Genomic DNA, 71802 nt, shown 5'->3' with positions numbered 1-71802 from the left:
TTTTTCACCACTTTTCAGCACAAATCCCAGCTTTTTCAGCTGTTTTCAGCAAAAACCTCTTTTCAGCAGAATTCTGCTGATTGAACTCTTCTCAGCAGAAATTCTGCTGATTGAACTCTTTTCAGCAGAATTTTAAATTTTTTCACTACTTTTCAGCACAAATCCCAGCTTTTTCAGCTGTTTTCAGCAAAAACGTCTTGTCAGCAGAATTCTGCTCATTCACCTCTTTTCAGTAGAAATTCTAATCATTCAGCTTTTTTCAGCAGAAATTCTGCTCATTGAACTCTTTTCAGCAAAATTTTCAGCCTTTTCACCTCTTATCAGCACAAATCTTTGCCGCTTCTGCTCATTTCAGCAAAATTGTCAGTGTCTCCACCTCTTCTTTGTGAGAATGACTTTGGCTCAGTGAGATGTGCAGCCGCCTTGAGACCAAGAGGGCCAGGTTCGAATCCTGCTCAGGGCAGTTTTTTTTTTCCCATCACTTTTCAGCAAACATTTCTCCGTCTTTACCCCTTTCAGTAGAATTTTTCTCTTTTCACCACTTTTCAAGAAAATTTTCTGCTTCTTCACCTTTTTTCAGCAGAATTTTACGTTTCTTCACCACCATACAACTTTTTGCAACTTTTCAACTTTTTCAGCTTTTTTCAGCAGACATCTTCGGCGTTAAGGCATCCAACACAGCATTTTCGCAGGAAATGAAAATTTTTCTAGTTGTGTGGATGCCCTCAAAGAGCATCCACACTATTGAGTTCCTGTTTCTCTTTATTGTGTGGATGCCTGAAAGGGCATCCACACTATTGAGTTCCTGTTTCTCTTTATTCTTTATCCTTTATTATTCTGGTTGCTTCCGTACACTTTTTGGCGCTTAACTACTCCCTCAGTTTTTGTGCTATTTGCACCGTTCAAATCTTAAAAAATTCTGCTCTTTCTGCTAATGCCGGCTATGACTTTTGGTGCTCATAACTTCTATACTTTTTGAGATATTGAATTTTTTTTGCAATATTTTTTGCCCTTTTCTGCCACATTATCAGTGGCCTCACTGATTTTCCTTGCCGGGTTGACCTGTGTTTTAGCTCAGTGAGATGAGCATCCGTTCTCAGACTGGGAGGCCCGGGTTCAAATCCCGCTTATGGCAACATTTCTTTCAGTTAACAGTTAAACTTTTTAAACTCTTTTCAGTAGAAATACTGCTCATTGAACTCTTTTCAGCAGAAATTATGCTGATTGAACTCTTTTCAGCAGAATTTTAATTTTTTTCACCACTTTTCAGCACAAATCCCAGCTTTTTCAGCTGTTTTCAGCAAAAACCTCTTTTCAGCAGAATTCTGCTGATTGAACTCTTTTTAGCAGAAATTCTGCTGATTGAACTCTTTTCAGCAGAATTTTAAATTTTTTCACCACTTTTCAGCACAAATCCCAGCTTTTTCAGCTGTTTTCAGCAAAAACCACTTTTCAGCAGAATTCTGCTGATTGAACTCTTTTCAGCAGAAATTCTGCTGATTGAACTCTTTTCAGCAGAATTTTAAATTTTTTCACCACTTTTCAGCACAAATCCCAGCTTTTTCAGCTGTTTTCAGCAAAAACCTCTTTTCAGCAGAATTCTGCTCATTCACCTCTTTTCAGCAGAAATTCTGCTGATTGAACTCTTTTCAGCAGAATTTTCACCTCTTTTCAGCCCAAATTCTGCTGATTCATCTCTTTTCTGAAAAATTTTCAGCCTTTTCACCACTTTTCAACAAAATTTTCTTCTTCTTCACCTGGATTCAGCAGAATTTTAAGTGTCTTCACCACCATACAACTCTTTGCAACTTTTTCAGCTTTTTTCAGCAGACATCTTCAACGTTAAGGCATCCACACAGCATTTTCGCAGGAAATGCAAATTGTGTGGATGCTTTAAGGCATCCACACTATTGTTTTCCTGTTTCTCTTTATTGTGTGGATGCCTGAAAGGGCATCCACACCATTGAGTTCCTGTTTCTCTTTATTCTTTATCCTTTATTATTCTGGTTGCTTCCGTACACTTTTTGGCGCTTAACTACTCCCTCAGTTTTTGTGCTATTTGCACCGTTCAAATCTTCAAAAATTCTGCTCTTTCTGCTAATGCCGGCTATGACTTTTGGTGCTCATAACTTCTATACTTTTTGAGATATTGAATTTTTTTTGCAATATTTTTTGCCCTTTTCTGCCACATTATCAGTGGCCTCACTGATTTTCCTTGCCGGGTTGACCTGTGTTTTAGCTCAGTGAGATGAGCATCCGTTCTCAGACTGGGAGGCCGGGGTTCAAATCCCGCTTATGGCAAAATTTCTTTCAGTTAACAGTTAAACGTTTTTAACTCTTTTCAGCAGAAATTGTGCTGATTGAACTCTTTTCAGCAGAAATTCTGCTCATTGAACTCTTTTCAGCAGAATTTTGAATTTTTTCACCACTTTTCAGCACAAATCCCATTTTTTTGAGCTGTTTTCAGCAAAAACCTCTTTTCAGCATAATTCTGCTGATTGAACTCTTTTCAGCAGAAATTCTGCTCATTGAACTCTTTTCAGCAGAAATTCTGCTCACTGAACTCTTTTCAGCAGAATTTTGAATTTTTTCACCACTTTTCAGCACAAATCCCAGCCTTTTAAGCTGTTTTCAGCAAAAAACCCTTTTCAGTAGAAATTCTGCTGATTCATCTCTTTTCAGAAGAATTTTAAATTTTTTCACAACTTTTCAGCACAAATCAAAGCTTTTTCAGCTGTTTTCAGCAGAATTCTGCTGATTGAACTCTTTTCAGCAGAAATTCTGCTGATTGAACTCTTTTCAGCAGAATTTTAAATTTTTTCACGACTTTTCAGCACAAATCCCAACTTTTTCAGTTGTTTTCAGCAAAAACCTCTTTTCGGCAGAATTCTACTGTTTGAACTCTTTTCAGCAGAAATTCTGCTGATTGAACTCTTTTCAGCAGAATTTTAAATTTTTTCACCACTTTTCAGCACAAATCCCAGCCTTTTAAGCTGTTTTCAGCAAAAAACCCTTTTCAGTAGAAATTCTGCTGATTCATCTCTTTTCAGAAGAATTTTAAATTTTTTCACAACTTTTCAGCACAAATCCCAGCTTTTTAAGCTGTTTTCAGCAGAAATTATGCTCATCCACCTCTTTTCAGCGCAATTTTCTACTTCTTTCTATCTTTTCTGCAGAAATTCTGCTCATTCAACTCTTTTCAGCAAAATTTTCAGCCTTTTCACCTCTTATCAGCACAAATCTCAGCTGTTTTCAGAAAAAACTCTTTTGAGCAGGAATTCTGCTGATTCATCTCTTTTCAGCGCAACTTTCTGCTTCTTTATCTCTTTTCAGCAGAAATTCTTCTGATTCACCTCTTTTCTGCAAAGTTTTCAGCCTTTTCACCTCTTATCAGCACATTTCTCAGCAGCTTCTTCTCATTTCATCAGAATTGTCACTCTCTCCACCTCGTCTTTGTGAGAATGAGTTTGGCTCAGTGAGATGAGTAGTCGCCTTGACACCAGAAGGGCCAGGTTCTAATCCTCCTCAGGGCGATCTTTTTTTTTTTTCAACTTTTTCACCTTTTTTCAGCAGACATCTTCAGCGTTAAGGCATCCACACAGCATTTTCGCAGGAAATGCAAATTTTTCTAGTTCTAGTTGCTTCCGTACGTTTTTTGGCCCTTAACTACTCCCTCAGTTTTCAGCCGATTTTCTCCGTTCAAACTCTAAACTGTTCTGCTCTTTCTGCTCTTTCCGGCTATGACTTTTGCTGTTTATTACTATTATACTTTTTAAAATATTACACTTTTTTCCTTTAATTTGTCCCATTGAAATGAATGGGAAACTTCCACAATTCTTCTAAAACTTGCTTGTTTTTGAAACTTAACTACATGCTCATACTTTCACGTAGAAACTCCATTCAAACTTTAAAACGTTCTCAAATGATTGGGCTATTCCTGTGTGATTCAGCTTTTTCATATCTGTTACCGTTTTCATTTAATGCCTCTTTAAGTTTTCAGTTGCAGATTTTTGATTTTTCAGAAAATACATGCGTTGCTATGGTTGCTATGCAATTAACTCAGAGTGAGCACTGGTGCGTTCTGAATTTTCTCTTCATGTCTGAACAACTTCTTGCTACTCACTCAATTTCCACTCATCCCCCACAAATTATACATCAAAACGTAGGTATTTTTGCTGGCTTTAAGACAGTGTCACTATAATTATCGTGCGAGTTACAGTTTTTTCACAATTTGCCTCGAAGTGACACGAAGTCTAAAAACTCCCCATTCAAAGTCTATGGGGAGGTTGTGAAACTCAGAGCTGAAATACTGAAACTGAAGGCATTTTCAAATCGTCATATCTCCTTAACGAAGCAAAGTTAAGACATGAGGCTTGTGCCAATTCATCTTCAGACACTGCTGACACTCACAGTCGAAGCAGTTTTTACAGTCATCTTACCGTTGAGCCATAAATTACGTTTGTTTGAGGGGTGGAAGTCTGTCCTCCTCTCAGTTTTCAAACTCCGAAAATGAAGCCGTTTCTTCTCTCGTCATATCTCCGCGACGGAAGTACAAAGAGCTATGTAAATCGCAGTCAAAGTTCACCAAAGTCCGCTGATTGTCCCAGTGTAAGGATTATGTTTCTAGTCCACCTAGTTTTTGAGTTACAGGACGTTTTGTAACTCCAAAAGACTGCGTTTTTCGCCTCTTACCGCGATCTAATTCTGACTGCTCATCAGCCTGTTTTCCATGCGCTCGCTCTCTTTGCCAGTGGCGCAGTTGGTAATGACACGGGTTTGAAGCCCAAAGGTCGTGTGTTCAATTCCACCTTATCCACATGTTTTTTTCACTACAAATTAATACACTATCACAGACCAGTAATTCATATTGATAATTTATTACAATTCTGCAAAGTTTTATGATTTTGGCAGCTTTCCTAATATGGACCTCAGATTCTTGTTAACGCTCCATGGCAGAAATACATACAAGTACACAGCCTGATAAAGCAGACAGAAGAAGTACCTCTGATTGGTTCAGCATTTTCACCTCCTATCAGCACAAATCTCAGCTGTTTTCAGAAAAAACTCTTTTGAGCAGAAATTCTGCTGATTGAACTCTTTTGAGCAGAAATTCTGCTGATTGAACTCTTTTCAGCAGAATTTTAAATTTTTTCACCACTTTTCAGCACAAATTCCACCTTTTTCCGCTGTTTTCAGCAAAAAACTTTTTTCAGCAGAATTCTGCTCATTCACCTCTTTTCAGCAGAAATTCTGCTCATTCACCTCTTTTCAGCAGAATTTTAAATTTTTTCACCACTTTTGAGCACAAATCCCAGCTTTTTTTAGCTGTTTTCAGCAAAAACCTCTTTTCAGCAGAAATTCTGCTGATTGAACTGTTTTCAGTAGAAATTCTGTTGATTGAACTCTTTTCAGTAGAAATTCTGCTGATTGAACTCTTTTCAGTAGAAATTCTGCTGATTGAACTCTTTTCAGCAGAATTTTACATTTTTTCACCACTTTTCAGCACAAATCCCAGCTTTTTCAGCTTTTTTCAGCAAAAACCTGTTTTCAGCAGAATTCTGCTCATTCACCTTTTTTCAGCAGAAATTCTGCTGATTGAACTCTTTTCAGCAGAAATTCATCTGATTCACCTCTTTTCAGCAAAATTTTCAGCCTTTTCACCTCTTATCAGCACAAATCTCAGCTGTTTTCAGAAAAAACTCTTTTCAGAAGAAATTCTGCTCGTTCACCTCTTTTAAGTGCAATGTTCTGCTTCTTTCCATCTTTTCAGCCCAAATTCTGCTTATTCACTTCTTCTGCAAATTTTTCAGCCTTTTCAGATCTTATCAGCACAAATCTCAGCTGTTTTAAGAAAAAACTCTTTTGAGCAGAAATTCTTCTGATTCACCTCTTTTCAGCAAAATTTTAAGCCTTTTCACCTCTTATCAGCACAAATCTCAGCTGTTTTCAGAAAAAACTCTTTTCAGCCCAAATTCTACTCATTCAACTCTTTTCAGCAAAATTTTCAGCCTTTTCACCTCTTATCAGCACAAATCTCAGCTGTTTTCAGAAAAAACTCTTTTGAGCACAAATTCTGCTGATTCATCTCTTTTCAGCAAAATTTTACATTTTTTCACCACTTTTCAGCACAAATCCCAGCTTTTTCAGCTGTTTTCAGCAAAAACCTCTTGTCAGCAGAATTCTACTCATTCACCTCTTTTCAGCAGAAATTCTGCTCATTCACCTCTTTTCAGCGCAATTTTCTGCTTCTTTCCATCTTTTCTGCAGAAATTCTGCTCATTCAACTCTTTTCAGCAAAATTTTCAGCCTTTTCACCTCTTATCAGCACAAATCTCAGCTGTTTTCAGAAAAAACTCTTTTGAGCACAAATTCTGCTGATTCATCTCTTTTGAGCAGAAATTCTTCTGATTCACCGCTTTTCAGCGCAACAATCTGCTTCTTTACCTCTTTTCAGCAGAAATTCTTCTGATTCACCTCTTTTCTGTAAAGTTTTCAGACTTTTCACCCCTTATCAGCACAAATCCCAGCTTTTTCAGCTGTTTTCAGCAAAAACCTCTTTTTAGCAGAAATTCTGCTCATTCAACTCTTTTCAACAAAATTTTCAGCCTTTTCACCTCTTATCGGCACAAATCTCAGCTGTTTTTCTGCTGATTGAACTCTTTTCAGCAGAATTTTCACCTCTTTTCAGCACAAATCTCAGCTGTTTTCAGAAAAAACTCTTTTGAGCAGAAATTCTGCTCATTCAACTCTTTTCAACAAAATTTTCAGCCTTTTCACCTCTTATCGGCACAAATCTCAGCTGTTTTCAGAAAAAACTCTTTTGAGCAGAAATTCTTTTGATTCATCTCTTTTAGCAGAAATTCTGCTGATTCATCTCTTTTCAGTGCAACTTTCTGCTTCTTTCCATCTTTTCTGCAGAAATTCTGCTCATTCACCTCTTTTCAGCGCAACTTTCTGCTTCTTTACCTCTTTTCAGCAGAAATTCTGCTCATTCACCTCTTTTCTGCAAGGTTTTCAGCCTTTTCACCTCTTCTCAGCACAATTCTCAGCAGCTTCTGCTCATTTCAACAGAATTGTCAGTCTCACCACCTCTTCTTTCTGAGAATAAGTTTGGCTCAGTGAGATGACTAGCTGCCTTGAAACCGAAAGGGCCAGGTTCGAATCCTACTCAGTGCAACACTTTTTTTCCGCTTTTTTCTGCAGACATCTTCAGCGTTAAGGCATCCACACAGCATTTTCGCAGGAAATGCAAATTTTTCTAGTTGTGTGGATGCCCTCATAGGGCATCCACACTATTGAGTTCCTGTTTCTCTTTATACTTTATTATTATTCTTCTAGTTGCTTCCGTACACTTTTTGGACCTTAACTACTCCCTCAGTTTTTGTGCTATTTGCACCGTTCAAATCTTAAAAAATTCTGCTCTTTCTGCTAATGCCGGCTATGACTTTTGGTGCTCATAACTTCTATACTTTTTGAGATATTGAATTTTTTTTGCAATATTTTTTGCCCTTTTCTGCCACATTATCAGTGGCCTCACTGATTTTCCTTGCCGGGTTGACCTGTGTTTTAGCTCAGTGAGATGAGCATCCGTTCTCAGACTGGGAGGCCCGGGTTCAAATCCCGCTTATGGCAAAATTTCTTTCAGTTAACAATTAAACGTCTTTAACTCTTTTCAGCAGAAATTCTGCTGATTGAACTCTTTTCAGCAGAATTTTAAATTTTTTCACTACTTTTCAGCACAAATCCCAGCTTTTTCAACTGTTTTCAGCAAAAAACTCTTTTCAGCAGAATTCTGCTCATTCACCTCTTTTCAGCAGAAATTCTGCTCATTGAACTCTTTTCAGCAGAAATTCTGCTCACTGAACTCTTTTCAGCAGAATTTTGAATTTTTTCACCACTTTTCAGCACAAATCCCAGCTTTTTCAGCTGTTTTCAGCAAAAAACTCTTTCCAGCAGAATTCTGCTGATTGAACTCTTTTCAGCAGAAATTCTGCTGATTGAACTCTTTTCAGCAGAATTTTAAATTTTTTCACCACTTTTCAGCACAAATCCCAGCTTTTTCAGCTGTTTTCAGCAAAAACCTCTTTTCAGCAGAATTTTGCTGATTGAACTCTTTTCAGCAGAAATTCTGCTCATTGAACTCTTTTCAGCAGAATTTTAAATTTTTTCACTACTTTTCAGCACAAATCCCAGCTTTTTCAGCTGTTTTCAGCAAAAACCTCTTTTCAGCAGAATTCTGCTGATTGAACTCTTTTCAGCAAAAATTCTGCTGATTGAACTCTTTTCAGCAGAATTTTAAATTTTTTCACTACTTTTCAGCACTAATCCCAGCTTTTTCAGCTGTTTTCAGCAAAAACCTCTTTTCAGCAGAAATTCTGCTGATTCACCTCTTTTCATCAGAATTTTAAATTTTTTCACCACATTTCAGCACAAATCCCAGCTTTTTCAGCTTTTTTCAGCAAAAACCTCTTTTCAGCAGAATTCTGCTCATTCACCTCTTTTCAGCAGAAATTCTGCTGATTGAACTCTTTTCAGCAGAATTTTCACCTCTTTTCAGCCCAAATTCTGCTGATTCATCTCTTTTCTGAAAAATTTTCAGCCTTTTCACCACTTTTCAACAAAATTTTCTGCTTCTTCACCTGTATTCAGCAGAATTTTAAGTGTCTTCACCACCATACAACTCTTTGCAACTTTTTCAACTTTTTTCAGCAGACATCTTCAACGTTAAGGCATCCACACAGCATTTTCGCAGGAAATGCAAATTTTTCTAGTTATTCTTCTAGTTGCTTCCGTACACTTTTTGGACCTTAACTACTCCTTCAGTTTTTGTGCTATTTGCACCGTTCAAATCTCAAAAAATTCTGCTCTTTCTGCTAATGCCGGCTATGACTTTTGGTGCTCATAACTTCTATACTTTTTGAGATATTGAATTTTTTTTGCAATATTTTTTGCCCTTTTCTGCCACATTATCAGTGGCCTCACTGATTTTCCTTGCCGGGTTGACCTGTGTTTTAGCTCAGTGAGATGAGCATCCGTTCTCAGACTGGGAGGCCCGGGTTCAAATCCCGCTTATGGCAAAATTTCTTTCAGTTAACAATTAAACGTTTTTAACTCTTTTCAGCAGAAATTCTTCTGATTGAACTCTTTTCAGCAGAATTTTAAATTTTTTCACCACTTTTCAGCACAAATCCCAGCTTTTTCAGCTGTTTTCAGCAAAAACATCTTTTCAGCAGAATTCTGCTGATTGAACTCTTTTCAGCAGAATTCTAAACTTTTTCACTACTTTTCAGCACAAATCCCAGCTTTTTCAGCTGTTTTCAGCAAAAACCTCTTTTCATTAGAATTTTAAATTTTTTCACCACTTTTCAGCACAAATCCCAGCTTTTTCAGCTGTTTTCAGCAAAAACCTCTTTTCAGCAGAATTCTGCTGATTGAACTCTTTTCAGCAGAATTCTGCTGATTGAACTCTTTTCAGCAGAGTTCTGCTGATTGAATTCTTTTCAGCAGAAATTCTGCTGATTGAACTCTTTTGAGCAGAAATTCTGCTGATTGAACTCTTTTCAGCAGAATTTTAAATTTTTTTTACCAATTTTCAGCACAAATTCCAGCTTTTTCCACTGTTTTCAGCAAAAACCTTTTTTCAGCAGAATTCTGCTCATTCACCTCTTTTCAGCAGAATTCTGCTGTTTGAACTCTTTTCAGCAGAAATTCTGCTGATTGAACTCTTTTCAGCAGAACTTTGAATTTTTTCACCACTTTGCATCACAAATCCCAGCTTTTTCAGCTGTTTTCAGCAAAAACCTCTTTTCAGCAGAATTCTGCTGATTGAACTCTTTTCAGCAGAATTCTGCTGATTGAACTCTTTTCAGCAGAGTTCTGCTGATTGAATTCTTTTCAGCAGAAATTCTGCTGATTGAACTCTTTTCAGCAGAATTCTGCTGATTGAACTCTTTTCAGCAGAAATTCTGCTCATTGAATTCTTTTCAGCAGAATTTTAAACTTTTTCACCACTTTTCAGCACAAATCCCAGCTTTTTCAGCTGTTTTCAGCAAAAACCTCTTTTCAGCAGAATTCTGCTGATTGAACTCTTTTCAGCAGAATTTTAAACTTTTTCACCACTTTTCAGCACAAATCCCAGCTTTTTCAGCTGTTTTCAGCAAAAACCTATTTTCAGCAGAATTCTGCTGATTGAATTCTTTTCAGCAGAATTTTAAATTTTTTCACCACTTTTCAGCACAAATCCAAGCTTTTTCAGCTGTTTTCAGCAAAAACCTCTTTTCAGCAGAATTCTGCTGATTGAACTCTTTTCAGCAAAATTTTCAGCCTTTTCACCTCTTATCAGCACAAATCCCAGCTGTTTTCAGAAAAAACTCTTTTGAGCACAAATTCTGCTGATTCATCTCTTTTCAGCAGAAATTCTTCTGATTCACCTCTTTTCTGCAAAGTTTTCAGACTTTTCACCTCTTTTCAGCAGAAATTCTGCTGATTGAACTCTTTTCAGCAGAAATTCTGCTGATTGAAGTCTTTTTAGCAAAATTTTCAGCCTTTTCACCTCTTATCAGCACAAATCCCAGCTGTTTTCAGAAAAAACTCTTTTGAGCACAAATTCTGCTGATTCATCTCTTTTCAGCAGAAATTCTTCTGATTCACCTCTTTTCTGCAAAGTTTTCAGCCTTTTCAACACTTTTCAACAAAATTTTCTGCTTCTTCACCTGTATTCAGCAGAATTTTATGTGTCTTCACCACCATACTACTCTTTGCAACTTTTTCAGCTTTTTTCAGCAGACATCTTCAACGTTAAGGCATCCACACAGCATTTTCGCAGGAAATGCAAATTTTTCTAGTTGTGTGGATGCCCTCAAAGGCATCCACACTATTGAGTTCCTGTTTCTCTTTAAACTTTATTCTTTTTCAAGTTGCTCGCGTTTTTCGGCACTTAACTACTCCTTCAGTTTTCAGCCGATTTTCTCCGTTCAAACTCTAAACTGTTCTGCTATTTCTGCTAATTCCAGCTATATCTTTTTGTGTTTATTACTATTATACTTTTTAAAATATTACACTTTTTTCCTTTAATTTGTCCCATTGAAATGAATGGGAAACTTCCACAATTCTGCTAAAACTTGCTTGTTTTTGAAACTTAACTACATGCTCATACTTTCACGTAGAAACTCCATTCAAACTTTAAAACGTTCTCAAGTGATTGGGCTATTCCTGTGTGATTCAGCTTTTTCATATCTGTTACCGTTTTCATTTAATGCCTCTTTAAGTTTTCAGTTGCAGATTTGTGATTTTTCAGAAAATACATGCGTTGCTATGGTTGCTATGCAATTAACTCAGAGTGAGCACTGGTGCGTTCTGAATTTTCTCTTCATGTCTGAACAACTTCTTGCTACTCACTCAATTTCCACTCATCCCCCACAAATTATACATCAAAACGTAGGTATTTTTGCTGGCTTTAAGACAGTGTCACTATAATTATCGTGCGAGTTACAGTTTTTTCACAATTTGCCTCGAAGTGATACGAAGTCTAAAAACTCCCCATTCAAAGTCTATGGGGAGGTTGTGAAACTCAGAGCTGAAATACTGAAACTGAAGGCATTTTCAAATCGTCATATCTCCTTAACGAAGCAAAGTTAAGACATGAGGCTTGTGCCAATTCATCTTCAGACACTGCTGACACTCACAGTCGAAGCAGTTTTTACAGTCATCTTACCGTTGAGCCATAAATTACGTTTGTTTGAGGGGTGGAAATCTGTCCTCCTCTCAGTTTTCAAACTCCGAAAATGAAGCCGTTTCTTCTCTCGTCATATCTCCGCGACGGAAGTACAAAGAGCTATGTAAATCGCAGTCAAAGTTCACCAAAGTCCGCTGATTGACCCAGTGTAAGGATTATGTTTCTAGTCCACCTAGTTTTTGAGTTACACGACGTTTTGTAACTCCAAAAAACGGCGTTTTTCGCCTCTTACCGCGATCTAATTCTGACTGCTCATCAGCCTGTTTTCCATGCGTCCGCTCTCTTTGCCAGTGGCGCAGTTGGTAATGACACGGGTTTGAAGCCCAAAGGTCGTGTGTTCAATTCCACCTTATCCACATGTTTTTTTCACTACAAATTAATACACTATCACAGACCAGTAATTCATATTGATCATTTATTACAATTCTGCAAAGTTTTATGATTTTGGCAGCTTTCCTAATATGGACCTCAGATTCTTGTTAACGCTCCATGGCAGAAATACATACAAGTACACAGCCTGATAAAGCAGACAGAAGAAGTACCTCTGATTGGTTCAGCATTTTCACCTCCTATCAGCACAAATCTCAGCTGTTTTCAGAAAAAACTCTTTTGAGCAGAAATTCTGCTCATTCAACTCTTTTGAGCTGAAATTCTGCTGATTGAACTCTTTTCAGCAGAATTTTAAATTTTTTCACCACTTTTCAGCACAAATTCCACCTTTTTCCACTGTTTTCAGCAAAAAACTTTTTTCAGCAGAATTCTGCTCATTCACCTCTTTTCAGCAGAAATTCTGCTCATTCACCTCTTTTCAGCAGAATTTTAAATTTTTTCACCACTTTTGAGCACAAATCCCAGCTTTTTTTAGCTGTTTTCAGCAAAAACCTCTTTTCAGCAGAAATTCTGCTGATTGAACTCTTTTCAGTAGAAATTCTGCTGATTGAACTCTTTTCAGTAGAAATTCTGCTGATTGAACTCATTTCAGCAGAATTTTACATTTTTTCACCACTTTTCAGCACAAATCCCAGCTTTTTCAGCTTTTTTCAGCAAAAACCTCTTTTCAGCAGAATTCTGCTCATTCACCTTTTTTCAGCAGAAATTCTGCTGATTGAACTCTTTTCAGCAGAATTCACCTCTTTTCAGCAGAAATTCTTCTGACTCACCTCTTTTCAGCAAACTTTTCAGCCTTTTCACCTCTTATCAGCACAAATCTCAGCTGTTTTCAGAAAAAACTCTTTTCAGAAGAAATTCTGCTCATTCACCTCTTTTAAGCGCAATGTTCTGCTTCTTTCCATCTTTTCAGCCCAAATTCTGCTTATTCACCTCTTCTGCAAAATTTTCAGCCTTTTCAGATCTTTTCAGCACAAATCTCAGCTGTTTTCAGAAAAAACTCTTTTGAGCAGAAATTCTTCTGATTCACCTCTTTTCAGCAAAATTTTCAGCCTTTTCACCTCTTATCAGCACAAATCTCAGCTGTTTTCAGAAAAAACTCTTTTCAGAAGAAATTCTGCTCATTCACCTCTTTTAAGCGCAATGTTCTGCTTCTCTCCATCTTTTGAGCCCAAATTCTGCTTATTCACCTCTTCTGCAAAATTTTCAGCCTTTTCACCTCTTATCAGCACAAATCTCCGCTGTTTTCAGAAAAAACTCTTTTCAGAAGAAATTCTGCTCATTCACCTCTTTTAAGTGCAATGTTCTGCTTCTTTCCATCTTTTCAGCCCAAATTCTGCTTATTCACTTCTTCTGCAAATTTTTCAGCCTTTTCAGATCTTATCAGCACAAATCTCAGCTGTTTTCAGAAAAAACTCTTTTGAGCAGAAATTCTTCTGATTCACCTCTTTTCAGCAAAATTTTAAGCCTTTTCACCTCTTATCAGCACAAATCTCAGCTGTTTTCAGAAAAAACTCTTTTCAGAAGAAATTCTGCTCATTCACCTCTTTTAAGCGCAATGTTCTGCTTCTCTCCATCTTTTCAGCCCAAATTCTACTCATTCAACTCTTTTCAGCAAAATTTTCAGCCTTTTCACCTCTTATCAGCACAAATCTCAGCTGTTTTCAGAAAAAACTCTTTTGAGCACAAATTCTGCTGATTCATCTCTTTTGAGCAGAAATTCTTCTGATTCACCGCTTTTCAGCGCAACAATCTGCTTCTTTACCTCTTTTCAGCAGAAATTCTTCTGATTCACCTCTTTTCTGTAAAGTTTTCAGACTTTTCACCCCTTATCAGCACAAATCCCAGCTTTTTCAGCTGTTTTCAGCAAAAACCTCTTTTTAGCAGAATTCTGCTCATTCAGCTTTTTTCAGCAGAAATTCTGCTGATTGAACTCTTTTCAGCAGAATTTTCACCTCTTTTCAGCACAAATCTCAGCTGTTTTCAGAAAAAACTCTTTTGAGCAGAAATTCTGCTCATTCAACTCTTTTCAACAAAATTTTCAGCCTTTTCACCTCTTATCAGCACAAATCTCAGCTGTTTTCAGAAAAAACTCTTTAGAGCAGAAATTCTGTTGATTCATCTCTTTTTAGCAGAAATTCTTCTGATTCATCTCCTTTCAGTGCAACTTTCTGCTTCTTTCCATCTTTTCTGCAGAAATTCTGCTCATTCACCTCTTTTCTGCAAGGTTTTCAGCCTTTTCACCTCTTCTCAGCACAATTCTCAGCAGCTTCTGCTCATTTCAACAGAATTGTCAGTCTCACCACCTCTTCTTTCTGAGAATAAGTTTGGCTCAGTGAGATGACTAGCCGCCTTGAGACCGAAAGGGCCAGCTTCGAATCCTACTCAGTGCAACACTTTCTTTCCGCTTTTTTCTGCAGACATCTTAAGCGTTAAGGCATCCACACAGCATTTTCGCAGGAAATGCAAAGTTTTCTAGTTGTGTGGATGCCCTCATAGGGCATCCACACTATTGAGTTCCTGTTTCTCTTTATTCTTTATTATTCTAGTTGCTTCCGTACGTTTTTTGGCCCTTAACTACTCCCTCAGTTTTCAGCCGATTTTCTCAGTTCAAACTCTAAACTGTTCTGCTCTTTCTGCTCTTTCCGGCTATGACTTTTGCTGTTTATTACTATTATACTTTTTAAAATATTAAGCTTTTTTCCTTTAATTTGTCCCATTGAAATGAATGGGAAACTTCCACAATTCTGCTAAAACTTGCTTGTTTTTGAAACTTAACTACATGCTCATACTTTCACGTAGAAACTCCATTCAAACTTTAAAACGTTCTCAAATGATTGGGCTATTCCTGTGTGATTCAGCTTTTTCATATCTGTTACCGTTTTCATTTAATGCCTCTTTAAGTTTTCAGTTGCAGATTTGTGATTTTTCAGAAAATACATGCGTTGCTATGGTTGCTATGCAATTAACTCAGAATGAGCACTGGTGCGTGCTGAATTTTCTCTTCATGTCTGAACAACTTCTTGCTACTCGCTCAATTTCCACTCATCCCCCACAAATTATACATCAAAACGTAGGTATTTTTGCTGGCTTTAAGACAGTGTCACTATAATTATCGTGCGAGTTACGTTTTTTTCACAATTTGCCTCGAAGTGACACGAAGTCTAAAAACTCCCCATTCAAAGTCTATGGGGAGGTTGTGAAACTCAGAGCTGAAATACTGAAACTGAAGGCATTTTCAAATCGTCATATCTCCTTAACGAAGCAAAGTTAAGACATGAGGCTTGTGCCAATTCATCTTCAGACACTGCTGACACTCACGGTCGAAGCAGTTTTTACAGTCATCTTACCGTTGAGTCATAAATTACGTTTGTTTGACGGGTAGAAATCTTTCCTCCTCTCAGTTTTCAAACTCCGAAAATGAAGCCGTTTCTTCTCTCGTCATATCTCCGCGACGGAAGTACAAAAAGCTATGTAAATCGCAGTCAAAGTTCACCAAAGTCCGCTGATTCACCCAGTGCAAGAATTATGTTTCTAGTCCACCTTGTTTTTGAGTTACACGACGTTTTGTAACTCCAAAAAACGGCGTTTTTCGCCTCTTACCGCGATCTAATTCTGACTGCTCATCAGCCTGTTTTCCAGGCGCGTAATCTCTTTGCCAGTGGCGCAGTTGGTAATGACACGGGTTTGAAGCCCAAAGGTCGTGTGTTCAATTCCACCTTATCCACATGTTTTTTTTCCACTACAAATTAATACACTATCACAGACCAGTAATTCATATTGATCATTTGTTACAATTCTGCAAAGTTTTATGATTTTGGCAGCTTTCCTAATATGGACCTCAGATTCTTGTTAACGCTCCATGGCAGAAATACATACAAGTACACAGCCTGATAAAGCAGACAGAAGAAGTACCTTTGATTGGTTCAGCATTTTTACCTCCTATCAGCACGAATCTCAGCTGTTTTCAGAAAAACTCTTTTGAGCAGAAATTCTGCTGATTCATTTCTTTTGAGCACAAATTCTTCTGATTCACCTCTTTTCTGTAAAGTTTTCAGACTTTTCACCTCTTATCAGCACAAATCCCTGCTTTTTCAGCTGTTTTCAGCAAAAACCTCTTTTCAGCAGAAATTCTGCTGATTGAACTCTTTTCAGCAGAATTTTAAATTTTTTCACCACTTTTCAGCACAAATCCCAGCTTTTTCAGCTGTTTTCAGCAAAAACCTTTTTTCAGCAGAATTCTGCTCATTCACCTCTTTTCAGCAGAAATTCTGATGATTGAACTTTTTTCAGCGAATTTTCACCACTTTTCAGCAGAAATCCCAGGTTTTTCAGCTGTTTTCAGCAAAAACCTCTTTTCAGCAGAATTCTGCTGATTGAACTCTTTTCAGCAGAAATTCTCAGCAGAAATTCTGCTCATTCACCTTTTTTCAGTGCAATTTTTTGCTTCTTTCCATCTTTTCTGCAGAAATTCTGCCCATTCAACTCTTTTCAGCAAAATTTTCAGACTTTTCACCTCTTATCAGCACAAATCTCAGCTGTTTTCAGAAAAAACTCTTTTGAGCAGAAATTCTGCTGATTCATCTCTTTTCAGTGCAACTTTCTTCTTTTTCACCTCTTTTCAGCAGAAATTCTGCTGATTCATCTCTTTTCTGAAAAAATTTCAGCCTTTTCACCTCTTATCAGCACAATTCTCAGCCATTCTGCTCATTTCAGCAAAATTGTCAGTTTCTCCACCTCTTCTTTGTGAGGTTGACTTTGGCTCAGGGAGATAAATGGGCGCCTTGAGACCAGGAGGGCCAGGTTCAAATCCTGCTCAGGGCAATTTTTTTTTTTCACCACTTTTCAGCAAATATTTCTCCGTCTTTGCCCCTTTCAGTAGAATTTTTTGCTTTTCACCACTTTTCAACAAAATTTTCTGCTTCTTCACCTATTTTCAGCAGAATTTTACGTTTCTTCACTGCCATGCAATTTTTTCAACTTTTCAACTTTTTCAGCTTTTTTCAGCAGACATCTTCAGCGTTAAGGCATCCACACAGCATTTTCGCAGGAAATGCAAATTTTTCTAGTTATTCTTCTAGTTGCTTCCGTACACTTTTTGGACCTTAACTACTCCCTCAGTTTTTGTGCTATTTGCACCGTTCAAATCTTAAAAAATTCTGCTCTTTCTGCTAATGCCGGCTATGACTTTTGGTGCTCATAACTTCTATACTTTTTGAGATATTGAATTTTTTTTGCAATATTTTTTGCCCTTTTCTGCCACATTATCAGTGGCCTCACTGATTTTCCTTGCCGGGTTGACCTGTGTTTTAGCTCAGTGAGATGAGCATCCGTTCTCAGACTGGGAGGCCCGGGTTCAAATCCCGCTTATGGCAAAATTTCTTTCAGTTAACAATTAAACGTTTTTAACTCTTTTCAGCAGAAATTCTGCTGATTGAACTCTTTTCAGCAGAATTTTAAATTTTTTCACCACTTTTCAGCACAAATCCCAGCTTTTTCAGCTGTTTTCAGCAAAAACCTCTTGTCAGCAGATTTCTGCTCATTCACCTCTTTTCAGCAGATTTCTGCTCATTCACCTCTTTTCAGCAGAAATTCTGCTCATTGAACTCTTTTCAGCAGAAATTCTGCTCATTGAACTCTTTTCAGCAGAATTTTGAATTTTTTCACCACTTTTCAGCACAAATCCCAGCTTTTTCAGCTGTTTTCAGCAAAAACCTCTTTTCAGCAGAATTCTGCTGATTGAACTCTTTTCAGCAGAAATTCTGCTCATTGAACTCTTTCCAGCAGAATTTTGAATTTTTTCACCACTTTTCAGCACAAATCCCAGCTTTTTCAGCTGTTTTCAGCAAAAACCTCTTTTCAGCAGAATTCTGATGATTGAATTCTTTTCAGCAGAAATTCTTCTTATTCACCTCTTTTCTGTAAAGTTTTCAGACTTTTCACCTCTTATCAGCACAAATCCCAGCTTTTTCAGCTGTTTTCAGCAAAAACCTCTTTTCAGCAGAATTCTGATGATTGAATTCTTTTCAGCAGAAATTCTTCTTATTCACCTCTTTTCTGTAAAGTTTTCAGACTTTTCACCTCTTATCAGCACAAATCCCAGCTTTTTCAGCTGTTTTCAGCAAAAACCTCTTTTTAGCAGAATTCTGCTCATTCAGCTTTTTTCAGCAGAAATTCTGCTGATTTATCTCTTTTGAGCAGAAATTCTGCTGATTCATCTCTTTTCAGTGCAACTTTCTGCTTCTTTCCATCTTTTCTGCACAAATCCCAACTCATTCACCTCTTTTCAGCGCAATGTTCTACTCCTTTCCATCTTTTCTGCAGAAATTCTGCTGATTTATCTCTTTGAGCAGAAATTATGCTGATTCATCTCTTTTCAGCGCAATGTTCTGCTTCTTTCCATCTTTACTTCAGAAATTCTGCTCATTCAACTCTTTTCAGCAAGATTTTCAGACTTTTCACCTCTTATCAGCACAAATCCCAGCTGTTATCATAAAAATCTCTTTTGAGCACAAATTCTTCTGATTCACCTCTTTTCAGCGCAACTTTCTGCTTCTTTACCTCTTTTCAGCAGAAATTCTTCTCATTCAACCCTTTTCTGCAAAGTTTTCAGCCTTTTCACCTCTTATCAGCACAATTCTCAGCAGCTGTTTTCAGTAAAAACCTCTTTTCAGCAGAATTTTCACCTCTTTTCAGCCCAAATTCTGCTTGTTCACCTCTTCTGCAAAAATTTCAGCCTTTTCACCTCTTATTAGCACAAATCTCAGCTGTTTTCAGAAAAAAAAACTCTTTTGAGCAGAAATTCTGCTGATTCATCTCTTTTCAGCACAACTTTCTGCTTCTGTACCTCTTTTCAGCAGAAATTCTGCTGATTCACTTCTTTTCTGCAAAGTTTTCAACCTTTTCACCTCTTATCAGCACAATTCTCAGCCGCTTCTGCTCATTTCAGCAAAATTGTCAGTCTCTCGGCCTGCTCTTTGTGAGAATGACTTTGGCTCAGTGAGATGAAAATTTCTCCATCTTTACCCCTTTCAGTAGAATTTTTTGCTTTTCACCACTTTTCAACAAAATTTTCTGCTTCTTCACCTGTTTTCAGCAAAAACCTCTTTTCAGCAGAATTCTGCTGATTGAACTCTTTTCAGCAGAAATTCTGCTGATTGAACTCTTTTCAGCAGAATTTCAAATTTTTTCACCACTTTTCAGCACAAATCCCAGCTTTTTCAGGTTTTTTCAGCAAAAACCTCTTTTTAGCAGAATTCTGCTCATTCACCTCTTTTCAGCAGAAATTTTGCTGATTGAACTCTTTTCAGCAGAATTTTCACCTCTTTTCAGCCCAAATTCTGCTGATTCATCTCTTTTCTGAAAAATTTTCAGCCTTTTCACCACTTTTCAACAAAATTTTCTGCTTCTTCACCTGTATTCAGCAGAATTTTAAGTGTCTTCACCACCATACAACTCTTTGCAACTTTTTCAGCTTTTTTCAGCAGACATCTTCAACGTTAAGGCATCCACACAGCATTTTCGCAGGAAATGCAAATTTTTCTAGTTGTGTGGATGCCCTCACAGGGCATCCACACTATTGAGTTCCTGTTTCTCTTTAATCTTTATTGTGTGGATGCCCTCATAGGGCATCCACACTATTGAGTTCCTGTTTCTCTTTAATCTTTATTATTCTTCTAGTTGCTTCCGTACACTTTTTGGACCTTAACTACTCCCTCAGTTTTTGTGCTATTTGCACCGTTCAAATCTTAAAAAATTCTGCTCTTTCTGCTAATGCCGGCTATGACTTTTGGTGCTCATAACTTCTATACTTTTTGAGATATTGAATTTTTTTTGCAATATTTTTTGCCCTTTTCTGCCACATTATCAGTGGCCTCACTGATTTTCCTTGCCGGGTTGACCTGTGTTTTAGCTCAGTGAGATGAGCATCCGTTCTCAGACTGGGAGGCCCGGGTTCAAATCCCACTTATGGCAAAATTTCTTTCAGTTAACAATTAAACGTTTTTAACTCTTTTCAGCAGAAATTCTGCTGATTGGACTCTTTTCAGCAGAATTTTAAATTTTTTCACCACTTTTCAGCACAAATCCCAGCTTTTTCAGCTGTTTTCAGCAAAAACCTCTTGTCAGCAGAATTCTGCTCATTCACCTCTTTTCAGCAGAAATTCTGCTCATTGAACTCTTTTCAGCAGAAATTCTGTGCATTGAACTCTTTTCAGCAGAATTTTGAATTTTTTCACCACTTTTCAGCACAAATCCCAGCTTTTTCAGCTGTTTTCAGCAAAAACCTCTTTTCAGCAGAATTCTGCTGATTGAACTCTTTTCAGCAGAAATTCTGCTCATTGAACTCTTTTCAGCAGAATTTTGAATTTTTTCACCACTTTTCAGCACAAATCCCAGCTTTTTCAGCTGTTTTCAGCAAAAACCTCTTGTCAGCAGAATTCTGCTCATTCACCTCTTTTCAGCAGAAATTCTGCTCATTGAACTCTTTTCAGCAGAAATTCTGCTCACTGAACTCTTTTCAGCAGAATTTTGAATTTTTTCACCACTTTTCAGCACAAATCCAAGCCTTTTAAGCTGTTTTCAGCAAAAAACCCTTTTCAGCAGAAATTCTGCTGATTCATCTCTTTTCAGAAGAATTTTAAATTTTTTCACCACGTTTCAGCACAAATCCCAGCTTTTTCAGCTGTTTCCAGCAAAAAACTCGTTTCAGCAGAATTCTGCTGATTGAACTCTTTTCAGCAGAAAGTCTGCTGATTGAACTCTTTTCAGCAGAAATTCTGCTGATTGAACTCTTTTCAGCAGAATTTTAAATTTTTTCACCACTTTTCAGCACAAATCCCAGCTTTTTCAGCTGTTTTCAGCAGAATTCTGCTGATTGAACTGTTTTCAGCAGAATCTTAAATTTTTTCACTACTTTTCAGCACAAATCCCAGCTTTTTCAGCTGTTTTCAGCAGAATTCTGCTTATTGAACTCTTTTCAGCAGAAATTCTGCTGATTGTACTCTTTTCAGCAGAATTTTGAATTTTTTCACCACAAATCCCACCTTTTTCAGCAGTTTTCAGCAAAAACCTCTTGTCAGCAGAATTCTGCTCATTCACCTCTTTTCAGCAGAAATTCTGCTCATTGAACTCTTTTCAGCAGAAATTCTGCTGATTCATCTCTTTTGAGCAGAAATTCTGCTGATTCATCTCTTTTCAGTGCAACTTTCTGCTTCTTTCCATCTTTTCTTCAGAAATTCTGCTCATTCACCTCTTTTCAGCGCAACTTTCTGCTTCTTTACCTCTTTTCAGCAGAAATTCTGCTGATTCACCTCTTTTTTGCAAAGTTTTCAGCCTTTTCACCTCTTATCAGCACAATTCTCAGCCGCTTCTGCTCATTTCAGCAGAATTGTCAGTCTCTCCACCTCCTCTTTGTGAGAATGACTTTGGCTGAGTGAGATGAAAATTTCTCCGTCTTTACCCCTTTCAGTAGAATTTTTTGCTTTTCACCACTTTTCAAGAAAATTTTCTGCTTCTTCACCTGTATTCAGCAAAATTTTAAGTTTCTTCACCACCATACACCTTTTTGCAACTTTTTCAGCTTTTTTCAGCAGACATCTTCAGCGTTAAGGCATCCACACAGCATTTTCGCAGGAAATGCAAATTTTTCTAGTTGTGTGGATGCCCTCAAAGGGCATCCACACTATTGAGTTCCTGTTTCTCTTTATACTTTATTATTGTGTGGATGCCCTCATAGGGCATCCACACTATTGAGTTCCTGTTTCTCTTTAATCTTTATTATTCTTCTAGTTGCTTCCGTACACTTTTTGGACCTTAACTACTCCCTCAGTTTTTGTGCTATTTGCACCGTTCAAATCTTTAAAAATTCTGCTCTTTCTGCTAATGCCGGCTATGACTTTTGGTGCTCATAACTTCTATACTTTTTGAGATATTGAATTTTTTTTGCAATATTTTTTGCCCTTTTCTGCCTTATTATCAGTGGCCTCACTGATTTTCCTTGCCAGGTTGACCTGTGTTTTAGCTCAGTGAGATGAGCATCCGTTCTCAGATTGGGAGGCCCGGGTTCAAATCCCGCTTATGACAAAATTTCTTTCAGTTAACAGTTAAACTTTTTTAACTCTTTTCAGCAGAAATTCTGCTGATTGAACTCTTTTCAGCAGAAATTCTGCTGATTGAACTCTTTTCAGCAGAATTTTAAATTTTTTCACCACTTTTCAGCACAAATCCCAGCTTTTTCAGCTGTTTTCAGCAAAAACCTCTTTTCAGCAGAATTCTGCTCATTCACCTCTTTTCAGCAAAAATTCTGCTGATTGAACTCTTTTCAGCAGAATTTTAAATTTTTTCACTACTTTTCAGCACTAATCCCAGCTTTTTCAGCTGTTTTCAGCAAAAACCTCTTTTCAGCAGAATTCTGCTGATTGAACTCTTTTCAGCAGAAATTCTGCTGATTCACCTCTTTTCATCAGAATTTTAAATTTTTTCACCACATTTCAGCACAAATTCCAGCTTTTTCAGCTTTTTTCAGCAAAAACCTCTTTTCAGCAGAATTCTGCTCATTCACCTCTTTTCAGCAGAAATTCTGCTGATTGAACTCTTTTCAGCAGAATTTTCACCTCTTTTCAGCCCAAATTCTGCTGATTCATCTATTTTCATAAAAATTTTCAACCTTTTCACCACTTTTCAACAAAGTTTTCTGCTTCTTTACCTGTATTCAGCAGAATTTTAAGTGTCTTCACCACCATACAACTCTTTGCAACTTTTTCAGCTTTTTTCAGCAGACATCTTCAACGTTAAGGCATCCACACAGCATTTTCGCAGGAAATGCAAATTTTTCTAGTTATTCTTCTAGTTGCTTCCGTACACTTTTTGGACCTTAACTACTCCTTCAGTTTTTGTGCTATTTGCACCGTTCAAATCTTAAAAAATTCTGCTCTTTCTGCTAATGCCGGCTATGACTTTTGGTGCTCATAACTTCTATACTTTTTGAGATATTGAATTTTTTTTGCAATATTTTTTGCCCTTTTCTGCCACATTATCAGTGGCCTCACTGATTTTCCTTGCCGGGTTGACCTGTGTTTTAGCTCAGTGAGATGAGCATCCGTTCTCAGACTGGAAGGCCCGGGTTCAAATCCCGCTTATGACAAAATTTCTTTCAGTTAACAGTTAAACTTTTTTAACTCTTTTCAGTAGAAATTCTGCTGATTGAACTCTTTTCAGCAGAATTTTAAATTTTTTCACCACTTTTCAGCACAAATCCCAGCTTTTTCAGCTGTTTTCAGCAAAAACCTCTTTTCAGCAGAATTCTGCTGATTGAACTCTTTTCAGCAAAAATTCTGCTCATTGAACTCTTTTCAGCAGAATTTTGAATTTTTTCACCACTTTTCAGCACAAATCCCAACTTTTTCAGCTGTTTTCAGCAAAAACCTCTTTTCAGCAGAATTCTGCTGATTGAACTCTTTTCAGCAGAAATTCTGCTCATTGAACTCTTTTCAGGAGAATTTTGAATTTTTTCACCAATTTTCAGCACAAATCCCAGCTTTTTCAGCTGTTTTCAGCAAAAACCTCTTTTCAGCAGAATTCTGCTGATTGAACTCTTTTCAGCAGAATTCTGCTGATTGAACTCTTTTCAGCAGAGTTCTGCTGATTGAATTCTTTTCAGCAGAATTCTGCTGTTTGAACTCTTTTCAGCAGAAATTCTGCTGATTGAACACTTTTCAGCAGAACTTTGAATTTTTTCACCACTTTGCATCACAAATCCCAGCTTTTTCAGCTGTTTTCAGCAAAAACCTCTTTTCAGCAGAATTCTGCTGATTGAACTCTTTTCAGCAGAATTCTGCTGATTGAACTCTTTTCAGCAGAGTTCTGCTGATTGAATTCTTTTCAGCAGAAATTCTGCTGATTGAACTCTTTTCAGCAGAATTCTGCTGATTGAACTCTTTTCAGCAGAATTCTGCTGATTGAACTCTTTTCAGCAGAATTTTGAATTTTTTCACCACTTTTCAGCACAAATCCCAGCTTTTTCAGCTGTTTTCAGCAAAAACCTCTTTTCAGCAGTATTCCGCTGATTGAACTCTTTTCAGCAAAAATTCTGCGTATTCACCTCTTCTGCAAAATATTCAGCCTTTTCACCTTTTTTCAGCAGAAATTCTGCTGATTCACCTCTTTTCAGCGCAATTTTCTGCTTCTTTCCATCTTTTCTGCAGAAATTCTGCTCATTCACCTCTTTTCAGCAGAAATTCTGCTGATTGAACTCTTTTCAGCAGAATTTTAACCTCTTTTCAGCCCAAATTCTGCTTTTTCACCTCTTTTCTGAAATGTTTTCAGCCTTTTCACCTCTTATCAGCACAATTCTCAGCTGCTTCTGCTCATTTCAGCATAATTGTCAGTCTCTCCACCTCCTCTTTGTGAGAATGACTTTGGCTCAGTGAGATGAAAATTTCTCCGTCTTTACCCCTTTCAGCAGAATTTTAAATTTCTTCACCACCATACAACTTTTTGCAACTTTTTCAGCTTTTTTCAGCAGACATCTTAAGCGTTAAGGCATCCACACAGCATTTTCGCAGGAAATGCAAATTTTTCTAGTTGTGTGGATGCCCTCATAGGGCATCCACACTATTGAGTTCCTGTTTCTCTTTAATCTTTATTGTGTGGATGCCCTCATAGGGCATCCACACTATTGAGTTCCTGTTTCTCTTTAATCTTTATTATTCTTCTAGTTGCTTCCGTACACTTTTTGGACCTTAACTACTCCTTCAGTTTTTGTGCTATTTGCACCGTTCAAATCTCAAAAAATTCTGCTCTTTCTGCTAATGCCGGCTATGACTTTTGGTGCTCATAACTTCTATACTTTTTGAGATATTGAATTTTTTTTGCAATATTTTTTGCCCTTTTCTGCCACATTATCAGTGGCCTCACTGATTTTCCTTGCCGGGTTGACCTGTGTTTTAGCTCAGTGAGATGAGCATCCGTTCTCAGACTGGGAGGCCCGGGTTCAAATCCCGCTTATGGCAAAATTTCTTTCAGTTAACAATTAAACGTTTTTAACTCTTTTCAGCAGAAATTCTTCTGATTGAACTCTTTTCAGCAGAATTTTAAATTTTTTCACCACTTTTCAGCACAAATCCCAGCTTTTTCAGCTATTTTCAGCAAAAACATCTTTTCAGCAGAATTCTGCTGATTGAACTCTTTTCAGCAGAAATTCTGCTGATTGAACTCTTTTCAGCAGAATTCTAAACTTTTTCACTACTTTTCAGCACAAATCCCAGCTTTTTCAGCTGTTTTCAGCAAAAACCTCTTTTCAGCAGAAATTCTGCTGATTGAACTCTTTTCAGCAGAATTTTAAATTTTTTCACCACTTTTCAGCACAAATCCCAGCTTTTTCAGCTGTTTTCACCAAAAACCTCTTTTCAGCAGAATTCTGCTGATTGAACTCTTTTCAGCAGAAATTCTGCTGATTGAACTCTTTTCAGCAGAATTTTAAATTTTTTCACCACTTTTCAACACAAATCCTAGCTTTTTAAGCTGTTTTCAGCAAAAAGCTATTTTCAGCAGGAATTCTGCTGATTGAACTCTTTTCAGCAGAATTTTAAATTTGTTCACCACTTTTCAGCACAAATCCCAGCTTTTTCAGCTGTTTTAAGCAAAAACCTCTTTTCAGCAGAATTCTGCTGATTGAACTCTTTTCAGCAGAAATTCTGCTGATTGAACTCTTTTCAGCAGAATTTTAAATATTTTCACCACTTTTCAGCACAAATCCCAGCTTTTTCAGCTGTTTTCAGTAAAAACCTCTTTTCAGCAGAATTCTGCTGATTGAACTCTTTTTAGCAGAAATTCTGCTGATTGAACTCTTTTCAGCTGAATTTTAAATTTTTTCACCACTTTTCAGCACAAATCCCAGCTTTTTCAGCTGTTTTCAGCAAAAACCTCTTTTCAGCAGAATTCTGCTCATTCACCTCTTTTCAGCAGAAATTCTGCTGATTGAACTCTTTTCAACAGAAATTCTGCTGATTGAACTCTTTTCAGCAGAATTTTCAGAATTTTCACCTCTTTTCAACCCAAATCTCAGCTGTTTTCAGAAAAAACTCTTTTCAGCAGAAAGTCTGCTGATTCATCTCTTTTCTGCAAAGTTTTCAGCCTTTTCACCTCCTATCAGCACAATTCTCAGCAGCTTCTTCTCATTTCATCAGAATTGTCAGTCTCTCCACCTCTTCTTTGTGAAAATGACTTTGGCTCAGTGAGCTGAATTGCCGCCTTGAGACTAGAAGGGCCAGTTCTTAATCCTACTCAGGGCAATGGTTTTTTTCACCACTTTTCAGCAAAAAATTCTCCGTCTTTACCCCTTTCAGTAGAAATTTTGGCTTTTCACCACTTTTAAGCAAAAAATTTCAGCTTCTTCACCTGTTTTCAGCAGAATTTTAAGTTTCTTCACCACCATACAACTTTTTGCAACTTTTCAACTTTTTCAGCTTTTTTCAGCAGACATCTTCAGCGCTAAGGCATCCACACAGCATTTTCGCAGGAAATGCAAATTGTGTGGATGCCCTCATAGGGCATCCACACTATTGAGTTCCTGTTTCTCTTTAATCTTTATTATTCTTCTAGTTGCTTCCGTACACTTTTTGGACCTTAACTACTCCCTCAGTTTTTGTGCTATTTGCACCGTTCAAATCTTTAAAAATTCTGCTCTTTCTGCTAATGCCGGCTATGACTTTTGGTGCTCATAACTTCTATACTTTTTGAGATATTGAATTTTTTTTGCAATATTTTTTGCCCTTTTCTGCCACATTATCAGTGGCCTCACTGATTTTCCTTGCCAGGTTGACCTGTGTTTTAGCTCAGTGAGATGAGCATCCGTTCTCAGACTGGGAGGCCCGGGTTCAAATCCCGCTTATGGCAAAATTTCTTTCAGTTAACAGTTAAACTTTTTTAACTCTTTTCAGCAGAAATTCTGCTGATTGAACTCTTTTCAGCAGAAATTCTGCTGATTGAACTCTTTTCAGCAGAATTCTGCTGATTGAACTCTTTTCAGCAGAAATTCTGCTGATTCATCTCTTTTCAGTAGAATTTTAAATTTTTTCACCACTTTTCAACACAAATCCCAGCTTTTTCAGCTGTTTTCAGCAAAAACCTCTTTTCAGCAGAATTCTGCTGATTGAACTCTTTTCAGCAGAAATTCTGCTGATTGAACTCTTTTCAGCAGAATTTTAAATTTTTTCACCACTTTTCAGCACAAATCCCAGCTTTTTCAACTGTTTTCAGCAAAAACCTCTTTTCAGCAGAATTCTGCTGATTGAACTCTTCAGCAGAAATTCTGCTGATTGAACTCTTTTCAGCAGAATTTTGAATTTTTTGACTACTTTTCAGCACAAATCCCAGCTTTTTCAACTGTTTTCAGCAAAAACCTCTTTTCAGCAGAATTCTGCTGATTGAACTCTTCAGCAGAAATTCTGCTGATTGAACTCTTTTCAGCAGAATTTTCACAATTTTCACCTCTTTTCAGCCCAAATTCTGCTTATTCACCTCTTCTGCAAAATTTTCAGCCTTTTCACCTCTTTTCAGCACAAATCTCAGCTGTTTCCAGAAAAAGCTCTTTTGAGCAGAAATTCTGCTGATTCATCTCTTTTCAGCGCAACTTTCTGCTTCTTTACCTCTTTTCAGCAGAAATTCTGCTGATTCACCTCTTTTCTGCAAAGTTTTCAGCCTTTTCACCTCCTCACCACCTTTCAACTTTTTCAGCTTTTTTCAGCAGACATCTTCAGCATTAAGGCATCCACACAGCATTTTCGCAGGAAATGCAAATCTTTCTAGTTTTTCTAGTTGTGTGGATGCCCTCATAGGGCATCCACACTATTGAGTTCCTGTTTCTCTTTAATCTTTATTATTCTTCTAGTTGCTTCCGTACACTTTTTGGACCTTAACTACTCCCTCAGTTTTTGTGCTATTTGCACCGTTCAAATCTTTAAAAATTCTGCTCTTTCTGCTAATGCCGGCTATGACTTTTGGTGCTCATAACTTCTATACTTTTTGAGATATTGAATTTTTTTTGCAATATTTTTTGCCCTTTTCTGCCTTATTATCAGTGGCCTCACTGATTTTCCTTGCCAGGTTGACCTGTGTTTTAGCTCAGTGAGATGAGCATCCGTTCTCAGATTGGGAGGCCCGGGTTCAAATCCCGCTTATGGCAAAATTTCTTTCAGTTAACAGTTAAACTTTTTTAACTCTTTTCAGCAGAAATTCTGCTGATTGAACTCTTTTCAGCAGAAATTCTGCTGATTGAACTCTTTTCAGCAGAATTTTAAATTTTTTCACCACTTTTCAGCACAAATCCCAGCTTTTTCAGCTGTTTTCAGCAAAAACCTCTTTTCAGCAGAATTCTGCTCATTCACCTCTTTTCAGCAAAAATTCTGCTGATTGAACTCTTTTCAGCAGAATTTTAAATTTTTTCACTACTTTTCAGCACTAATCCCAGCTTTTTCAGCTGTTTTCAGCAAAAACCTCTTTTCAGCAGAATTCTGCTGATTGAACTCTTTTCAGCAGAAATTCTGCTGATTCACCTCTTTTCATCAGAATTTTAAATTTTTTCACCACATTTCAGCACAAATCCCAGCTTTTTCAGCTTTTTTCAGCAAAAACCTCTTTTCAGCAGAATTCTGCTCATTCACCTCTTTTCAGCAGAAATTCTGCTGATTGAACTCTTTTCAGCAGAATTTTCACCTCTTTTCAGCCCAAATTCTGCTGATTCATCTCTTTTCATAAAAATTTTCAACCTTTTCACCACTTTTCAACAAAGTTTTCTGCTTCTTTACCTGTATTCAGCAGAATTTTAAGTGTCTTCACCACCATACAACTCTTTGCAACTTTTTCAGCTTTTTTCAGCAGACATCTTCAACGTTAAGGCATCCACACAGCATTTTCGCAGGAAATGCAAATTTTTCTAGTTCTTCTTCTAGTTGCTTCCGTACACTTTTTGGACCTTAACTACTCCCTCAGTTTTTGTGCTATTTGCACCGTTCGAATCTTAAAAAATTCTGCTCTTTCTGCTAATGCCGGCTATGACTTTTGGTGCTCATAACTTCTATACTTTTTGAGATATTGAATTTTTTTTGCAATATTTTTTGCCCTTTTCTGCCACATTATCAGTGGCCTCACTGATTTTCCTTGCCAGGTTGACCTGTGTTTTAGCTCAGTGAGATGAGCATCCGTTCTCAGACTGGGAGGCCGGGGTTCAAATCCCGCTCATGGCAAAATTTCTTTCAGTTAACAATTAAACGTTTTTAACTCTTTTCAGCAGAAATTCTGCTGATTGAACTCTTTTCAGCAGAAATTCTGCTGATTGAACTCTTTTCAGCAGAATTCTAAACTTTTTCACTACTTTTCAGCACAAATCCCAGCTTTTTCAGCTGTTTTCAGCAAAAACCTCTTTTCAGCAGAAATTCTGCTGATTGAACTCTTTTCAGCAGAATGTTAAATTTTTTCACCACTTTTCAGCACAAATCCCAGCTTTTTCAGCTGTTTTCACCAAAAACCTCTTTTCAGCAGAATTCTGCTGATTGAACTCTTTTCAGCAGAAATTCTGCTGATTGAACTCTTTTCAGCAGAATTTTAAATTTTTTCACCACTTTTCAACACAAATCCTAGCTTTTTAAGCTGTTTTCAGCAAAAAGCTATTTTCAGCAGAATTCTGCTGATTGAACTCTTTTCAGCAGAAATTCTGCTCATTGAACTCTTTTCAGGAGAATTTTGAATTTTTTCACCAATTTTCAGCACAAATCCCAGCTTTTTCAGCTGTTTTCAGCAAAAACCTCTTTTCAGCAGAATTCTGCTGATTGAACTCTTTTCAGCAGAATTCTGCTGATTGAACTCTTTTCAGCAGAGTTCTGCTGATTGAATTCTTTTCAGCAGAAATTCTGCTGATTGAACTCTTTTGAGCAGAAATTCTGCTGATTGAACTCTTTTCAGCAGAATTTTAAATTTTTTTTACCAATTTTCAGCACAAATTCCAGCTTTTTCCACTGTTTTCAGCAAAAACCTTTTTTCAGCAGAATTCTGCTCAATCACCTCTTTTCAGCAGAAATTCTGCTGATTGAACTCTTTTCAGCAGAACTTTGAATTTTTTCACCACTTTGCAGCACAAATCCCAGCTTTTTCAGCTGTTTTCAGCAAAAACCTCTTTTCAGCAGAATTCTGCTGATTGAACTCTTTTCAGCAGAATTCTGCTGATTGAACTCTTTTCAGCAGAGTTCTGCTGATTGAATTCTTTTCAGCAGAAATTCTGCTGATTGAACTCTTTTCAGCAGAATTCTGCTGATTGAACTCTTTTCAGCAGAATTCTGCTGATTGAACTCTTTTCAGCAGAATTTTGAATTTTTTCACCACTTTTCAGCACAAATCCCAGCTTTTTCAGCTGTTTTCAGCAAAAACCTCTTTTCAGCAGAATTCCGCTGATTGAACTCTTTTCAGCAAAAATTCTGCGTATTCACCTCTTCTGCAAAATATTCAGCCTTTTCACCTTTTTTCAGCAGAAATTCTGCTGATTCACCTCTTTTCAGCGCAATTTTCTGCTTCTTTCCATCTTTTCTGCAGAAATTCTACTCATTCAACTCTTTTCAGCAAAATTTTCAACCTTTTCACCTCTTATCAGCACAAATCTCAGCTGTTTTCAGAAAAAACTCTTTTGAGCACAAATTCTGCTGATTCATCTCTTTTCAGCAGAATTTTAAATTTTTTCACCACTTTTCTGCACAAATCCCAGCTTTTTCAGCTGTTTTCATCAAAAACCTCTTTTTAGCAGAATTCTGCTGATTCAGCTTTTTTCAGTAGAAATTCTGCTGATTCATCTCTTTTCAGCAGAATTTTAATTTTTTTCACCACTTTTCTGCACAAATCCCAGCTTTTTCAGCTGTTTTCAGCAAAAACCTCTTTTCAGCAGAAATTCTGCTCATTCACCTCTTTTCAGCGCATTTTTCTGCTTCTTTCCATCCTTTCTGCAGAAATTCTGCTGATTGAACTCTTTTCAGCAGAAAGTCTGCTGATTCACCTCTTGTCTGCAAAATTTTCAGCCTTTTCACCTCTTATCAGCACAAATCTCAGCTGTTTTCAGAAAAAACTCTTTTGAGGAGAAATTCTACTGATTTATCTCTTTTCAGCGCAATGTTCTGCTTCTTTCCATCTTTTCTGCAGAAATTCTGCTGATTGAACTCTTTTCAGCAGAATTTTAACCTCTTTTCAGCCCAAATTCTGCTTTTTCACCTCTTTTCTGAAATGTTTTCAGCCTTTTCACCTCTTATCAGCACAATTCTCAGCTTCTTCTGCTCATTTCAGCATAATTGTCAGTCTCTCCACCTCCTCTTTGTGAGAATGACTTTGGCTCAGTGAGATGAAAATTTCTCCGTCTTTACCCCTTTCAGCAGAATTTTAAATTTCTTCACCACCATACAACTTTTTGCAACTTTTTCAGCTTTTTTCAGCAGACATCTTAAGCGTTAAGGCATCCACACAGCATTTTCGCAGGAAATGCAATTTTTTCTAGTTGTGTGGATGCCCTCAAAGGCATCCACACTATTGAGTTCCTGTTTCTCTTTATACTTTATTATTGTGTGGATGCCCTCATAGGGCATCCACACTATTGAGTTCCTGTTTCTCTTTAATCTTTATTATTCTTCTAGTTGCTTCCGTACACTTTTTGGACCTTAACTACTCCCTCAGTTTTTGTGCTATTTGCACCGTTCAAATCTTTAAAAATTCTGCTCTTTCTGCTAATGCCGGCTATGACTTTTGGTGCTCATAACTTCTATACTTTTTGAGATATTGAATTTTTTTTGCAATATTTTTTGCCCTTTTCTGCCACATTATAAGTGGCCTCACTGATTTTCCTTGCCGGGTTGACCTGTGTTTTAGCTCAGTGAGATGAGCATCCGTTCTCAGACTGGGCGGCCGGGGTTCAAATCCCGCTTATGGCAAAATTTCTTTCAGTTAACGATTAAACGTTTTAAACTCTTTTCAGCAGAAATTCTGCTCATTGAACTCTTTTCAGCAGAAATTCTGCTCACTGAACTCTTTTCAGCAGAATTTTGAATTTTTTCACCACTTTTCAGCACAAATCCCAGCTTTTTCAGCTGTTTTCAGCAAAAAACTCTTTTCAGCAGAATTCTGCTGATTGAACTCTTTTCAGCAGAAATTCTGCTGATTGAACTCTTTTCAGCAGAATTTTAAATTTTTTCACCACTTTTCAGCACAAATCCCAGCTTTTTCAGCTGTTTTCAGCAAAAACCTCTTTTCAGCAGAATTTTGCTGATTGAACTCTTTTCAGCAGAAATTCTGCTCATTGAACTCTTTTCAGCAGAATTTTAAATTTTTTCACCACTTTTGAGCACAAATCCCAACTTTTTCAGCTGTTTTCAGCAAAAGCCTCCTGTCAGCAGAATTCTGCTCATTCACCTCTTTGCAGCACAAATCTCAGCTGTTTTCAGCAAAAACCTCTTTTCAGCATAAATTCTGCTGATTGAACTCTTTTCAGCAGAAATTCTGCTGATTGAACTCTTTTCAGCAGAATTTTAAACTTTTTCACCACTTTTCAGCACAAATCCCAGCTTTTTCAGCTGTTTTCAGCAAAAACCTCTTTTCAGCAGAATTCTGCTGATTGAATTCTTTTCAGCAGAATTTTAAATTTTTTCACCACTTTTTGGCACAAATCCCAGCTTTTTCAGCTGTTTTCACAAAAAACCTATTTTCAGCAGAAATTCTGCTGATTGAACTTTTTTCAGCAGAAATTCTGCTGATTGAACTCTTTTCAGCAGAAATTCTTGTGATTCACCTCTTTTCTGCAGAATTTTCAACCTTTTCACCTCTTATCAGCACAAATCTCAGCTGTTTTCAGAAAAAACTCTTTTCAGCAGAAATTCTTCTGATTCTTCTCTTTTCAGCGCAACTTTCTACTTCTTTCCATCCTTTCTGCAGAAATTCTGCTCATTCAACTATTTTCAGAAAAATTTTCAGCCTTTTCACCTCTTATCAGAAAAAATCTCAGCTGTTTTCAGAAAAAACTCTTTTGAGCAGAAATTCTGCTGATTCATCTCTTTTCAGCGCAACTTTCTGCTTCTTTATCTCTTTTCAGCAGAAATTCTTCTGATTCACCTCTTTTCTGCAAAGTTTTCAGCCTTTTCACCTCTTATCAGCACATTTCTCAGCAGCTTCTTCTCATTTCATCAGAATTGTCACTCTCTCCACCTCTTCTTTGTGAGAATGAGTTTGGCTCAGTGAGATGAGTAGTCGCCTTGACACCAGAAGGGCCAGGTTCTAATCCTCCTCAGGGCGATCTTTTTTTTTTTTTTTTTCAACTTTTTCACCTTTTTTCAGCAGACATCTTCAGCGTTAAGGCATCCACACAGCATTTTCGCAGGAAATGCAAATTTTTCTAGTTATTCTTCTAGTTGCTTCCGTACACTTTTTGGACCTTAACTACTCCTTCAGTTTTTGTGCTATTTGCACCGTTCAAATCTTAAAAAATTCTGCTCTTTCTGCTAATGCCGGCTATGACTTTTGGTGCTCATAACTTCTATACTTTTTGAGATATTGAATTTTTTTTGCAATATTTTTTGCCCTTTTCTGCCACATTATCAGTGGCCTCACTGATTTTCCTTGCCAGGTTGACCTGTGTTTTAGCTCAGTGAGATGAGCATCCGTTCTCAGACTGGGAGGCCCGGGTTCAAATCCCGCTTATGACAAAATTTCTTTCAGTTAACAGTTAAACTTTTTTAACTCTTTTCAGTAGAAATTCTGCTGATTGAACTCTTTTCAGCAGAATTTTAAATTTTTTCACCACTTTTCAGCACAAATCCCAGCTTTTTCAGCTGTTTTCAGCAAAAACCTCTTTTCAGCAGAATTCTGCTCATTCACCTCTTTTCAGCAGAATTTTTACCTCTTTTCACCCCAAATTCTGCTTATTCACCTCTTCTGCAAGATATTCAGCCTTTTCACCTTTTTTCAGCAGAAATTCTGCTCATTCACCTCTTTTCAGCGCAATTTTCTGCTTCTTTCCATCTTTTCTGCAGAAATTCTGCTCATTCACCTCTTTTCAGCGCAATTTTCTGCTTCTTTCCATCTTTTCTGCACAAATTCTGCTCATTCAACTCTTTTCAGCAAAATTTTCAGCCTTTTCACCTCTTATCAGCACAAATCTCAGCTGTTTTCAGCAAAAACCTCTTTTCAGCAGAATTCTGCTGATTGAAGTCTTTTCAGCAGAAATTCTGCTGATTGAACTCTTTTCAGCAGAATTTTAAATTTTTTCACTACTTTTCAGCACAAATCCCAGCTTTTTCAACTGTTTTCAGCAAAAACCTCTTATCAGCAGAATTCTGCTAATTGAACTCTTTTCAGCAGAAATTCTGCTGATTGAACTCTTTTCAGCAGAATTTTAAATTTTTTCACTACTTTTCAGCACAAATCCTAGCTTTTTCAGCTGTTTTCAGCAAAAACCTCTTTTCAGCAGAATTCTGCTGATTGAACTCTTTTCAGCAGAAATTCTGCTGATTGAACTCTTTTCAGCAGAATTTTAAATTTTTTCACCACTTTTCAGCACAAATCCCAGCTTTTTAAGCTGTTTTCAGCAGAAATTATGCTCATCCACCTCTTTTCAGCGCAATTTTCTACTTCTTTCTATCTTTTCTGCAGCAATTCTGCTCATTCAACTCTTTTCACTAAAATTTTCAGCCTTTTCACCTCTTATCAGCACAAATCTCAGCTGTTTTCAGAAAAAACTCTTTTGAGCAGGAATTCTGCTGATTCATCTCTTTTCAGCGCAACTTTCTGCTTCTTTATCTCTTTTCAGCAGAAATTCTTCTGATTCACCTCTTTTCTGCAAAGTTTTCAGCCTTTTCACCTCTTATCAGCACATTTCTCAGCAGCTTCTTCTCATTTCATCAGAATTGTAACTCTCTCCACCTCTTCTTTGTGAGAATGAGTTTGGCTCAGTGAGATTAGTAGTCGCCTTGACACCAGACGGGCCAGGTTCTAATCCTCCTCAGGGCGATCTTTTTTTTTTTTTTCTTCAACTTTTTCACCTTTTTTCAGCAGACATCTTCAGCGTTAAGGCATCCACACAGCATTTTCGCAGGAAATGCAAATTTTTCTAGTTATTCTTCTAGTTGCTTCCGTACACTTTTTGGACCTTAACTACTCCTTCAGTTTTTGTGCTATTTGCACCGTTCAAATCTTAAAAAATTCTGCTCTTTCTGCTAATGCCGGCTATGACTTTTGGTGCTCATAACTTCTATACTTTTTGAGATATTGAATTTTTTTTGCAATATTTTTTGCCCTTTTCTGCCACATTATCAGTGGCCTCACTGATTTTCCTTGCCGGGTTGACCTGTGTTTTAGCTCAGTGAGATGAGCATCCGTTCTCAGACTGGAAGGCCCGGGTTCAAATCCCGCTTATGACAAAATTTCTTTCAGTTAACAGTTAAACTTTTTTAACTCTTTTCAGTAGAAATTCTGCTGATTGAACTCTTTTCAGCAGAATTTTAAATTTTTTCACCACTTTTCAGCACAAATCCCAGCTTTTTCAGCTGTTTTCAGCAAAAACCTCTTTTCAGCAGAATTCTGCTGATTGAACTCTTTTCAGCAGAAATTCTGCTCATTGAACTCTTTTCAGCAGAATTTTGAATTTTTTCACCACTTTTCAGCACAAATCCCAGCTTTTCAGCTGTTTTCAGCAAAAACCTCTTTTCAGCAGAATTCTGCTGATTGAACTCTTTTCAGCAGAAATTCTGCTCATTGAACTCTTTTCAGCAGAATTTTGAATTTTTTCACCACTTTTCAGCACAAATCCCAGCTTTTTCAGCTGTTTTCAGCAAAAACATCTTTTCAGCAGAATTCTGCTGATTGAACACTTTTCAGCAGAAATTCTGCTCATTGAACTCTTTTCAGGAGAATTTTGAATTTTTTCACCAATTTTCAGCACAAATCCCAGCTTTTTCAGCTGTTTTCAGCAAAAACCTCTTTTCAGCAGAATTCTGCTGATTGAACTCTTTTCAGCAGAATTCTGCTGATTGAACTCTTTTCAGCAGAATTTTAATTTTTTTTTACCAATTTTCAGCACAAATTCCAGCTTTTTCCACTGTTTTCAGCAAAAACCTTTTTTCAGCAGAATTCTGCTCATTCACCTCTTTTCAGCAGAATTCTGCTGATTGAACTCTTTTCAGCAGAAATTCTGCTGATTGAACTCTTTTCAGCAGAACTTTGAATTTTTTCACCACTTTGCAGCACAAATCCCAGCTTTTTCAGCTGTTTTCAGCAAAAACCTCTTTTCAGCAGAATTCTGCTGATTGAACTCTTTTCAGCAGAATTCTGCTGATTGAACTCTTTTCAGCAGAGTTCTGCTGATTGAATTCTTTTCAGCAGAAATTCTGCTGATTGAACTCTTTTCAGCAGAATTCTGCTGATTGAACTCTTTTCAGCAGAATTCTGCTGATTGAACTCTTTTCAGCAGAATTTTGAATTTTTTCACCACTTTTCAGCACAAATCCCAGCTTTTTCAGCTGTTTTCAGCAAAAACCTCTTTTCAGCAGAATTCCGCTGATTGAACTCTTTTCAGCAAAAATTCTGCGTATTCACCTCTTCTGCAAAATATTCAGCCTTTTCACCTTTTTTCAGCAGAAATTCTGCTGATTCACCTCTTTTCAGCGCAATTTTCTGCTTCTTTCCATCTTTTCTACAGAAATTTTGCTCATTCAACTCTTTTCAGCAAAATTTTCAACCTTTTCACCTCTTATCAGCACAAATCTCAGCTGTTTTCAGAAAAAACTCTTTTGAGCACAAATTCTGCTGATTCATCTCTTTTCAGCAGAATTTTAAATTTTTTCACCACTTTTCTGCACAAATCCCAGCTTTTTCAGCTGTTTTCATCAAAAACCTCTTTTTAGCAGAATTCTGCTGATTCAGCTTTTTTCAGTAGAAATTCTGCTGATTCATCTCTTTTCAGCAGAATTTTAAATTTTTTCACCACTTTGCAGCACAAATCCCAGCTGTTTCAGCTGTTTTCAGCAAAAACCTCTTTTCAGCAGAAATTCTGCTCATTCACCTCTTTTCAGCGCATTTTTCTGCTTCTTTCCATCCTTTCTGCAAAAATTCTGCTGATTGAACTCTTTTCAGCAGAAAGTCTGCTGATTCACCTCTTGTCTGCAAAATTTTCAGCCTTTTCACCTCTTATCAGCACAAATCTCAGCTGTTTTCAGAAAAAACTCTTTTGAGGAGAAATTCTACTGATTTATCTCTTTTCAGCGCAATGTTCTGCTTCTTTCCATCTTTTCTGCAGAAATTCTGCTCATTCACCTCTTTTCAGCAGAAATTCTGCTGATTGAACTCTTTTCAGCAGAATTTTAACCTCTTTTCAGCCCAAATTCTGCTTTTTCACCTCTTTTCTGAAATGTTTTCAGCCTTTTCACCTCTTATCAGCACAATTCTCAGCTGCTTCTGCTCATTTCAGCATAATTGTCAGTCTCTCCACCTCCTCTTTGTGAGAATGACTTTGGCTCAGTGAGATGAAAATTTCTCCGTCTTTACCCCTTTCAGCAGAATTTTAAATTTCTTCACCACCATACAACTTTTTGCAACTTTTTCAGCTTTTTTCAGCAGACATCTTAAGCGTTAAGGCATCCACACAGCATTTTCGCAGGAAATGCAAATTTTTCTAGTTGTGTGGATGCCCTCATAGGGCATCCACACTATTGAGTTCCTGTTTCTCTTTAATCTTTATTATTCTTCTAGTTGCTTCCGTACACTTTTTGGACCTTAACTACTCCCTCAGTTTTTGTGCTATTTGCACCGTTCAAATCTTAAAAAATTCTGCTCTTTCTGCTAATGCCGGCTATGACTTTTGGTGCTCATAACTTCTATACTTTTTGAGATATTGAATTTTTTTTGCAATATTTTTTGCCCTTTTCTGCCACATTATCAGTGGCCTCACTGATTTTCCTTGCCGGGTTGACCTGTGTTTTAGCTCAGTGAGATGAGCATCCGTTCTCAGACTGGGAGGCCGGGGTTCAAATCCCGCTTATGGCAAAATTTCTTTCAGTTAACAATTAAACGTTTTTAACTCTTTTCAGCAGAAATTCTGCTGATTGAACTCTTTTCAGCAGAATTTTGAATTTTTTCACCACTTTTACGCACAAATCCCAGCTTTTTCAGCTGTTTTCAGCAAAAACCTCTTGTCAGCAGAATTCTGCTCATTCACCTCTTGTCAGCAGAAATTCTGCTGATTGAACTCTTTTCAGCGGAAATTCTGCTGATTGAACTCTTTTCAGCGGAAATTCTGCTGATTGAACTCTTTTCAGCAGAATTCTGCTGATTGAACTCTTTTCAGCAGAATTCTGCTGATTGAACTCTTTTCAGCAGAATTCTGCTGATTGAACTCTTTTCAGCAGGAATTCTGCTGATTGAACTCTTTTCAGCAGAATTTTAAATTTTTTCACCACTTTTCAGCACAAATACCAGCTTTTTCAGCTGTTTTCAGCAAAAACCTCTTTTCAGCAGAATTCTGCTGATTGAACTCTTTTCAGCAGAAATTCTGCTGATTGAACTCTTTTCAGCAGAATTCTGCTGATTGAACTCTTTTCAGCAGAAATTCTGCTGATTGAACTCTTTTCAGCAGAATTTTAAATTTTTTCACCACTTTTCAACACAAATCCCAGCTTTTTAAGCTGTTTTCAGCAAAAAGCTATTTTCAGCAGAATTCTGCTGATTGAACTCTTTTCAGCAGAAATTCTGCTGATTGAACTCTTTTCAGCAGGAATTCTGCTGATTGAACTCTTTTCAGCAGAATTTTAAATTTTTTTCACCACTTTTCAGCACAAATCCCAGCTTTTTCAGCTGTTTTCACCAAAAACTTCTTTTCAGCAGAATTCTGCTGATTGAACTCTTTTCAGCAGAAATTCTGCTGATTGAACTCTTTTCAGCAGAATTTTAAATTTTTTCACTACTTTTCAGCACAAATCCCAGCTTTTTCAGCGTTTTTCAGGAAAAACCTCTTTTCAGCAGAATTCTGCTGATTGAACTCTTTTCAGCAGAAATTCTGCAGATGGAACTCTTTTCAGCAGAATTTTAAATTTTTTCACCACTTTTCAGCACAAATCCCAGCTTTTTAAGCTGTTTTCAGCAAAAACCTATTTTCAGCAGAATTCTGCTGATTGAACTCTTTTCAGCAGAAAGTCTGCTGATTGAACTCTTTTCAGCAGAATTTTAAATTTTTTCACCACTTTTCAGCACAGATCCTAGCTTTTTCAGCTGTTTTCAGCAAAAACCTCTTTTCAGCAGAATTCTGCTGATTGAACTCTTTTCAGCAGAAATTTTGCTGATTGAACTCTTTTCAGCAGAATTTTAAATTTTTTCACTACTTTTCAGCAGAAATCCCAGCTTTTTCAGCTGTTTTCAGTAAAAACCTATTTTCAGCAGAATTCTGCTGATTGAACTCTTTTTAGCAGAAATTCTGCTGATTGAACTCTTTTCAGCAGAATTTTAAAATTTTTCACCACTTTTCAGCACAAATCTCAGCTTTTTCAGCTGTTTTCAGCAAAAACCTCTTTTCAGCAGAATTCTGCTCATTCACCTCTTTTCAACAGAAATTCTGCTGATTGAACTCTTTTCATCAGAATTTTCAGAATTTTCACCTCTTTTCAACCCAAATCTCAGCTGTTTTCAGAAAAAACTCTTTTCAGTAGAAAGTCTGCTGAATCATCTCTTTTCTGCAAAGTTTTCAGCCTTTTCACCTCCTATCAGCACAATTCTCAGCAGCTTCTTCTCATTTCATCAGAATTGTCAGTCTCTCCACCTCTTCTTTGTGAAAATGACTTTGGCTCAGTGAGCTGAATTGCCGCCTTGAGACGAGAAGGGCCAGTTTCGAATCCTACTCAGGGCAATGTTTTTTTTCACCACTTTTCAGCAAAAAATTCTCCGTCTTTACCCCTTTAAGTAGAAATTTTGGCTTTTCACCACTTTTAAGCAAAAAATTTCTGCTTCTTCACCTGTTTTCAGCAGAATTTTAAGTTTCTTCACCACCATACAACTTTTTGCAACTTTTCAACTTTTTCAGCTTTTTTCAGCAGACATCTTCAGCGTTAAGGCATCCACACAGCATTTTCGCAGGAAATGCAAATTGTGTGGATGCCCTCATAGGGCATCCACACTATTGAGTTCCTGTTTCTCTTTATTGTGTGGATGCCTGAAAGGGCATCCACACCATTGAGTTCCTGTTTCTCTTTATTCTTTATCCTTTATTATTCTGGTTGCTTCCGTACACTTTTTGGCGCTTAACTACTCCCTCAGTTTTTGTGCTATTTGCACCGTTCAAATCTTAAAAAATTCTGCTCTTTCTGCTAATGCCGGCTATGACTTTTGGTGCTCATAACTTCTATACTTTTTGAGATATTGAATTTTTTTTGCAATATTTATTGCTCTTTTCTGCCACATTATCAGTGGCCTCACTGATTTTCCTTGCCGGGTTGACCTGTGTTTTAGCTCAGTGAGATGAGCATCCGTTCTCAGACTGGGAGGCCCGGGTTCAAATCCCGCTTATGGCAAAATTTCTTTCAGTTAACAATTAAACTTTTTTAAGTCTTTTCAGCAGAAATTCTGCTGATTGAACTCTTTTCAGCAGAAATTCTGCTGATTGAACTCTTTTCAGCAGAATTTTTAATTTTATCACTACTTTTAAGCACAAATCCCAGCTTTTTCATCTGTTTTCAGCAAAAACCTCTTTTCAGCAGAATTCTGCCTATTGAACTCTTTTCAGCAGAAATTCTGCTGATTGAACTCTTTTCAGCAGAATTTTAAATTTTTTCACCACTTTTCAGCACAAATCCCAGCTTTTTCAGCTGTTTTCAGCAAAAACCTCTTTTCAGCAGAATTCTGCTCATTCACCTCTTTTCAGCGCAATTTTCTTCTTCTTCCATCTTTTCTGCAGAAATTCTGCTCATTCAACTCTTTTCAGCAAAATTTTAAGCCTTTTCACTTCTTATCAGCACAAATCTCAGCTGTTTTCAGAGAAAACTCTTTTGAGCACAAATTCTGCTGATTCATCTCTTTTCAGCAGAAATTCTTCTGATTCACCTCTTTTCTGCAAAGATTTCAGTCTTTTCACCTCTTATCAGCACAAATCACAGCTTTTTCAGCTGTTTTCAGCAAAAACCTCTTTTTAGCAGAATTCTACTCATTCAGCTTTTTTCAGCAGAAATTCTGCTGATTGAACTCTTTTCAGCAGAATTTTCACCTCTTTTCAGCACAAATCTCAGCTGTTTTCAGAAAAAACTCTTTTCAGCAGAAATTCTGCTCATTCACCTCATTGCCATCATTCAGCCTTTTCACCTCTTATTAGAACAAATCTCAGCTGTTTTCAGAAAAAACTCTTTTGAACAGAAATTCTGCTGATTCATCTCTTTTCAGCGCAACTTTCTGCTGCTTTCCATCTTTTCTGCAGAAATTCTGCTGATTGAGCTCTTTTCAGCAAAATTTTAAGCCTTTTCACTTCTTATCAGCACAAATCTCAGCTGTTTTCAGAGAAAACTCTTTTGAGCACAAATTCTGCTGATTCATCTCTTTTCAGCAGAAATTGTTCTGATTCACCTCTTTTCTGCAAAGATTTCAGTCTTTTCACCTCTTAACAGCACAAATCCCAGCTTTTTCAGCTGTTTTCAGCAAAAACCTCTTTTTAGCAGAATTCTGCTCATTCAGCTTTTTTCAGCAGAAATTCTGCTGATTGAACTCTTTTCAGCAGAATTTTCACCTCTTTTCAGCACAAATCTCAGCTGTTTTCAGAAAAAACTCTTTTGAGCAGAAATTCTTCTGATTCACCTCTTTTCTGCAAAGATTTCAGACTTTTCACCTCTTATCAGCACAAATCCCAGCTTTTTCAGCTGTTTTCAGCAAAAACCTCTTCTTAGCAGAATTCTACTCATTCAGCTTTTTTCAGCAGAAATTCTGCTGATTGAACTCTTTTCAGCAGAATTTTCACCTCTTTTCAGCACAAATCTCAGCTGTTTTCAGAAAAAACTCTTTTCAGCAGAAATTCTGCTCATTCACCTCATTGCCATCATTCAGCCTTTTCACCTCTTATCAGCACAAATCTCAGCTGTTTTCAGAAAAAACTCTTTTCAAAAGAAATTCTGCTCATTCATCTCTTTTCAGCGCAATATTTTGCTTTTCACCACTTTTCAGCAAAAAATTTCTTCTTCTTCACCTGTTTTCATCACAATTTTCAGTTTCTTCACCGCCATATAACTTTTTGCAATTTTTTAACTTTTTCAGCCTTTTTCAGCAGACATCTTCAGCGTTAAGGCATCCACACAGCATTTTCGCAGGAAATGCAAATTTTTCTAGTTGTGTGGATGCCCTCATAGGGCATCCACACTATTGAGTTCCTGTTTCTCTTTAATCTTTATTATTCTTCTAGTTGCTTCCGTACACTTTTTGGACCTTAACTACTCCCTCAGTTTTTGTGCTATTTGCACCGTTCAAATCTTTAAAAATTCTGCTCTTTCTGCTAATGCCGGCTATGACTTTTGGTGCTCATAACTTCTATACTTTTTGAGATATTGAATTTTTTTTGCAATATTTTTTGCCCTTTTCTGCCACATTATCAGTGGCCTCACTGATTTTCCTTGCCGGGTTGACCTGTGTTTTAGCTCAGTGAGATGAGCATCCGTTCTCAGACTGGGAGGCCCGGGTTCAAATCCCGCTTATGGCAAAATTTCTTTCAGTTAACAATTAAACGTTTTTAACTCTTTTCAGCAGAAATTCTTCTGATTGAACTCTTTTCAGCAGAATTTTAAATTTTTTCACCACTTTTCAGCACAAATCCCAGCTTTTTCAGCTGTTTTCAGCAAAAACCTCTTTTCAGCAGAATTCTGATGATTGAATTCTTTTCAGCAGAAATTCTTCTTATTCACCTCTTTTCTGTAAAGTTTTCAGACTTTTCACCTCTTATCAGCACAAATCCCAGCTTTTTCAGCTGTTTTCAGCAAAAACCTCTTTTTAGCAGAATTCTGCTCATTCAGCTTTTTTCAGCAGAAATTCTGCTGATTTATCTCTTTTGAGCAGAAATTCTGCTGATTCATCTCTTTTCAGTGCAACTTTCTGCTTCTTTCCATCTTTTCTGCACAAATCCCAACTCATTCACCTCTTTTCAGCGCAATGTTCTACTCCTTTCCATCTTTTCTGCAGAAATTCTGCTGATTTATCTCTTTGAGCAGAAATTATGCTGATTCATCTCTTTTCAGCGCAATGTTCTGCTTCTTTCCATCTTTACTTCAGAAATTCTGCTCATTCAACTCTTTTCAGCAAGATTTTCAGACTTTTCACCTCTTATCAGCACAAATCCCAGCTGTTATCATAAAAATCTCTTTTGAGCACAAATTCTTCTGATTCACCTCTTTTCAGCGCAACTTTCTGCTTCTTTACCTCTTTTCAGCAGAAATTCTTCTCATTCAACCCTTTTCTGCAAAGTTTTCAGCCTTTTCACCTCTTATCAGCACAATTCTCAGCAGCTGTTTTCAGTAAAAACCTCTTTTCAGCAGAATTTTCACCTCTTTTCAGCCCAAATTCTGCTTGTTCACCTCTTCTGCAAAAATTTCAGCCTTTTCACCTCTTATTAGCACAAATCTCAGCTGTTTTCAGAAAAAAAAACTCTTTTGAGCAGAAATTCTGCTGATTCATCTCTTTTCAGCACAACTTTCTGCTTCTGTACCTCTTTTCAGCAGAAATTCTGCTGATTCACTTCTTTTCTGCAAAGTTTTCAACCTTTTCACCTCTTATCAGCACAATTCTCAGCCGCTTCTGCTCATTTCAGCAAAATTGTCAGTCTCTCGGCCTGCTCTTTGTGAGAATGACTTTGGCTCAGTGAGATGAAAATTTCTCCATCTTTACCCCTTTCAGTAGAATTTTTTGCTTTTCACCACTTTTCAACAAAATTTTCTGCTTCTTCACCTGTTTTCAGCAAAAACCTCTTTTCAGCAGAATTCTGCTGATTGAACTCTTTTCAGCAGAAATTCTGCTGATTGAACTCTTTTCAGCAGAATTTCAAATTTTTTCACCACTTTTCAGCACAAATCCCAGCTTTTTCAGGTTTTTTCAGCAAAAACCTCTTTTTAGCAGAATTCTGCTCATTCACCTCTTTTCAGCAGAAATTTTGCTGATTGAACTCTTTTCAGCAGAATTTTCACCTCTTTTCAGCCCAAATTCTGCTGATTCATCTCTTTTCTGAAAAATTTTCAGCCTTTTCACCACTTTTCAACAAAATTTTCTGCTTCTTCACCTGTATTCAGCAGAATTTTAAGTGTCTTCACCACCATACAACTCTTTGCAACTTTTTCAGCTTTTTTCAGCAGACATCTTCAACGTTAAGGCATCCACACAGCATTTTCGCAGGAAATGCAAATTTTTCTAGTTATTCTTCTAGTTGCTTCCGTACACTTTTTGGACCTTAACTACTCCCTCAGTTTTTGTGCTATTTGCACCGTTCAAATCTTAAAAAATTCTGCTCTTTCTGCTAATGCCGGCTATGACTTTTGGTGCTCATAACTTCTATACTTTTTGAGATATTGAATTTTTTTTGCAATATTTTTTGCCCTTTTCTGCCACATTATCAGTGGCCTCACTGATTTTCCTTGCCGGGTTGACCTGTGTTTTAGCTCAGTGAGATGAGCATCCGTTCTCAGACTGGGAGGCCCGGGTTCAAATCCCACTTATGGCAAAATTTCTTTCAGTTAACAATTAAACGTTTTTAACTCTTTTCAGCAGAAATTCTGCTGATTGGACTCTTTTCAGCAGAATTTTAAATTTTTTCACCACTTTTCAGCACAAATCCCAGCTTTTTCAGCTGTTTTCAGCAAAAACCTCTTGTCAGCAGAATTCTGCTCATTCACCTCTTTTCAGCAGAAATTCTGCTCATTGAACTCTTTTCAGCAGAAATTCTGTGCATTGAACTCTTTTCAGCAGAATTTTGAATTTTTTCACCACTTTTCAGCACAAATCCCAGCTTTTTCAGCTGTTTTCAGCAAAAAACTCGTTTCAGCAGAATTCTGCTGATTGAACTCTTTTCAGCAGAAATTCGGCTGATTGAACTCTTTTCAGCAGAATTTTAAATTTTTTCACCACTTTTCAGCACAAATCCTAGCTTTTTCAGCTGTTTTCAGCAAAAACCTCTTGTCAGCAGAATTCTGCTCATTCACCTCTTTTCAGCAGAAATTCTGCTCATTGAACTCTTTTCAGCAGAAATTCTGCTCACTGAACTCTTTTCAGCAGAATTTTGAATTTTTTCACCACTTTTCAGCACAAATCCCAGCCTTTTAAGCTGTTTTCAGCAAAAACCTCGTCAGCAGAATTCTGCTCATTCACCTCTTTTCAGCAGAAATTCTGCTCATTGAACTCTGTTCAGCAGAATTTTGAATTTTTTCACCACTTTTCAGCACAAATCCCAGCCTTTTAAGCTGTTTTCAGCAAAAAACCCTTTTCAGCAGAAATTCTGCTGATTCATCTGTTTTCAGAAGAATTTTAAATTTTTTCACCACGTTTCAGCACAAATCCCAGCTTTTTCAGCTGTTTCCAGCAAAAAACTCGTTTCAGCAGAATTCTGCTGATTGAACTCTTTTCAGCAGAAAGTCTGCTGATTGAACTCTTTTCAGCAGAAATTCTGCTGATTGAACTCTTTTCAGCAGAATTTTAAATTTTTTCACCACTTTTCAGCACAAATCCCAGCTTTTTCAGCTGTTTTCAGCAGAATTCTGCTGATTGAACTGTTTTCAGCAGAATTTTAAATTTTTTCACTACTTTTCAGCACAAATCCCAGCTTTTTCAGCTGTTTTCAGCAGAATTCTGCTTATTGAACTCTTTTCAGCAGAAATTCTGCTGATTGTACTCTTTTCAGCAGAATTTTGAATTTTTTCACCACAAATCCCACCTTTTTCAGCAGTTTTCAGCAAAAACCTCTTGTCAGCAGAATTCTGCTCATTCACCTCTTTTCAGCAGAAATTCTGCTCATTGAACTCTTTTCAGCAGAAATTCTGCTCATTCACCTCTTTTCAGCGCAATTTTCTGCTCCTTTCCATCTTTTCTGCAGAAATTCTGCTCATTCAAGTCTTTTCAGCAAAATTTTCAGCCTTTTCACCTCTTGTCAGCACAAATCTCAGCTGTTTTCAGAAAAAACTCTTTTGAGCAGAAATTCTGCTTATTCATCTCTTTTGAGCAGAAATTCTGCTGATTCATCTCTTTTCAGTGCAACTTTCTGCTTCTTTCCATCTTTTCTTCAGAAATTCTGCTCATTCACCTCTTTTCAGCGCAACTTTCTGCTTCTTTACCTCTTTTCAGCAGAAATTCTGCTGATTCACCTCTTTTTTGCAAAGTTTTCAGCCTTTTCACCTCTTATCAGCACAATTCTCAGCCGCTTCTGCTCATTTCAGCAGAATTGTCAGTCTCTCCACCTCCTCTTTGTGAGAATGACTTTGGCTGAGTGAGATGAAAATTTCTCCGTCTTTACCCCTTTCAGTAGAATTTTTTGCTTTTCACCACTTTTCAAGAAAATTTTCTGCTTCTTCACCTGTATTCAGCAAAATTTTAAGTTTCTTCACCACCATACACCTTTTTGCAACTTTTTCAGCTTTTTTCAGCAGACATCTTCAGCGTTAAGGCATCCACACAGCATTTTCGCAGGAAATGCAAATTTTTCTAGTTATTCTTCTAGTTGCTTCCGTACACTTTTTGGACCTTAACTACTCCCTCAGTTTTTGTGCTATTTGCACCGTTCAAATCTTAAAAAATTCTGCTCTTTCTGCTAATGCCGGCTATGACTTTTGGTGCTCATAACTTCTATACTTTTTGAGATATTGAATCTTTTTTGCAATATTTTTTGCCCTTTTCTGCCACATTATCAGTGGCCTCACTGATTTTCCTTGCCGGGTTGACCTGTGTTTTAGCTCAGTGAGATGAGCATCCGTTCTCAGACTGGGAGGCCCGGGTTCAAATCCCGCTTATGGCAAAATTTCTTTCAGTTAACAATTAAACGTTTTTAACTCTTTTCAGCAGAAATTCTGCTGATTGAACTCTTTTCAGCAGAATTTTAAATTTTTTCACTACTTTTCAGCACAAATCCCAGCTTTTTCAACTGTTTTCAGCAAAAACCTCTTTTCAGCAGAATTCTGCTGATTGAACTCTTTTCAGCAGAAATTCTGCTCATTGAACTCTTTTCAGCAGAATTTTGAATTTTTTCACCACTTTTCAGCACAAATCCCAGCTTTTTCAGCTGTTTTCAGCAAAAAACTCTTTTCAGCAGAATTCTGCTCATTCACCTCTTTTCAGCAGAAATTCTGCTCATTGAACTCTTTTCAGCAGAAATTCTGCTCACTGAACTCTTTTCAGCAGAATTTTGAATTTTTTCACCACTTTTCAGCACAAATCCCAGCTTTTTCAGCTGTTTTCAGCAAAAAACTCTTTTCAGCAGAATTCTGCTGATTGAACTCTTTTCAGCAGAAATTCTGCTCATTGAACTCTTTTCAGCAGAATTTTAAATTTTTTCACCACTTTTCAGCACAAATCCCAGCTTTTTCAGCTGTTTTCAGCAAAAACCTCTTTTTAGCAGAATTCTGCTGATTGAACTCTTTTCAGCAGAAATTCTGCTGATTCACCTCTTTTCATCAGAATTTTAAATTATTTCACCACATTTCAGAACAAATCCCAGCTTTTTCAGCTTTTTTCAGCAAAAACCTCTTTTCAGCAGAATTCTGCTCATTCACCTCTTTTCAGCAGAAATTCTGCTGATTGAACTCTTTTCAGCAGAATTTTCACCTCTTTTCAGCCCAAATTCTGCTGATTCATCTCTTTTCTGAAAAATTTTCAGCCTTTTCACCACTTTTCAACAAAATTTTCTGCTTCTTCACCTGTATTCAGCAGAATTTTAAGTGTCTTCACCACCATACAACTCTTTGCAACTTTTTCAGCTTTTTTCAGCAGACATCTTCAACGTTAAGGCATCCACACAGCATTTTCGCAGGAAATGCAAATTTTTCTAGTTGTGTGGATGCCCTCAAAGGGCATCCACACTATTGAGTTCCTGTTTCTCTTTATACTTTATTATTATTCTTCTAGTTGCTTCCGTACACTTTTTGGACCTTAACTACTCCTTCAGTTTTTGTGCTATTTGCACCGTTCAAATCTTAAAAAATTCTGCTCTTTCTGCTAATGCCGGCTATGACTTTTGGTGCTCATAACTTCTATACTTTTTGAGATATTGAATTTTTTTTGCAATATTTTTTGCCCTTTTCTGCCACATTATCAGTGGCCTCACTGATTTTCCTTGCCGGGTTGACCTGTGTTTTAGCTCAGTGAGATGAGCATCCGTTCTCAGACTGGAAGGCCCGGGTTCAAATCCCGCTTATGACAAAATTTCTTTCAGTTAACAGTTAAACTTTTTTAACTCTTTTCAGTAGAAATTCTGCTGATTGAACTCTTTTCAGCAGAATTTTAAATTTTTTCACCACTTTTCAGCACAAATCCCAGCTTTTTCAGCTGTTTTCAGCAAAAACCTCTTTTCAGCAGAATTCTGCTGATTGAACTCTTTTCAGCAAAAATTCTGCTCATTGAACTCTTTTCAGCAGAATTTTGAATTTTTTCACCACTTTTCAGCACAAATCCCAGCTTTTCAGCTGTTTTCAGCAAAAACCTCTTTTCAGCAGAATTCTGCTGATTGAACTCTTTTCAGCAGAAATTCTGCTCATTGAACTCTTTTCAGCAGAATTTTGAATTTTTTCACCACTTTTCAGCACAAATCCCAGCTTTTTCAGCTGTTTTCAGCAAAAACATCTTTTCAGCAGAATTCTGCTGATTGAACACTTTTCAGCAGAAATTCTGCTCATTGAACTCTTTTCAGCAGAATTTTGAATTTTTTCACCACTTTTCAGCACAAATCCCAACTTTTTCAGCTGTTTTCAGCAAAAACCTCTTTTCAGCAGAATTCTGCTGATTGAACTCTTTTCAGCAGAAATTCTGCTCATTGAACTCTTTTCAGGAGAATTTTGAATTTTTTCACCAATTTTCAGCACAAATCCCAGCTTTTTCAGCTGTTTTCAGCAAAAACCTCTTTTCAGCAGAATTCTGCTGATTGAACTCTTTTCAGCAGAATTCTGCTGATTGAACTCTTTTCAGCAGAGTTCTGCTGATTGAATTCTTTTCAGCAGAAATTCTGCTGATTGAACTCTTTTGAGCAGAAATTCTGCTGATTGAACTCTTTTCAGCAGAATTTTAAATTTTTTTTACCAATTTTCAGCACAAATTCCAGCTTTTTCCACTGTTTTCAGCAAAAACCTTTTTTCAGCAGAATTCTGCTCATTCACCTCTTTTCAGCAGAATTCTGCTGTTTGAACTCTTTTCAGCAGAAATTCTGCTGATTGAACTCTTTTCAGCAGAACTTTGAATTTTTTCACCACTTTGCATCACAAATCCCAGCTTTTTCAGCTGTTTTCAGCAAAAACCTCTTTTCAGCAGAATTCTGCTGATTGAACTCTTTTCAGCAGAATTCTGCTGATTGAACTCTTTTCAGCAGAGTTCTGCTGATTGAATTCTTTTCAGCAGAAATTCTGCTGATTGAACTCTTTTCAGCAGAATTCTGCTGATTGAACTCTTTTCAGCAGAATTCTGCTGATTGAACTCTTTTCAGTAGAATTTTGAATTTTTTCACCACTTTTCAGCACAAATCCCAGCTTTTTCAGCTGTTTTCAGCAAAAACCTCTTTTCAGCAGTATTCCGCTGATTGAACTCTTTTCAGCAAAAATTCTGCGTATTCACCTCTTCTGCAAAATATTCAGCCTTTTCACCTTTTTTCAGCAGAAATTCTGCTGATTCACCTCTTTTCAGCGCAATTTTCTGCTTCTTTCCATCTTTTCTGCAGAAATTCTGCTCATTCACCTCTTTTCAGCAGAAATTCTGCTGATTGAACTCTTTTCAGCAGAATTTTAACCTCTTTTCAGCCCAAATTCTGCTTTTTCACCTCTTTTCTGAAATGTTTTCAGCCTTTTCACCTCTTATCAGCACAATTCTCAGCTGCTTCTGCTCATTTCAGCATAATTGTCAGTCTCTCCACCTCCTCTTTGTGAGAATGACTTTGGCTCAGTGAGATGAAAATTTCTCCGTCTTTACCCCTTTCAGCAGAATTTTAAATTTCTTCACCACCATACAACTTTTTGCAACTTTTTCAGCTTTTTTCAGCAGACATCTTAAGCGTTAAGGCATCCACACAGCATTTTCGCAGGAAATGCAAATTTTTCTAGTTATTCTTCTAGTTGCTTCCGTACACTTTTTGGACCTTAACTACTCCTTCAGTTTTTGTGCTATTTGCACCGTTCAAATCTCAAAAAATTCTGCTCTTTCTGCTAATGCCGGCTATGACTTTTGGTGCTCATAACTTCTATACTTTTTGAGATATTGAATTTTTTTTGCAATATTTTTTGCCCTTTTCTGCCACATTATCAGTGGCCTCACTGATTTTCCTTGCCGGGTTGACCTGTGTTTTAGCTCAGTGAGATGAGCATCCGTTCTCAGACTGGGAGGCCCGGGTTCAAATCCCGCTTATGGCAAAATTTCTTTCAGTTAACAATTAAACGTTTTTAACTCTTTTCAGCAGAAATTCTTCTGATTGAACTCTTTTCAGCAGAATTTTAAATTTTTTCACCACTTTTCAGCACAAATCCCAGCTTTTTCAGCTATTTTCAGCAAAAACATCTTTTCAGCAGAATTCTGCTGATTGAACTCTTTTCAGCAGAAATTCTGCTGATTGAACTCTTTTCAGCAGAATTCTAAACTTTTTCACTACTTTTCAGCACAAATCCCAGCTTTTTCAGCTGTTTTCAGCAAAAACCTCTTTTCAGCAGAAATTCTGCTCATTGAACTCTTTTCAGCAGAATTTTAAATTTTTTCACCACTTTTCAGCACAAATCCCAGCTTTTTCAGCTGTTTTCAGCAAAAACCTCTTTTCAGCAGAATTCTGCTGATTGAACTCTTTTCAGCAGAAATTCTGCTGATTGAACTCTTTTCAGCAGAATTTTAAATTTTTTCACCACTTTTCAGCACAAATCCCAGCTTTTTCAGCTGTTTTCAGCAAAAACCTCTTTTCAGCAGAATTCTGATGATTGAATTCTTTTCAGCAGAAATTCTTCTTATTCACCTCTTTTCTGTAAAGTTTTCAGACTTTTCACCTCTTATCAGCACAAATCCCAGCTTTTTCAGCTGTTTTCAGCAAAAACCTCTTTTCAGCAGAATTCTGATGATTGAATTCTTTTCAGCAGAAATTCTTCTTATTCACCTCTTTTCTGTAAAGTTTTCAGACTTTTCACCTCTTATCAGCACAAATCCCAGCTTTTTCAGCTGTTTTCAGCAAAAACCTCTTTTTAGCAGAATTCTGCTCATTCAGCTTTTTTCAGCAGAAATTCTGCTGATTTATCTCTTTTGAGCAGAAATTCTGCTGATTCATCTCTTTTCAGTGCAACTTTCTGCTTCTTTCCATCTTTTCTGCACAAATCCCAACTCATTCACCTCTTTTCAGCGCAATGTTCTACTCCTTTCCATCTTTTCTGCAGAAATTCTGCTGATTTATCTCTTTGAGCAGAAATTATGCTGATTCATCTCTTTTCAGCGCAATGTTCTGCTTCTTTCCATCTTTACTTCAGAAATTCTGCTCATTCAACTCTTTTCAGCAAGATTTTCAGACTTTTCACCTCTTATCAGCACAAATCCCAGCTGTTATCATAAAAATCTCTTTTGAGCACAAATTCTTCTGATTCACCTCTTTTCAGCGCAACTTTCTGCTTCTTTACCTCTTTTCAGCAGAAATTCTGCTCATTCAACTCTTTTCAGCAGAATTTTACATTTTTTTCACCACTTTTGAGCACAATTCCCAGCTTTTTCAGCTCTTTTCAGCAAAAACCTCTTTTCAGCAGAATTCTGCTGATTGAACTCTTTTCAGCAGAAATTCTGCTGATTGAACTCTTTTCAGCACAACTTTCTGCTTCTTTACCTCTTTTCAGCAGAAATTCTGCTGATTGAACTCTTTTCAGCAGAAATTCTGCTGATTGAACTCTTTTCAGCAGAATTTTCACCTCTTTTCAGCCCAAATTCTGCTTATTCACCTCTTCTGCAAAATATTCAGCCTTTTCACCTCTTTTCAGCAGAAATTCTGCTCAGTCAACTCTTTTCAGCAAAATTTTCAGCCTTTTCACCTCTTATCAGCACAAATCTCAACTGTTTTCAGAAAAAACTCATTTGAGCACAAATTCTGCTGATTCATCTCTTTTCAGCAGAATTTTAAATTTTTTCACCACTTTTCTGCACAAATCCCAGCTTTTTCAGCTGTTTTCAGCAAAGACCTCTTTTCAGCACAAATTCTGCTTATTCACCTCTTCTGCAAAATATTCAGCCTTTTCACCTGTTGTCAGCAGAAATTCTGCTCATTCACCTCTTATCAGCGCAATTTTCTGCTTCTTTCCATCTTTTCTGTAGAAATTCTGCTCATTCAACTCTTTTGAGCAAAATTTTCAGCCTTTTCAACTTTTTCAGCTTTTTTCAGCAGACATCTTCGGCGTTAAGGCATCCACACAGCATTTTCGCAGGAAATGCAAATTTTTCTAGTTGTGTGGATGCCCTCAAAGGCATCCACACTATTGAGTTCCTGTTTCTCTTTAAACTTTATTGTGTGGATGCCCTCAAAGGCATCCACACTATTGAGTTCCTGTTTCTCTTTAAACTTTATTCTTATAGTTGCTCCACGTTTTCTGTAAAGTTTTCAGACTTTTCACCTCTTATCAGCACAAATCCCAGCTTTTTCAGCTGTTTTCAGCAAAAACCTCTTTTTAGCAGAATTCTGCTCATTCAGCTTTTTTCAGCAGAAATTCTGCTGATTTATCTCTTTTGAGCAGAAATTCTGCTGATTCATCTCTTTTCAGTGCAACTTTCTGCTTCTTTCCATCTTTTCTGCACAAATCCCAACTCATTCACCTCTTTTCAGCGCAATGTTCTACTCCTTTCCATCTTTTCTGCAGAAATTCTGCTGATTTATCTCTTTGAGCAGAAATTATGCTGATTCATCTCTTTTCAGCGCAATGTTCTGCTTCTTTCCATCTTTACTTCAGAAATTCTGCTCATTCAACTCTTTTCAGCAAGATTTTCAGACTTTTCACCTCTTCTGCAAAAATTTCGGCCTTTTCACCTCTTATTAGCACAAATCTCAGCTGTTTTCAGAAAAAACTCTTTTGAGCACAAATTCTGCTGATTCATCTCTTTTCAGTGCAACTTTCTGCTTCGTTCCATCTTTTCTGCAGAAATTCTTCTCATTCACCTCTTTTCAGCGCAATGTTCTGCTCCTTTCCATCTTTTCTGCAGAAATTCTGCTGATTGAACTCTTTTCAGCAAAATGTTCAGCCTTTTCACCTCTTATCAGCACAAATCTCAGCTGTTTTCAGAAAAAACTCTTTTGAGCACAAATTATGCTGATTCATCTCTTTTCAGCAGAAATTCTTCTGATTCACCTCTTTTCTGCAAAGTTTTCAGACTTTTCACCTTTTATCAGCACAAATCCCAGCTTTTTCAGCTGTTTTCAGCAAAAACCTCTTTTTAGCAGAATTCTGCTCATTCAGCTTTTTTCAACAGAAATTCTGCTGAATGAACTCTTTTCAGCAGAATTTTCACCTCTTTTCAGCACAAATCTCAGCTGTTTTCAAAAAAACTCTTTTGAGCAGAAATTCTGCTGATTCATCTCTTTTCAGCAGAATTTTAAATTTTTTCACCACTTTTCAGCACAAATCCCAGCTTTTTCAGCTCTTTTCAGCACAAATCTCAGCTGTTTTCAGAAAAAGCTCTTTTGAGCAGAAATTCTGCTGTTTCATCTCTTTTCAGCGTAAGTTTCTGCTTCTTTACCTCTTTTCAACAGAAATTCTGCTGATTCACCTCTTTTCTTCAAAGTTTTCAGCCATTTCACCTCCTCACCACCTTTCAACTTTTTCAGCTTTTTTCAGCAGACATCTTCAGCGTTAAGGCATCCACACAGCATTTTCGCAGGAAATGCAAATTTTTCTAGTTGTGTGGATGCCCTCATAGGGCATCCACACTATTGAGTTCCTGTTTCTCTTTAATCTTTATTGTGTGGATGCCTGAAAGGGCATCCACACCATTGAGTTCCTGTTTCTCTTTATTCTTTATCCTTTATTATTCTGGTTGCTTCCGTACACTTTTTGGCGCTTAACTACTCCCTCAGTTTTTGTGCTATTTGCACCGTTCAAATCTTAAAAAATTCTGCTCTTTCTGCTAATGCCGGCTATGACTTTTGGTGCTCATAACTTCTATACTTTTTGAGATATTGAATTTTTTTTGCAATATTTTTTGCCCTTTTCTGCCACATTATCAGTGGCCTCACTGATTTTCCTTGCCGGGTTGACCTGTGTTTTAGCTCAGTGAGATGAGCATCCGTTCTCAGACTGGGAGGCCCGGGTTCAAATCCCGCTTATGGCAAAATTTCTTTCAGTTAACAGTTAAACTTTTTTAACTCTTTTAAGCAGAAATACTGCTCATTGAACTCTTTTCAGCAGAAATTCTGCTGATTGAACTCTTTTCAGCAGAATTTTAAATTTTTTTCACCACTTTTCAGCACAAATCCCAGCTTTTTCAGCTGTTTTCAGCAAAAACCTCTTTTCAGCAGAATTCTGCTGATTGAACTCTTTTCAGCAGAAATTCTGCTGATTGAACTCTTTTCAGCAGAATTTTCACCTCTTTTCAGCCCAAATTCTGCTGATTCATCTCTTTTCTGAAAAATTTTCAGCCTTTTCACCACTTTTCAACAAAATTTTCTGCCTCTTCACCTGTATTCAGCAGAATTTTAAGTGTCTTCACCACCATACAACTCTTTGCAACTTTTTCAGCTTTCTTCAGCAGACATCTTCAACGTTAAGGCATCCACACAGCATTTTCGCAGGAAATGCAAATTTTTCTAGTTCTTCTAGTTGCTTCCGTACACTTTTTGGACCTTAACTACTCCTTCAGTTTTTGTGCTATTTGCACCGTTCAAATCTCAAAAAATTCTGCTCTTTCTGCTAATGCCGGCTATGACTTTTGGTGCTCATAACTTCTATACTTTTTGAGATATTGAATTTTTTTTTGCAATATTTTTTGCCCTTTTCTGCCACATTATCAGTGGCCTCACTGATTTTCCTTGCTGGGTTGACCTGTGTTTTAGCTCAGTGAGATGAGCATCCGTTCTCAGACTGGGAGGCCCGGGTTCAAATCCCGCTTATGGCAAAATTTCTTTCAGTTAACAATTAAACGTTTTTAACTCTTTTCAGCAGAAATTCTTCTGATTGAACTCTTTTCAGCAGAATTTTAAATTTTTTCACCACTTTTCAGCACAAATCCCAGCTTTTTCAGCTATTTTCAGCAAAAACATCTTTTCAGCAGAATTCTGCTGATTGAACTCTTTTCAGCAGAAATTCTGCTGATTGAACTCTTTTCAGCAGAATTCTAAACTTTTTCACTACTTTTCAGCACAAATCCCAGCTTTTTCAGCTGTTTTCAGCAAAAACCTCTTTTCAGCAGAAATTCTGCTGATTGAACTCTTTTCAGCAGAATTTTAAATTTTTTCACCACTTTTCAGCACAAATCCCAGCTTTTTCAGCTGTTTGCAGCAAAAACCTTTTTTCAGCAGAATTCTGCTGATTGAACTCTTTTCAGCAGAAATTCTGCTGATTGAACTCTTTTCAGCAGAATTTTAAATTTTTTCACCACTTTTCAGCACAAATCCCAGCTTTTTCAGCTGTTTTCAGCAAAAACCTCTTTTCAGCAGAATTCTGCTGATTGAACTCTTTTCAGCAGAAATTCTGCTGATTGAACTCTTTTCAGCAGAATTTTAAATTTTTTCACCTCTTATCAGCACAAATCCCAGCTTTTTCAGCTGTTTTCAGCAAAAACCTCTTTTCAGCAGAATTCTGATGATTGAATTCTTTTCAGCAGAAATTCTTCTTATTCACCTCTTTTCTGTAAAGTTTTCAGACTTTTCACCTCTTATCAGCACAAATCCGAGCTTTTTCAGCTGTTTTCAGCAAAAACCTCTTTTTAGCAGAATTATGCTCATTCAGCTTTTTTCAGCAGAAATTCTGCTGATTTATCTCTTTTGAGCAGAAATTCTGCTGATTCATCTCTTTTCAGTGCAACTTTCTGCTTCTTTCCATCTTTTCTGCACAAATCCCAACTCATTCACCTCTTTTCAGCGCAATGTTCTACTCCTTTCCATCTTTTCTGCAGAAATTCTGCTGATTTATCTCTTTTGAGCAGAAATTATGCTGATTCATCTCTTTTCAGCGCAATGTTCTGCTTCTTTCCATCTTTACTTCAGAAATTCTGCTCATTCAACTCTTTTCAGCAAAATTTTCAGACTTTTCACCTCTTATCAGCACAAATCCCAGCTGTTATCATAAAAATCTCTTTTGAGCACAAATTCTTCTGATTCACCTCTTTTCAGCGCAACTTTCTGCTTCTTTACCTCTTTTCAGCAGAAATTCTGCTGATTCCTCTCTTTTCTGCAAAGTTTTCAGCCTTTTCACCTCTTATCAGCACAATTCTCAGCCGCTTCTGCTCATTTCAGCAAAATTGTCAGTCTCTCGGCCTGCTCTTTGTGAGAATGACTTTGGCTCAGTGAGATGAAAATTTCTCCATCTTTACCCCTTTCAGTAGAATTTTTTGCTTTTCACCACTTTTCAACAAAATTTTCTGCTTCTTCACCTGTTTTCAGCAAAAACCTCTTTTCAGCAGAATTCTGCTGATTGAACTCTTTTCAACAGAAATTCTGCTGATTGAACTCTTTTCAGCAGAATTTCAAATTTTTTCACCACTTTTCAGCACAAATCCCAGCTTTTTCAGCTGTTTTCAGCAAAAACCTCTTTTCAGCAGAATTCTGCTCATTCAACTCTTTTCAGCAGAAATTCTGCTCATTGAACTCTTTTCAGCAGAAATTCTGCTCACTGAACTCTTTTCAGCAGAATTTTGAATTTTTTCACAACTATTCAGCACAAATCCCAGCTATTTAAGCTGTTTTCAGCAAAAAACCCTTTTCAGCAGAAATTCTGCTGATTCATCTCTTTTCAGCAGAATTTTAAATTTTTTCACCACTTTTCAGCACAAATCCCAGCTTTTTCAGCTGTTTTCAGCAAAAAAACTCTTTTCAGCAGAAATTCTGCTGATTGAACTCTTTTCAGCAGAATTTTAAATTTTTTCACCACTTTTCAGCACAAATCCCAGCTTTTTCAGCTGTTTTCAGCAAAAACCTATTTTCAGCAGAATTCTGCTGATTGAACTCTTTTCAGCAAAAATTCTGCTGATTGAACTCTTTTCAGCAAAATTTTAAATTTTTTCACTACTTTTCAGCACAAATCCCAGCTTTTTCAGCTTTTTTCAGCAAAAACCTCTTTTCAGCAGAATTCTGCTCATTCACCTCTTTTCAGCAGAAATTCTGCTGATTGAACTCTTTTCAGCAGAATTTTCACCTCTTTTCAGCCCAAATTCTGCTGATTCATCTCTTTTCTTAAAAATTTTCAGCCTTTTCACCACTTTTCAACAAAATTTTCTGCTTCTTCACCTGTATTCAGCAGAATTTTAAGTGTCTTCACCACCATACAACTCTTTGCAACTTTTTCAGCTTTTTTCAGCAGACATCTTCAACGTTAAGGCATCCACACAGCATTTTCGCAGGAAATGCAAATTTTTCTAGTTGTGTGGATGCCCTCATAGGGCATCCACACTATTGAGTTCCTGTTTCTCTTTAATCTTTATTATTCTTCTAGTTGCTTCCGTACACTTTTTGGACCTTAACTACTCCCTCAGTTTTTGTGCTATTTGCACCGTTCAAATCTTAAAAAATTCTGCTCTTTCTGCTAATGCCGGCTATGACTTTTGGTGCTCATAACTTCTATACTTTTTGAGATATTGAATTTTTTTTGCAATATTTTTTGCCCTTTTCTGCCACATTATCAGTGGCCTCACTGATTTTCCTTGCCGGGTTGACCTGTGTTTTAGCTCAGTGAGATGAGCATCCGTTCTCAGACTGGGAGGCCGGGGTTCAAATCCCGCTTATGGCAAAATTTCTTTCAGTTAACAATTAAACGTTTTTAACTCTTTTCAGCAGAAATTCTGCTGATTGAACTCTTTTCAGCAGAATTTTGAATTTTTTCACCACTTTTACGCACAAATCCCAGCTTTTTCAGCTGTTTTCAGCAAAAACCTCTTGTCAGCAGAATTCTGCTCATTCACCTCTTGTCAGCAGAAATTCTGCTGATTGAACTCTTTTCAGCGGAAATTCTGCTGATTGAACTCTTTTCAGCGGAAATTCTGCTGATTGAACTCTTTTCAGCAGAATTCTGCTGATTGAACTCTTTTCAGCAGAATTCTGCTGATTGAACTCTTTTCAGCAGAATTCTGCTGATTGAACTCTTTTCAGCAGGAATTCTGCTGATTGAACTCTTTTCAGCAGAATTTTAAATTTTTTCACCACTTTTCAGCACAAATACCAGCTTTTTCAGCTGTTTTCAGCAAAAACCTCTTTTCAGCAGAATTCTGCTGATTGAACTCTTTTCAGCAGAAATTCTGCTGATTGAACTCTTTTCAGCAGAATTCTGCTGATTGAACTCTTTTCAGCAGAAATTCTGCTGATTGAACTCTTTTCAGCAGAATTTTAAATTTTTTCACCACTTTTCAACACAAATCCCAGCTTTTTAAGCTGTTTTCAGCAAAAAGCTATTTTCAGCAGAATTCTGCTGATTGAACTCTTTTCAGCAGAAATTCTGCTGATTGAACTCTTTTCAGCAGGAATTCTGCTGATTGAACTCTTTTCAGCAGAATTTTAAATTTTTTTCACCACTTTTCAGCACAAATCCCAGCTTTTTCAGCTGTTTTCACCAAAAACTTCTTTTCAGCAGAATTCTGCTGATTGAACTCTTTTCAGCAGAAATTCTGCTGATTGAACTCTTTTCAGCAGAATTTTAAATTTTTTCACTACTTTTCAGCACAAATCCCAGCTTTTTCAGCGTTTTTCAGCAAAAACCTCTTTTCAGCAGAATTCTGCTGATTGAACTCTTTTCAGCAGAAATTCTGCAGATGGAACTCTTTTCAGCAGAATTTTAACTTTTTTCACCACTTTTCAGCACAAATCCCAGCTTTTTAAGCTGTTTTCAGCAAAAACCTATTTTCAGCAGAATTCTGCTGATTGAACTCTTTTCAGCAGAAAGTCTGCTGATTGAACTCTTTTCAGCAGAATTTTAAATTTTTTCACCACTTTTCAGCACAGATCCTAGCTTTTTCAGCTTTTTTCAGCAAAAACCTCTTTTCAGCAGAATTCTGCTGATTGAACTCTTTTCAGCAGAAATTTTGCTCATTGAACTCTTTTCAGCAGAATTTTAAATTTTTTCACTACTTTTCAGCAGAAATCCCAGCTTTTTCAGCTGTTTTCAGTAAAAACCTATTTTCAGCAGAATTCTGCTGATTGAACTCTTTTTAGCAGAAATTCTGCTAATTGAACTCTTTTCAGCAGAATTTTAAAATTTTTCACCACTTTTCAGCACAAATCTCAGCTTTTTCAGCTGTTTTCAGCAAAAACCTCTTTTCAGCAGAATTCTGCTCATTCACCTCTTTTCAACAGAAATTCTGCTGATTGAACTCTTTTCAGCAGAATTTTCAGAATTTTCACCTCTTTTCAACCCAAATCTCAGCTGTTTTCAGAAAAAACTCTTTTCAGTAGAAAGTCTGCTGAATCATCTCTTTTCTGCAAAGTTTTCAGCCTTTTCACCTCCTATCAGCACAATTCTCAGCAGCTTCTTCTCATTTCATCAGAATTGTCAGTCTCTCCACCTCTTCTTTGTGAAAATGACTTTGGCTCAGTGAGCTGAATTGCCGCCTTGAGACGAGAAGGGCCAGTTTCGAATCCTACTCAGGGCAATGTTTTTTTTCACCACTTTTCAGCAAAAAATTCTCCGTCTTTACCCCTTTAAGTAGAAATTTTGGCTTTTCACCACTTTTAAGCAAAAAATTTCTGCTTCTTCACCTGTTTTCAGCAGAATTTTAAGTTTCTTCACCACCATACAACTTTTTGCAACTTTTCAACTTTTTCAGCTTTTTTCAGCAGACATCTTCAGCGTTAAGGCATCCACACAGCATTTTCGCAGGAAATGCAAATTGTGTGGATGCCCTCATAGGGCATCCACACTATTGAGTTCCTGTTTCTCTTTATTGTGTGGATGCCTGAAAGGGCATCCACACCATTGAGTTCCTGTTTCTCTTTATTCTTTATCCTTTATTATTCTGGTTGCTTCCGTACACTTTTTGGCGCTTAACTACTCCCTCAGTTTTTGTGCTATTTGCACCGTTCAAATCTTAAAAAATTCTGCTCTTTCTGCTAATGCCGGCTATGACTTTTGGTGCTCATAACTTCTATACTTTTTGAGATATTGAATTTTTTTTGCAATATTTATTGCTCTTTTCTGCCACATTATCAGTGGCCTCACTGATTTTCCTTGCCGGGTTGACCTGTGTTTTAGCTCAGTGAGATGAGCATCCGTTCTCAGACTGGGAGGCCCGGGTTCAAATCCCGCTTATGGCAAAATTTCTTTCAGTTAACAGTTAAACTTTTTTAAGTCTTTTCAGCAGAAATTCTGCTGATTGAACTCTTTTCAGCAGAAATTCTGCTGATTGAACTCTTTTCAGCAGAATTTTAAATTTTATCACTACTTTTAAGCACAAATCCCAGCTTTTTCAGCTGTTTTCAGCAAAAACCTCTTTTCAGCAGAATTCTGCTGATTGAACTCTTTTCAGCAGAAATTCTGCTGATTGAACTCTTTTCAGCAGAATTTTAAATTTTTTCACCACTTTTCAGCACAAATCCCAGCTTTTTCAGCTGTTTTCAGCAAAAACCTCTTTTCAGCAGAATTCTGCTCATTCACCTCTTTTCAGCGCAATTTTCTTCTTCTTCCATCTTTTCTGCAGAAATTCTGCTCATTCAACTCTTTTCAGCAAAATTTTAAGCCTTTTCACTTCTTATCAGCACAAATCTCAGCTGTTTTCAGAGAAAACTCTTTTGAGCACAAATTCTGCTGATTCATCTCTTTTCAGCAGAAATTCTTCTGATTCACCTCTTTTCTGCAAAGATTTCAGTCTTTTCACCTCTTATCAGCACAAATCACAGCTTTTTCAGCTGTTTTCAGCAAAAACCTCTTTTTAGCAGAATTCTACTCATTCAGCTTTTTTCAGCAGAAATTCTGCTGATTGAACTCTTTTCAGCAGAATTTTCACCTCTTTTCAGCACAAATCTCAGCTGTTTTCAGAAAAAACTCTTTTCAGCAGAAATTCTGCTCATTCACCTCATTGCCATCATTCAGCCTTTTCACCTCTTATTAGAACAAATCTCAGCTGTTTTCAGAAAAAACTCTTTTGAACAGAAATTCTGCTGATTCATCTCTTTTCAGCGCAACTTTCTGCTGCTTTCCATCTTTTCTGCAGAAATTCTGCTGATTGAGCTCTTTTCAGCAAAATTTTAAGCCTTTTCACTTCTTATCAGCACAAATCTCAGCTGTTTTCAGAGAAAACTCTTTTGAGCACAAATTCTGCTGATTCATCTCTTTTCAGCAGAAATTGTTCTGATTCACCTCTTTTCTGCAAAGATTTCAGTCTTTTCACCTCTTAACAGCACAAATCCCAGCTTTTTCAGCTGTTTTCAGCAAAAACCTCTTTTTAGCAGAATTCTGCTCATTCAGCTTTTTTCAGCAGAAATTCTGCTGATTGAACTCTTTTCAGCAGAATTTTCACCTCTTTTCAGCACAAATCTCAGCTGTTTTCAGAAAAAACTCTTTTGAGCAGAAATTCTTCTGATTCACCTCTTTTCTGCAAAGATTTCAGACTTTTCACCTCTTATCAGCACAAATCCCAGCTTTTTCAGCTGTTTTCAGCAAAAACCTCTTCTTAGCAGAATTCTACTCATTCAGCTTTTTTCAGCAGAAATTCTGCTGATTGAACTCTTTTCAGCAGAATTTTCACCTCTTTTCAGCACAAATCTCAGCTGTTTTCAGAAAAAACTCTTTTCAGCAGAAATTCTGCTCATTCACCTCATTGCCATCATTCAGCCTTTTCACCTCTTATCAGCACAAATCTCAGCTGTTTTCAGAAAAAACTCTTTTCAAAAGAAATTCTGCTCATTCATCTCTTTTCAGCGCAATATTTTGCTTTTCACCACTTTTCAGCAAAAAATTTCTTCTTCTTCACCTGTTTTCATCACAATTTTCAGTTTCTTCACCGCCATATAACTTTTTGCAATTTTTTAACTTTTTCAGCCTTTTTCAGCAGACATCTTCAGCGTTAAGGCATCCACACAGCATTTTCGCAGGAAATGCAAATTTTTCTAGTTATTCTTCTAGTTGCTTCCGTACACTTTTTGGACCTTAACTACTCCCTCAGTTTTTGTGCTATTTGCACCGTTCAAATCTTTAAAAATTCTGCTCTTTCTGCTAATGCCGGCTATGACTTTTGGTGCTCATAACTTCTATACTTTTTGAGATATTGAATTTTTTTTGCAATATTTTTTGCCCTTTTCTGCCTTATTATCAGTGGCCTCACTGATTTTCCTTGCCAGGTTGACCTGTGTTTTAGCTCAGTGAGATGAGCATCCGTTCTCAGATTGGGAGGCCCGGGTTCAAATCCCGCTTATGGCAAAATTTCTTTCAGTTAACAGTTAAACTTTTTTAACTCTTTTCAGCAGAAATTCTGCTGATTGAACTCTTTTCAGCAGAAATTCTGCTGATTGAACTCTTTTCAGCAGAATTTTAAATTTTTTCACCACTTTTCAGCACAAATCCCAGCTTTTTCAGCTGTTTTCAGCAAAAACCTCTTTTCAGCAGAATTCTGCTCATTCACCTCTTTTCAGCAAAAATTCTGCTGATTGAACTCTTTTCAGCAGAATTTTAAATTTTTTCACTACTTTTCAGCACTAATCCCAGCTTTTTCAGCTGTTTTCAGCAAAAACCTCTTTTCAGCAGAATTCTGCTGATTGAACTCTTTTCAGCAGAAATTCTGCTGATTCACCTCTTTTCATCAGAATTTTAAATTTTTTCACCACATTTCAGCACAAATCCCAGCTTTTTCAGCTTTTTTCAGCAAAAACCTCTTTTCAGCAGAATTCTGCTCATTCACCTCTTTTCAGCAGAAATTCTGCTGATTGAACTCTTTTCAGCAGAATTTTCACCTCTTTTCAGCCCAAATTCTGCTGATTCATCTCTTTTCATAAAAATTTTCAACCTTTTCACCACTTTTCAACAAAGTTTTCTGCTTCTTTACCTGTATTCAGCAGAATTTTAAGTGTCTTCACCACCATACAACTCTTTGCAACTTTTTCAGCTTTTTTCAGCAGACATCTTCAACGTTAAGGCATCCACACAGCATTTTCGCAGGAAATGCAAATTTTTCTAGTTGTGTGGATGCCCTCATAGGGCATCCACACTATTGAGTTCCTGTTTCTCGTTATACTTTATTATTATTCTTCTAGTTGCTTCCGTACACTTTTTGGACCTTAACTACTCCCTCAGTTTTTGTGCTATTTGCACCGTTCAAATCTTAAAAAATTCTGCTCTTTCTGCTAATGCCGGCTATGACTTTTGGTGCTCATAACTTCTATACTTTTTGAGATATTGAATTTTTTTTGCAATATTTTTTGCCCTTTTCTGCCACATTATCAGTGGCCTCACTGATTTTCCTTGCCGGGTTGACCTGTGTTTTAGCTCAGTGAGATGAGCATCCGTTCTCAGACTGGGAGGCCCGGGTTCAAATCCCGCTTATGGCAAAATTTCTTTCAGTTAACAATTAAACGTTTTTAACTCTTTTCAGCAGAAATTCTGCTGATTGAACTCTTTTCAGCAGAATTTTAAATTTTTTCACTACTTTTCAGCACAAATCCCAGCTTTTTCAACTGTTTTCAGCAAAAAACTCTTTTCAGCAGAATTCTGCTCATTCACCTCTTTTCAGCAGAAATTCTGCTCATTGAACTCTTTTCAGCAGAAATTCTGCTCACTGAACTCTTTTCAGCAGAATTTTGAATTTTTTCACCACTTTTCAGCACAAATCCCAGCTTTTTCAGCTGTTTTCAGCAAAAAACTCTTTTCAGCAGAATTCTGCTGATTGAACTCTTTTCAGCAGAAATTCTGCTGATTGAACTCTTTTCAGCAGAATTTTAAATTTTTTCACCACTTTTCAGCACAAATCCCAGCTTTTTCAGCTGTTTTCAGCAAAAACCTCCTGTCAGCAGAATTCTGCTCATTCACCTCTTTGCAGCACAAATCTCAGCTGTTTTCAGCAAAAACCTCTTTTCAGCATAAATTCTGCTGATTGAACTCTTTTCAGCAGAAATTCTGCTGATTGAACTCTTTTCAGCAGAATTTTAAACTTTTTCACCACTTTTCAGCACAAATCCCAGCTTTTTCAGCTGTTTTCAGCAAAAACCTCTTTTCAGCAGAATTCTGCTGATTGAATTCTTTTCAGCAGAATTTTAAATTTTTTCACCACTTTTTGGCACAAATCCCAGCTTTTTCAGCTGTTTTCACAAAAAACCTATTTTCAGCAGAAATTCTGCTGATTGAACTTTTTTCAGCAGAAATTCTGCTGATTGAACTCTTTTCAGCAGAAATTCTTGTGATTCACCTCTTTTCTGCAGAATTTTCAACCTTTTCACCTCTTATCAGCACAAATCTCAGCTGTTTTCAGAAAAAACTCTTTTCAGCAGAAATTCTTCTGATTCTTCTCTTTTCAGCGCAACTTTCTACTTCTTTCCATCCTTTCTGCAGAAATTCTGCTCATTCAACTATTTTCAGAAAAATTTTCAGCCTTTTCACCTCTTATCAGAAAAAATCTCAGCTGTTTTCAGAAAAAACTCTTTTGAGCAGAAATTCTGCTGATTCATCTCTTTTCAGCGCAACTTTCTGCTTCTTTATCTCTTTTCAGCAGAAATTCTTCTGATTCACCTCTTTTCTGCAAAGTTTTCAGCCTTTTCACCTCTTATCAGCACATTTCTCAGCAGCTTCTTCTCATTTCATCAGAATTGTCACTCTCTCCACCTCTTCTTTGTGAGAATGAGTTTGGCTCAGTGAGATGAGTAGTCGCCTTGACACCAGAAGGGCCAGGTTCTAATCCTCCTCAGGGCGATCTTTTTTTTTTTTTTTTTCAACTTTTTCACCTTTTTTCAGCAGACATCTTCAGCGTTAAGGCATCCACACAGCATTTTCGCAGGAAATGCAAATTTTTCTAGTTGTGTGGATGCCCTCATAGGGCATCCACACTATTGAGTTCCTGTTTCTCTTTAATCTTTATTATTCTTCTAGTTGCTTCCGTACACTTTTTGGACCTTAACTACTCCCTCAGTTTTTGTGCTATTTGCACCGTTCAAATCTCAAAAAATTCTGCTCTTTCTGCTAATGCCGGCTATGACTTTTGGTGCTCATAACTTCTATACTTTTTGAGATATTGAATTTTTTTTGCAATATTTTTTGCCCTTTTCTGCCTTATTATCAGTGGCCTCACTGATTTTCCTTGCCAGGTTGACCTGTGTTTTAGCTCAGTGAGATGAGCATCCGTTCTCAGATTGGGAGGCCCGGGTTCAAATCCCGCTTATGGCAAAATTTCTTTCAGTTAACAGTTAAACTTTTTTAACTCTTTTCAGCAGAAATTCTGCTGATTGAACTCTTTTCAGCAGAAATTCTGCTGATTGTACTCTTTTCAGCAGAATTTTAAATTTTTTCACCACTTTTCAGCACAAATCCCAGCTTTTTCAGCTGTTTTCAGCAAAAACCTCTTTTCAGCAGAATTCTGCTCATTCACCTCTTTTCAGCAAAAATTCTGCTGATTGAACTCTTTTCAGCAGAATTTTAAATTTTTTCACTACTTTTCAGCACTAATCCCAGCTTTTTCAGCTGTTTTCAGCAAAAACCTCTTTTCAGCAGAATTCTGCTGATTGAACTCTTTTCAGCAGAAATTCTGCTGATTCACCTCTTTTCATCAGAATTTTAAATTTTTTCACCACATTTCAGCACAAATCCCAGCTTTTTCAGCTTTTTTCAGCAAAAACCTCTTTTCAGCAGAATTCTGCTCATTCACCTCTTTTCAGCAGAAATTCTGCTGATTGAACTCTTTTCAGCAGAATTTTCACCTCTTTTCAGCCCAAATTCTGCTGATTCATCTCTTTTCATAAAAATTTTCAACCTTTTCACCACTTTTCAACAAAGTTTTCTGCTTCTTTACCTGTATTCAGCAGAATTTTAAGTGTCTTCACCACCATACAACTCTTTGCAACTTTTTCAGCTTTTTTCAGCAGACATCTTCAACGTTAAGGCATCCACACAGCATTTTCGCAGGAAATGCAAATTTTTCTAGTTTTTCTAGTTGTGTGGATGCCCTCATAGGGCATCCACACTATTGAGTTCCTGTTTCTCTTTAATCTTTATTATTCTTCTAGTTGCTTCCGTACACTTTTTGGACCTTAACTACTCCCTCAGTTTTTGTGCTATTTGCACCGTTCAAATCTCAAAAAATTCTGCTCTTTCTGCTAATGCCGGCTATGACTTTTGGTGCTCATAACTTCTATACTTTTTGAGATATTGAATTTTTTTTGCAATATTTTTTGCCCTTTTCTGCCACATTATCAGTGGCCTCACTGATTTTCCTAGCCGGGTTGACCTGTGTTTTAGCTCAGTGAGATGAGCATCCGTTCTCAGACTGGGAGGCCGGAGTTCAAATCCCGCTTATGGCAAAATTTCTTTCAGTTAACAATTAAACGTTTTTAACTCTTTTCAGCAGAAATTCTGCTGATTGAACTCTTTTCAGCAGAATTTTGAATTTTTTCACTACTTTTCAGCACAAATCCCAGCTTTTTCAGCTGTTTTCAGCAAAAACCTCTTTTCAGCAAAATTCTGCTGATTGAACTCTTTTCAGCAGAAAGTCTGCTGATTGAACTCTTTTCAGCAGAATTTTAAATTTTTTCACCACTTTTCAGCACAAATCCCAGCTTTTTCAGCTGTTTTCAGCAAAAACCTTTTTTCAGCAGAATTCTGCTCATTCACCTCTTTTCAGCAGAAATTCTTCTTATTCACCTCTTCTGCAAAATTTTCAAACTTTTCACCTCTTATCAGCACAAATCTCAGCTGTTTTCAGAAAAAACTCTTTTGAGCAGAAATTCTGCTGATTCATCTCTTTTCAGCGCAATTTTCTGCTTCTTTCCATTTTTTCTGCAGAAATTCTGTTCATTCAACTCTTTTCAGCAAAATTTTCAGCCTTTTCACTTCTTATCAGCACAAATCTCATCTGTTTTCAGAAAAAACTCTTTTGAGCAGAAATTCTGCTGATTCATCTCTTTTCAGCAGAATTTAAAATTTTTTCACCACTTTTCAGCACAAATCCCAGCTTTTTCAGCTGTTTTCAGCAAAAACCTCTTTTCAGCAGCATTCTGCTGATTGAACTCTTTTCAGCAGAAATTCTGCTGATTCACCTCTTTTCAGCAGAATTTTAAATTTTTTCACCACATTTCAGCACAAATCCCAGCTTTTTCAGCTTTTTTCAGCAAAAACCTCTTTTCAGCAGAATTCTGCTCATTCACCTCTTTTCAGCAGAAATTCTGCTGATTGAACTCTTTTCAGCAGAATTTTCACTTCTTTTCAACAAAATTTTCTGCTTCTTCACCTGTATTCAGCAGAATTTTAAGTGTCTTCACCACCATACAACTCTTTGCAACTTTTTCAGCTTTTTTCAGCAGACATCTTCAACGTTAAGGCATCCACACAGCATTTTCGCAGGAAATGCAAATTTTTCTAGTTATTCTTCTAGTTGCTTCCGTACACTTTTTGGACCTTAACTACTCCCTCAGTTTTTGTGCTATTTGCACCGTTCAAATCTTAAAAAATTCTGCTCTTTCTGCTAATGCCGGCTATGACTTTTGGTGCTCATAACTTCTATACTTTTTGAGATATTGAATTTTTTTTGCAATATTTTTTGCCCTTTTCTGCCACATTATCAGTGGCCTCACTGATTTTCCTTGCCGGGTTGACCTGTGTTTTAGCTCAGTGAGATGAGCATCCGTTCTCAGACTGGGAGGCCCGGGTTCAAATCCCGCTTATGGCAAAATTTCTTTCAGTTAACAATTAAACGTTTTTAACTCTTTTCAGCAGAAATTCTGCTGATTGAACTCTTTTCAGCAGAATTTTAAATTTTTTCACTACTTTTCAGCACAAATCCCAGCTTTTTCAACTGTTTTCAGCAAAAACCTCTTTTCAGCAGAATTCTGCTGATTGAACTCTTTTCAGCAGAAATTCTGCTCATTGAACTCTTTTCAGCAGAATTTTGAATTTTTTCACCACTTTTCAGCACAAATCCCAGCTTTTTCAGCTGTTTTCAGCAAAAAACTCTTTTCAGCAGAATTCTGCTCATTCACCTCTTTTCAGCAGAAATTCTGCTCATTGAACTCTTTTCAGCAGAAATTCTGCTCACTGAACTCTTTTCAGCAGAATTTTGAATTTTTTCACCACTTTTCAGCACAAATCCCAGCTTTTTCAGCTGTTTTCAGCAAAAAACTCTTTTCAGCAGAATTCTGCTGATTGAACCCTTTTCAGCAGAAATTCTGCTGATTGAACTCTTTTCAGCAGAATTTTAAATTTTTTCACCACTTTTCAGCACAAATCCCAGCTTTTTCAGCTGTTTTCAGCAAAAACCTCTTTTCAGCAGAATTTTGCTGATTGAACTCTTTTCAGCAGAAATTCTGCTCATTGAACTCTTTTCAGCAGAATTTTAAATTTTTTCACTACTTTTCAGCACAAATCCCAGCTTTTTCAGCTGTTTTCAGCAAAAACCTCTTTACAGCAGAATTCTGCTGATTGAACTCTTTTCAGCAAAAATTCTGCTGATTGAACTCTTTTCAGCAGAATTTTAAATTTTTTCACTACTTTTCAGCACTAATCCCAGCTTTTTCAGCTGTTTTCAGCAAAAACCTCTTTTTAGCAGAATTCTGCTGATTGAACTCTTTTCAGCAGAAATTCTGCTGATTCACCTCTTTTCATCAGAATTTTAAATTTTTTCACCACATTTCAGCACAAATCCCAGCTTTTTCAGCTTTTTTCAGCAAAAACCTCTTTTCAGCAGAATTCTGCTCATTCACCTCTTTTCACCAGAAATTCTGCTGATTGAACTCTTTTCAGCAGAATTTTCACCTCTTTTCAGCCCAAATTCTGCTGATTCATCTCTTTTCTGAAAAATTTTCAGCCTTTTCACCACTTTTCAACAAAATTTTCTGCTTCTTCACCTGTATTCAGCAGAATTTTAAGTGTCTTCACCACCATACAACTCTTTACAACTTTTTCAGCTTTTTTCAGCAGACATCTTCAACGTTAAGGCATCCACACAGCATTTTCGCAGGAAATGCAAATTGTGTGGATGCCCTCATAGGGCATCCACACTATTGAGTTCCTGTTTCTCTTTAATCTTTATTGTGTGGATGCCCTCATAGGGCATCCACACTATTGAGTTCCTGTTTCTCTTTAATCTTTATTATTCTTCTAGTTGCTTCCGTACACTTTTTGGACCTTAACTACTCCCTCAGTTTTTGTGCTATTTGCACCGTTCAAATCTTAAAAAATTCTGCTCTTTCTGCTAATGCCGGCTATGACTTTTGGTGCTCATAACTTCTATACTTTTTGAGATATTGAATTTTTTTTGCAATATTTTTTGCCCTTTTCTGCCACATTATCAGTGGCCTCACTGATTTTCCTTGCCGGGTTGACCTGTGTTTTAGCTCAGTGAGATAAGCATCCGTTCTCAGACTGGGAGGCCCGGGTTCAAATCCCGCTTATGGCAAAATTTCTTTCAGTTAACAATTAAACGTTTTTAACTCTTTTCAGCAGAAATTCTGCTGATTGAACTCTTTTCAGCAGAATTTTAAATTTTTTCACTACTTTTCAGCACAAATCCCAGCTTTTTCAACTGTTTTCAGCAAAAACCTCTTTTCAGCAGAATTCTGCTGATTGAACTCTTTTCAGCAGAAATTCTGCTCATTGAACTCTTTTCAGCAGAATTTTGAATTTTTTCACCACTTTTCAGCACAAATCCCAGCTTTTTCAGCTGTTTTCAGCAAAAAACTCTTTTCAGCAGAATTCTGCTCATTCACCTCTTTTCAGCAGAAATTCTGCTCATTGAACTCTTTTCAGCAGAAATTCTGCTCACTGAACTCTTTTCAGCAGAATTTTGAATTTTTTCACCACTTTTCAGCACAAATCCCAGCTTTTTCAGCTGTTTTCAGCAAAAAACTCTTTTCAGCAGAATTCTGCTGATTGAACTCTTTTCAGCAGAAATTCTGCTGATTGAACTCTTTTCAGCAGAATTTTAAATTTTTTCACCACTTTTCAGCACAAATCCCAGCTTTTTCAGCTGTTTTCAGCAAAAACCTCTTTTTAGCAGAATTCTGCTGATTGAACTCTTTTCAGCAGAAATTCTGCTGATTCACCTCTTTTCATCAGAATTTTAAATTATTTCACCACATTTCAGAACAAATCCCAGCTTTTTCAGCTTTTTTCAGCAAAAACCTCTTTTCAGCAGAATTCTGTTCATTCACCTCTTTTCAGCAGAAATTCTGCTGATTGAACTCTTTTCAGCAGAATTTTCACCTCTTTTCAGCCCAAATTCTGCTGATTCATCTCTTTTCTGAAAAATTTTCAGCCTTTTCACCACTTTTCAACAAAATTTTCTGCTTCTTCACCTGTATTCAGCAGAATTTTAAGTGTCTTCACCACCATACAACTCTTTGCAACTTTTTCAGCTTTTTTCAGCAGACATCTTCAACGTTAAGGCATCCACACAGCATTTTCGCAGGAAATGCAAATTTTTCTAGTTGTGTGGATGCCCTCATAGGGCATCCACACTATTGAGTTCCTGTTTCTCTTTAATCTTTATTATTCTTCTAGTTGCTTCCGTACACTTTTTGGACCTTAACTACTCCTTCAGTTTTTGTGCTATTTGCACCGTTCAAATCTCAAAAAATTCTGCTCTTTCTGCTAATGCCGGCTATGACTTTTGGTGCTCATAACTTCTATACTTTTTGAGATATTGAATTTTTTTTGCAATATTTTTTGCCCTTTTCTGCCACATTATCAGTGGCCTCACTGATTTTCCTTGCCGGGTTGACCTGTGTTTTAGCTCAGTGAGATGAGCATCCGTTCTCAGACTGGGAGGCCCGGGTTCAAATCCCGCTTATGGCAAAATTTCTTTCAGTAAACAATTAAACGTTTTTAACTCTTTTCAGCAGAAATTCTTCTGATTGAACTCTTTTCAGCAGAATTTTAAATTTTTTCACCACTTTTCAGCACAAATCCCAGCTTTTTCAGCTGTTTTCAGCAAAAACATCTTTTCAGCAGAATTCTGCTGATTGAACTCTTTTCAGCAGAAATTCTGCTGATTGAACTCTTTTCAGCAGAATTCTAAACTTTTTCACTACTTTTCAGCACAAATCCCAGCTTTTTCAGCTGTTTTCAGCAAAAACCTCTTTTCAGCAGAAATTCTGCTGATTGAACTCTTTTCAGCAGAATTTTAAATTTTTTCACCACTTTTCAGCACAAATCCCAGCT

Source organism: Neolamprologus brichardi, chromosome 23 (assembly GCF_056152115.1).
Source record: "Neolamprologus brichardi isolate AB-2024 chromosome 23, ASM5615211v1, whole genome shotgun sequence".
NCBI lineage: Eukaryota > Metazoa > Chordata > Actinopteri > Cichliformes > Cichlidae > Neolamprologus > Neolamprologus brichardi.
This window is presented reverse-complemented; position numbering follows the sequence as displayed.